The 72,089-nt window shown below is 39.3% G+C and overlaps 3 protein-coding genes and 1 non-coding gene across 16 annotated transcripts; 2 read left to right on the top strand and 2 right to left on the bottom strand.

Annotated features, from left to right (window-relative positions):
- Positions 1-20,431: 20,431 nt before the first annotated feature.
- On the top strand, positions 20,432-22,102 carry LOC110871424. Its single transcript, XM_022120185.2, has 2 exons — positions 20,432-20,612; positions 21,802-22,102. The coding sequence occupies exons 1-2, from the start codon at positions 20,436-20,438 to the stop codon at positions 21,979-21,981; spliced, it is 357 nt and encodes a 118-aa protein (XP_021975877.1). The 5' UTR covers positions 20,432-20,435; the 3' UTR covers positions 21,982-22,102.
- Positions 22,103-36,836: 14,734 nt separating this feature from the next.
- Positions 36,837-50,281, bottom strand: LOC110873606. Of its 11 annotated transcripts, none has more exons than XR_002555298.2 (6): positions 49,861-50,177; positions 39,786-39,884; positions 39,379-39,589; positions 38,886-39,154; positions 38,732-38,786; positions 36,837-37,135 (listed from the first exon to the last, which is right to left on the bottom strand). XR_002555298.2 is itself a non-coding variant. In XM_022122560.2 (6 exons), exons 2-5 carry the CDS (start codon positions 49,996-49,998, stop codon positions 38,976-38,978), a joined length of 627 nt encoding a protein of 208 aa, XP_021978252.1. In that variant the 5' UTR covers positions 49,999-50,103; positions 50,204-50,281; the 3' UTR covers positions 37,173-38,352; positions 38,732-38,975. The 11 variants fall into 11 exon arrangements, 8 of the variants coding, with proteins under 8 accessions (XP_021978252.1, XP_021978254.1, XP_021978253.1 ...); XR_004864070.1 differs by lacking the exon at positions 36,837-37,135 and adding exons at positions 37,162-38,352; positions 43,036-43,269 and having other exon boundaries at positions 38,732-39,154; positions 49,861-50,182; XM_022122560.2 differs by lacking the exon at positions 36,837-37,135 and adding exons at positions 37,173-38,352; positions 50,204-50,281 and having other exon boundaries at positions 38,732-39,154; positions 49,861-50,103.
- Positions 50,282-53,239: 2,958 nt separating this feature from the next.
- LOC110871425 lies at positions 53,240-56,793 on the top strand. 3 transcript variants are annotated; one of them, XM_022120189.1, is made up of 5 exons: positions 53,240-53,458; positions 53,887-54,015; positions 54,510-55,039; positions 55,698-55,982; positions 56,118-56,793. In XM_022120189.1, the coding sequence occupies exons 4-5, from the start codon at positions 55,703-55,705 to the stop codon at positions 56,780-56,782; spliced, it is 945 nt and encodes a 314-aa protein (XP_021975881.1). In that variant the 5' UTR covers positions 53,240-53,458; positions 53,887-54,015; positions 54,510-55,039; positions 55,698-55,702; the 3' UTR covers positions 56,783-56,793. The 3 variants fall into 3 exon arrangements, with proteins under 3 accessions (XP_021975881.1, XP_021975880.1, XP_021975879.1); XM_022120188.1 differs by having other exon boundaries at positions 53,881-54,015; XM_022120187.1 differs by having other exon boundaries at positions 53,861-54,015.
- Positions 56,794-60,649: 3,856 nt separating this feature from the next.
- LOC118481433 lies at positions 60,650-60,755 on the bottom strand. Its single transcript, XR_004865641.1, has one exon. It is a non-coding gene; the product is annotated as a small nucleolar RNA R71 (small nucleolar RNA).
- Between the last annotated feature and the right edge of the window lie 11,334 nt (positions 60,756-72,089).

Here is a 72,089-nt window from a genome sequence, read left to right as displayed (position 1 = left end):
AAAACGTAAGTCCGTGCCGCTCTCGAGCGATTCACTTAAATATACACCTTCGGCCGAGTGTTGAGTGATCTCCCGTGAGGTATGTGAACTTGTATATAAATGGAATTTTAATAAGGCATGTTATGCCAAATAAGTAGTTTATCTTATGAAAAGTTCAAAATAAATCATGACGAATAGGATTGTAAATAAAATAAAAATAAAACCTATAAAAACCTTGGATTCCCGACACTCTAGGACAAGCTAAAAACTTCTCTTCTACCTATTCCATTTGGGAGTGTAAGCCACATTAAAAGAGTTTTGCTTGAGGACAAGCAAAAGTTCAAGTGTGGGGGTATTTGATGTGTGTAAAATGCAACATATAAAACACATCAATTAAGGCATAAAACTAACCCTTTTTAAGTACTAATGTTGGAAAAAGAGTGTTTTTGTCTTCCTTTTGTATTTTCAGGATGAAATGAGCTCAAAATCACAAAAGAAGCAAAAAGACCACTAATTCTACCATAAATACAAGAAAAGGAACAAAAGTGGACTGCCCGGACCCTCAACGGCACCTCCCAAAACAAAGAGAAGAAAACAGAGTCTGAACACGCCCCGTGTCCAGCGAACACGGGGGCGTGCCCAGGAAGCAGCAGAAAAGACAAACCAGTAGAAGCTTCCATTGCTGGACACGGGGTCGTGTCCAGCGAGCACGGGGGCGTGTTGAAAGTACAGCAGGCGCATTAATTGTAATTCGCAATTACAATTAATGAAGAGAGAGAGTGTCAGACGGGCACGGGGCCGTGTCCAGCGGACACGGGGCCGTGTCCAGCGTTCTGTTCAGCCTATAAATAGAGGAGCTTGGTTTCATTCTCCCTCATCCCTTGGCACACCACCTCTCTCACACCTCATCCACCACCCACCACCACCATAACACCATCATCCACCACCATCATCCATTGTCCATCGTAGAGTGTGTGAGTCGTCTCGGGATCCAAGATTGATCGTAAGAGTTCTTGACAATCAAGGCCATGTTTGCCTAAGTCTCTTACATCACTTGGTGAAGACAAGTGTTTAGTATAATACTTTTTATTTTTAATCTTTTGCACTTTTTATTTGGTTTTGTATTAATGACTTTAATAACTAGTTACTTATGTTGAAGGTGATCTTTCCTTATCGTTTGTCCGTGGTGTCTTGGCATTATTTTACTGTCTATATAAAATAAAAGATTTTCACCATTCATATCTCCACGGTCTATATGGAGGTATGTTGGCTACCTGGTCGGGGGTTAAGGGAACGGTTTGGTAAAGGTCTTGCCCTTGTTCAGCGTTTAGAGGTCCTGCTTGGGACCTGGGTCAAATTTAGTAGGATCTCCTTCAATGCCCATAGGTATTGGATGGCGGGGATCCAAACTCTTTGACCCCCTCATAAGTTAACTACTATTAATACTATAACCCGGCTATTTAGGACTGTATCCCTGCTGACTCAGACTACTTAGCCGAGGGTAACGTCACCGCCAAAAGCGGGGCCTACCATAATTTGCATTAATAACTTAATTCATTATCTTTCAATAATCCGACCCTTTAGGATTGTATCCTTGCTGACTCAAACTACTGGGTTGAGGGTAACGTCACCTTCAAAAGAGGGGCCTACTACAATAACTAAGATAATCTCTTAAACAAGTGCAAAAGTGCGAAAATAATCAAAGGTTATACTAATACACGTGTCGGATCCAAGTGATTCATCTTGTCTATCTGTTTTTATTTTTATTTTATTTTTCAGCATTTAGTTAGTTTTTATTTTTCTTAGTTTAAAACATTTTTCTAACTTTTTGATTTGGTTAGACGTTGAGGATAAACCGGTATTAAAAGCTCTTGTGTCCTTGGACGACCTCGGTATCTTACCAACACTATACTACGTCCACGATGGGTGCACTTGCCCATATGTGTGTTTAGTGTTAGTGAATATTGTGTTTTATAAATTTAAAACTTGGCTAAAAGTGTAAAAAGGGCTTAAATATATATATAAAATATATACACACTGACACGCATCAGGCGCCGTCTGCCATCTGTTCTAATCGTTGCCTTGAGCCGCGTAGGGCTTCAGCCCTGACGTTTTCTGGTTTCAATGCTTCTGCCTGAGCATCTCGTATTTGTGCAGGAAGACTAGACTGAATCGTAAGCTGTAGCGCTCGCACGCGCCGTGGTAGAGTGTCTTTCCGACTGAGGGCATCAGCCACAACATTGGCTTTGCCTGGATGGTACTTGATGGCGCATTCGTAATCGTTCAGTAGTTCAACCCATCGACGTTGACGCATGTTCAATTCCTTCTGCTTGAAGATATGCTCGAGACTCCTGTGATCGGTGTAAATTGTGCACTTGGTACCGTACAGGTAGTGTCGCCATATCTTGAGCGCGAAAACAACAACTCCCAGCTCTAAATCGTGCGTCGTGTAATTTCGTTCATGTATCTTAAGTTGGCGCGAAGCGTAAGCAATGACCTTGTCGCGCTGCATTAACACACATCCAAGACCCTGGATGGATGCATCACAATAAACCACAAAATCGTCCGTGCCCTCTGGCAATGGGAGGATAGGTGCACTGCAAAGTCTATCCTTTAGGTGCTGGAAAGCAGTTTCCTGTGTGTTGCCCCAACGGTAGGTGACACCCTTCTGTGTCAGTAGTGTAAGCGGCTGAGCGACTTTCGAGAAATCCTTGATAAACCGTCTGTAGTACCCCGCCAAACCCAAAAATTGGCGTATTTCCGTTGGTGTACTTGGTGCAGGCCAGTTCCTGATCGAATCTACTTTGGATGGATCGACATGAATCCCATCCCTGTTCACTACATGGCCTAAGAAGTGGACTTCACGAAGCCAGAAGTCGCATTTTGAAAATTTAGCGTACAGTTGTTCCTTCCGAAGGAGTTCCAAAATAAGTCGTAAATGCTGCTCGTGTTCCTCCTGACTCTTGGAGTAGATCAGAATGTCGTCGATGAAGACAATGACGAACTTGTCAAGATAGGGTTTGCACACCTGTTCATAAGGTCCATAAATACGGCAGGCGCGTTCGTTAACCCGAACGGCATGACAAGAAACTCGTAGTGACCGTAGCGAGTTCTGAATGCGGTTTTGGAGACGTCCTCATCCCGGACTCTCAGCTGATGATACCCTGACCTTAAGTCTATCTTGGAGTAGTAACACGACCCTTGCAACTGGTCGAATAAGTCATCTATGCGTGGAAGAGGATAACGGTTCTTCACCGTTACCTTGTTCAGTTCACGGTAGTCGATGCACATTCTGAACGTACCGTCTTTCTTTTTCACGAAAAGTACTGGAGCTCCCCAAGGCGATGAGCTCGGACGAATAAAGCCCTTTTCCAAGAGCTCTTGTAGCTGCTTCGACAGTTCTTCCAGTTCTGATGGAGCTAGACGATATGGTGCGCGAGCTATGGGTGCTGCTCCTGGAGCGAGCTCGATTTGAAATTCGACCTGGCGATGAGGCGGTAATCCAGGTAAATCTTCAGGAAACACCTGAGGGTAGTCGCGTACAACTGGAATATCCTCCAGTTTCTTTTCCTTCACTGATGCATCTGAAACGAGTGCCAAGATTGCGGTGTGACCCTTCCGCAGACATTTCTGAGCCTTCAAGAAAGAGATGATGCCAACCACAGCACCACTCTTGTCGCCTTGGACTTCGAGAGGTTCTCGACCAGTACGGGGAATGCGAATGATCTTCTCACTGCATAAGATTTCAGCCTGATGCTGGGATAACCAATCCATCCCAATAACGATATCAAAACTTCCCAAGGCTATGGGAATAAGGTCAATCGAGAATGTTTGACCGGCTAAGACGATACTACAGCCCCTGACTATTTGCGTGGCTTCTAAACTCTTACCATTAGCTAGTTCTACGACGTGTTTGGTGTTTAGAGGTGTTGATGTACGTTTTAACAATTTACCCATTTTCAAAGACATGTAACTTGTATCCGCACCCGAATCAAACAAAGCAGTAACATAAATGTTGTCGAGAAGAAACTTACCCATAACGACGTTGGGATCATTCCTGGCATCACCCTGCCCCAACACAAACGCGCGACCCCTTGCTTCATTGCCGTTGTTGTTGTTTCCCCCGTTGTTGTTGCCATTGCCCAGATTGTTGTGATTGTTGTTGTTCTGGTTCCTGTTTAGCTGAGGGCAGTGCCTTTTGAAGTGACCTTCTGCACCACAATGAAAACATCCCTTGTTGCCCTGCTGCTGATTCTGCTGTGCTTGTGGCTGCTGCTGATTCTGATTCGCAGGCCGAGGGCTTCTACAATCCTTGGCCTCATGACCCATCTTGAGGCATCTTTGGCAGCGACCCTTGTTACACTGGCCACTGTGGTGTCTGTTGCAGTTGTTACACTTTGGGAGGTTCCCTCGATATCCGCCCTGCCTGTGGCTACCTGAAGAGTGCTGGCTGGGACTCTGATAACTGTCAGTCTTTCGCTGCTGGGCCTGAGACTGAACTGAAGCTGATCCCTTGCTGGAATCCCCATCCCATTTTCTCTTGCTGTCACTGGGAGTAGTAGGAGTAGCTGAAGTAGTAACGGTAGCAGTAGCGCTGATACGTTTAGGCAGTCTGTTCTGATCCACTGCCTGGTCTGTGATGCGCTGAGCGAGGCGTTGAATAGCCTGGATGTTATCAAGATTAGCCGAAGTAACATGGCTCTGGATCTCTGGCGCCAACCCTTTGAGATACAACTCAATGCGCTTAACTGGAGGGTCCACCATAGTTGGACACAGCACGGCCAGTTCGTTTGACCTTTTGGTGTAAGCTTCAATTTCCGATCCAGTCATCTTCAGATGGTACAACTCATCTTCCAACTTGTGGATGTCTTCCCGAGTGCAGTACTCTCTCTTGATCAGTTCCTTGAATTCATTCCAGGGTGTGGCGTTAGCAGCTGCCAACCCTAAGATCTGAACTTGGGCGTTCCACCAAGTTAGTGCTATTCCTTCTAGCGTGCCAGTGGCGTATTTCACCATGCGAGCCTCAGGGCATTCACACATCTCGAACACAGACTCGAGCTTTTCAAACCAGTGGAGGAGTCCAACCGCCCCTTCCGTGCCACTAAATGTACTTGGACGACGGTCCATGAAGTTCTTGAAAGTGCAGACTGGTTGCTGTGCTGGTTGACCTATTGTGTACGAATAGGACAAAGTTTAAACACAAGAGCTAGCTTAAGAGTGTAGGATCTAAAGATCCTAGTGTGTGCTATGACTACAGGATATACCTCCTGCTTGGGCGGCTGCAAGTGCCGCAGCAACTTGAGCTTGAACGAGAGCCTCTAGCTGGGCTTGAGTCATGTTAATTCGTCCAGACATGATCTTCATTGTAAAAGTAGCGTAAGTGAGAATGTTTCGCGAGTAGGGCGATGACAGAAAAGCGTAAGCACGTAGGTATTCTCATGTAATAAAGTCATGTGTATCTAAGCGTAATACGAGCAAAGTTCTATATAGTTCTAGCATGCAGGTAATAAACATAAACCTTATTACCTAGGATGTCGAGTCTTGCACGTGGAGCGAAGCGTCGTTGTGGATCGTTGAGAGCACTGTTCTGGTTATAGTCTGGTTTTAATAAAACGTTTCCCATATTAAAACCGAGTTCTCTATAACCAATGGCTCTGATACCAATCTGTCACACCCCCAAAGATCCACACACGGAGTACCACCGCTTGGAGGCGTGACATGACCAGGATCAAGCCACCAATCATATTGAACATGTAAATAAATAGTAAGGTTATCCATCAATACGAAAGGTGTTTATCAAAACCAACAATAGTAAATGTAGCGGAAGCATAATGTATAAACCCAAACATAAGTGTTAATGTATAAAAAGTAATGAGTGTTTATTCACGATCCATTTCCCACAACAACCTGCTCCTCCTTGTGCAAGCTCCTTTAGTACCTAAGGTCCTGCAAGGCATGCAGCAGAAAGTCAACAACTAGTTGAGCGAGTTCACAGAAAGTAAATGCGTAATAGTAAGTTCATGAGTAACAGGTGGCTCTACTGGGCCGATAGTATGTTCTATTGGTGGGGGCTTCCCATGTCGTATATCCACTAGACTATTTGTAACCATAGGTGTTCTACTTATCCCGAGAACAGTAATACGTACAAGTTTACGTAGGTTTTACGTAAGTATCCTTCACAACCGAGGATAAGGGTACGCGGGGGTTTACGTAGGTTTTACGTAAGTATCCTTCACAACCGAGGATAAGGGTACGCGGGGGTTTACGTAGGTTTTACGTAAGTGCCTGACACAACCGAGGCAGTAGTGAGTATCAGTTCACGTAAGTTTTACGTGAGTGTCCTTCGCAACCTGAGGACAGTAAGCAATACAAGTATACGTAGGTTTTAAGTATGTATCCTGCACAACCGAGGACGATGGTATGGTAGTCTAGTAATGGTACCCGTATGAATCTATGCAACCTTATCCTTTTCATCCCATTCCCAACACCCCGGGAATCCCATGCCTTGGTAAGAGTGTGAACTCACCTTGGGTTTGCTCGGCAGATACACAAAGTTCGGTTAAGCTATATAGTGATCAACCACGTCCTAGCATGGTTATCATACAAGTCAGGTTCGTATTCGAATATAGCACATAGGTTCTACACGTATTGTGGCAAATGTAATCATGGCATGCACAAGTATTCATAGCAGTCCAATAGCAGACACGTAAACAAGTTCAAGTATCCGGCCCAATCAATTGGGCTCGTGACAGTGTAAGTCCAAACAGTGTGCACGTGTAGCTGGTCTCGAGTCGAGACTAGGGATCTCGAGTCACAACAAAAGGAGGTCTCGACTTGTGCCTAAATCACTCGAGACTAGGTGGTCACGAGTCAGGTCTCGAGTCGCAACGGGACTCGCAAATGCAGGTCTCGGGTTGTCATGATCAGGTCGAGATCACACGGTCTCGAGTCGCAACCGGACCCGCAACCGTGGTCTCGGTTTGTGTTGTTTGTGTTGATAAGGTGGTCTCGAGTCAAGACTGAGGGTTCTCGACTCGCAACCCTGGTCGAGACAACGTGTAACAGATTTCCATCTTTTGCAGCTCAATCAATTCCTAAATATCAGCAAACATCTTGGCAATTTCGAAAAAACAGATCAATCAACACAATATCCAAACATACGGTTAACCTAATATCGATCAAACAGGCCATCACAACATGAACTCGTATGAACCCTAATCCAATCAACATGAACAATATTCACATGAACAATGATCTATCCATTTATATGAACATGTAACCGAGAAATCAACATAACCCGATGCACATATTTGAGCCGACTATCATGAACATCATCATTAACAATTAGCATTAGATAACATCACAGCAGTTTAACAAGCATCACCAACTTGGTTCTTGGTTATTCTCATGCAAATCCAATCTTACAAGATTATCAAAATTAGTTTACAACATCAATAATCGTATATCATCTAAGACATGTGAAATCTCATAGCATAACCACTAATGACCAAAACACTAACCGGATGTAAGGGATTGGAACCAGTAGGGTCTCGGGTGAACAAGGGGGTTTTCCGCCGGCTTCAAGACTTCGAGAGAGAGGGAGAGAGGTATTAGGGTTGATGTGTGTTTGTGGTTTTACCAATTATGAGAGTCAAAACCCACCTAATGGGTATGTGTATTCGCAAAAGGGTAAGTGGGCCGAACCCTTCACCCGGGTTGCCTTGGTCTCGAGTCATGCATAGTGGGCCGAATGGGTTTGTGAAATCGAGCAAATGTTGTGCGGTTCGAGTTCAAGTAACATACATACAATCATTTAATTCGTAACATACAAAAGAAACACATATCACGTAAACATGCATTTATTCAATTAGGGTAGCTCACGCAAATACGTAACGTTACAAGATAGGTCTAAAGTACGAGTTGTCACATAAACCCTAGTTACGATTTCTAAATTATGTGCTGTCAAATTCGAATTTTTCAATTTCATCAACTCAGCAGGCCTAGTCCCACACGTGGCAACCCTATGACCATTAGGTGTCCCTTACGGACCGTAAGGGATAAAAGTCTTACGGTCCGTAAGCATGTCAAATTTTGTGTATAAATAGTAGACATTGGGACTTGATTTCTGGCACTAAAACGATGAAGAAATTCGTTATACACACTGAGATATCATAGAAACAGTCCACAACACACACAAATTCACGAAGTGCTGCCGCAAAACAGGGTAATAACTCGATCGCTATTACGATTCAACGTCCGATCGATTGAAACTATCCAACGTATGATTAAGTGTTGCTCAAATTGAGTTTATACTTTGTCATTCGTCGTGATTTCGACTTGAATGTTTGAGTGCTGTCCGAACTCGGGCTATACTCTGCCATTCGTTGTGAATCCGCTGAATTGTTAAGTATTGCACTTTGTTAATCGTTGTGAGGGTTTAATCTCGTGAATTGTTGTAACTGTTGTATTAGTTACTAACCCAGTTTGTGTGCATTGTTATTTAAATTAGGTTAATCAAGGCTAATCAGTAGGCTTATACACTACTCGTTAAATCTGCAATGTGAGTCATTCTCTTTTTATCAACTGTTTTACAATACTCCAAATTATTTTCAAAAGTTATAATTACAGGGACTAAGTCATGGATATCTTGAATCACTGGCTAATGGGGTATTGTGCACATTTCTAATTTTCTCCCAGTTAGGTTCATTGACCTACTAGGGATAATCATCACTATTTGGGTTCATTGACCTAATAGTGGTATGACCATCGTCATCATTGTGACATGTCACCATTGTGACACGGCGCCAGATAAAAATAAGATATAAGCCATTGTAATCGCTCTTATACTGTAATTAATAACTATGCATCATTTTATGTAAATAGAATGATTCACTCAGTATTTCCCGCTGACAAAACCTTTTTCAAACATGTTTCAGGTGATCTGTTATGATCCAGGAAAAGTGCCGTGAAGCACTACAAGCTTAAGAAAGTGGCTCAGGATAAAATAAAGAAACATGTTTTGTAAAATACAAGATTTCTTCGTAAAATCAAATGATTGTAAATTACCGGGGTTTTATCCCGAGTTGTGAAATAAAATAATCGGGAAATATTTCAGTTTTAAAAAAGATCCTGATAATAAACTTCCGCTGTTAAACTCAATTAACTAAATACCACGGGATTTCTGTCCCGCAGCTCCTGAAACGGGTCAAACCGGGTCGGGGGCCGTGACAGAAAAAGGTGGTATCAGAGCCACTGATCGAGCCACTAATTTAAGCCAATTAAGTATTTAGAAATACTTAATTTTTATTAATTGCTATTCTGTGATTATGTGTTTTATTATCTGACTAATTGTGTACAGTATGGGCAGATCTTTATATGCTAGCCAATGTAGCGATTAATGCAAATCCTCAAATAATTTGACCCAAGTTTTAGCACCTTTATTATCTACCGTCTAGAAACCTTATTCTGTAAATAAATAAATTTACAAATAAAACCTAGTGTGTTTTAAATTTCAGTTGTTTTGGTAGTTACCCAGTATGAAATAATATTTAAAAGTTTTCCTATAAAATTTTGTTATAAATTTTAACTTAGTAATTGTGTGTATTTTGCTAAACAGCATGAGTGACTTGTCTGATGCCCTTCAGAATTTAAATCTCTATCCAGTAAGAATAGAGGTTTCCAGAGATTTCAATAGGTATATACCAGACATAGAAGAACCTATAAAATTCAACGCTTTACCTCTCGAGAAACCCAAGCCTAAGAAAATGGAAATTGGGGAAAGCTCTAGGCAAATTGAAAGGTTACCATCTCAGGAAGAGCTAGATTTTATATTGGCAAGCTATAATACTATTAAGCCTGTTAATGAAAATGTTTTTATTCACTTTCTTGAAACACAACTACCAATGAACTTAGAACCAGCTATTCCAAACCCTTCAATCCACTCGCAAATAGACGAATGGTTAACTAATGAAATACAGTTCCAAAACAATCCCTGTAAGCTTTTTCCTCAGTTCAATCCAGAACCTTTACCAAATCCACCAATGAGTAACGAGAATATGGCTAAACTCCGCCACTTTGGCAAAGAACTAATGGATACTGGGAATAGGATCCAAGAGATTGGGGGACAGATCTCCTGCAAAATATGATGAGAGGGAACGCCATTACTAGAATATCATCTGACAAAGGATAGGGGATTTATGGAACTGTGGTTGTGTAATAGTAATAGTAAAAATCAGTCTGTAAAATAACCTAAAATAAAACTTTGTAAGATAATGGTGTGTATTGATGCATACTATTAAATATAAATGGAAATCAAGAAATCAATAAGTTTGGCTATATGCGTATTGTGAAATTAATATAATTATTTTATGTATAATTGTTATTATTAATACTAATAAACATATTATCAGATGGAAAACGCTAGTAATGAACCAGTTAATGAGGTTAATCAATCTGAGCAACAACCGGGGGACCAATATATGACTAGGCAGGATATAGAAAATATCGTTGCTCAAGGGATAGCCAACGCTATTCCAGCAATAGTTTCTCAAGGGATAGCCAACGCTATTCCAGCAATCGTTGCTGCTGTTAAAAATCCAATAGAACCACAACAAATCGTTCCTAGCAAACGTATTTCTGAAGATAACTTCAGTAATAGCGTAAACGGAGGCAATAATCATACTAATCATGAGAATGAACCACGGCAAGCTCCTCCCCCTAAGAAAATGAAAGCTGCAACGCCTGGTTGCACTTACAAAGAATTTCTTGCTTGTAAACCCACTGAATTTGCAGGCAATGAAGGAGCGACTGCGGCACTGTGTTGGTTAGAGAAAACCAAGGCAGTAATTGCCACAAGTAAATGTGCTCAGGATGATCAGGTCATGTACGCGTCAAACCTTTTCAAAGAAGGGGCGCTAGAATGGTGGAATACGGTGTTACAAGCAAAAGGAAGAAGGATGGCGTATGCTATGACAAATAAGTTTTTAACCCACCGGATGGTGGATGTAGATTGTCGAAGGTATACTTCGACATTCTTCGAGTATGCTCGAGTAGTACCAACCCTGGCTTCGCCAGAGCCGGTACTTATTTCTCGTTATATTTGGGGATTGATTGCTGAAATCCGTAATATCGTCAAGGCTGCGAAACCTCGCACGATTGATGATGTGGTGGATTTAGCCAATACTCTGACTGACGAACTAGTACGGACAAGAGAAGAAAATAGAAGGAAGGAAGTAGCCCAAAAGATTACCTAAGGATTCCGTCCGGGTAATTATAACAATTTCAAGAAAGGAGGGAATGGGCAATCTTCCACTAGCCCATTTTGCAATTCTTGCAAAAGAAAGCATTTTGGAAGATGCAAAGGATATTGCAATTTTTGCAAAATTCCGGGGCATCAAGAAGAAGACTGCAGGAGGAAGAGATTTTCAGTCTGCTACAACTGTGGAGAAGCGGGACATCTTAGGCCAGATTGTCCAAAACTGAACAAACTATCTAACAATAAAGCCAAACCTGCAGAAGAAGCAAAAAGGAATGTAAGAGCCTTCCAACTGACTGCTCTGGAAGCAGAGCTCATTCCAGATGTGATAGCTGGTACGTTCTTAGTTCACAACGTTTACACAAAAAGTATTATTTGACTCTGGTGCAAACCAAAATTTTATAAATATTTCATTCTGCCAAACTCTTAACTTACCTTTAACCAGCATTAGGCAAATTTCTACAGTAGAAACGGCAGATGGGAATTCAGTTAAAATAAATAAGGTTCTGCAAAACGTAGAAATAGAACTTCTAAGTCATAAATTTCTGCAACCCCATTATCTATGAAATTAGTTGAATTTGATGATGTGTTAGGAATGGATTGGTTAGTAAACAACCATGCTTAAATTATCTGTGATAAGAATTCCATAAAAATTTGTGCAGCCACTGGAGAAGTAATAATGATTACAGGAGATAAGCCATGTAAACCCATAAAGTTTATATCAGTAATGAAAGTTGCTAATTATGAACAAAAGCAAGGAATAGTATAAATGATTTCAGTAATCATTAATACTAAAGATAAAGAACTTAAGGAAATTTCTGTAGTTTCAGAATACCCAGATATATTCCCAGAAGAATTACCAGGGTTACTACCAGATAGGGAGGTAGAATTTAGGATTCATCTAATTCCAGAAACTATACCGATAGCCAAGGCACCTTATCGGTTAGCACCCACAGAAATATTAAAACTGAAAAATCAATTAGATGAATTATTAAGTAAAGGTTTCATACAACCTAGTTTATCCCCATAGGGGGGGGGGCACCAGTGTTGTTTATTAAGAAAAAGGACGGTTCGATGAGAATGTGTATTGATTATAGAGAATTGAATAAGGTTACAATTAAGAATCGATACCCATTACCTAGGATTGATGATCTTTTCGATCAACTTCAAGGAGCTAGATATTTTTCTAAGATATACCTACGTTCCGGATATCATCAATTGAAAGTACAAGAGGAAGACATACCTAAAACTGCTTTCAGAAGTAGGTATGGTCATTACAAGTTTACAGTCATGCCCTTCGGATTAACGAATGCACTTGCAACATTCATGGACAAAATGAATAGGATCTGTAAACCATATTTGGATAAATTTGTAATTATCTTCATCGACGATATACTTATTTATGCCAAACGACAGGAAAAACATTATCAGCACTTGCATGCACTCTTAACTTTGTTAAGAAAAGAGAAGCTTTTCGCCAAATTCTCGAAGTGTGAATTTAGGCTGCCAGAAGTACAATTTCTAGGTCATATGGTGAATCATGAAGGTATTCACGTAGATCCTGATAAGATAGCAACAATTACCAAATGGAAGGTTCCGCAATCCGCAATGGAAATTAGGAGTTTTGTAGGTTTAGCCGGATACTATAGACGGTTTATTAAGGATTTTTCCAAGATAGCTATATCATTAACTAAGCTAACCTGTAAAACAGTTAAGTTTGAATGAGGACCTAAACAAGAAGAAGCCTTTAGGATCTTAAAGCATAAATTAACAAATGCCCCAATCCTAGCCTTACCAGAAGGAACAGAAGATTTTAAAGTATATGGTGATGCTTCAAAGCTAGGATTTGGATGTGTGTTAATGCAACGCAAAAAGGTAATTGCGTATGCATCAAGGCAATTGAAAAAGCACGAAGAAAGCTATACCACTCATGACTTAGAATTAGGAGCCATAATTTTGCCCTTAAGATTTGGAGACATTATCTGTATGGAAGTAAGTTTACTGTCTATACGGGTCATAAGAATTTAAGATATATATTTGAGCAAAAAGAATTAAACATGAGGCAAAGGAGATGGATGAAAATCCTAAGTGACTACGACTGTGATATTCAGTATCACGAAGGAAAGGCTGAAGACGGCTAGAGATCGCCAGAAGAGTTATACAGATAATAGACGAAAGCCGTTAGAGTTTCAAGTTGGAGACAAAATGCTATTGAAAGTATCTCCTTGGAAAGGAGTTGTTAGATTCGGTAAGAAAGGAAAGCTAAGTCCAAGGTACGTAGGACCATTTCCAGTGATCCAACGTATAAGACCAGTTGCTTATCGTTTACAACTACCACGAGAGTTAGCTAGAGTACATGATGTATTTGTATCCAATCTCAAGAAATGTCTATCAGACGAATCTTTACTAGTACCTCTCCAAGATATAAAGGTAAACGAAAAATTAAAATTTGTAGATAAACCTCTTCAGATAGAAGATAGAAAGATCAAATTTCCTAAAACACAAACGATTAGTGTTAGTTCAAGTAAAGTGGGATTCAAAGATAGGACCCTAATACACTTGGGAACGGGAATCAGAAAAGAAGCGAAAGTATCCTCAATTATTCCAGTAAATCTCGAGGACGAGATTTTTATTAAGGTGGGGAGAATGTAACAAATCCTATCAAAAAGTCTTAATTATTATTTTAATTATCCAATAGGAAACCCTAATTAAGACACCCAAGTGATTCTGCACAAACCCTAAAATTTTCAGAACAATCAGAATCAGGATCAGGGCCCCTAAAACTCAGGGGGGGGGGGGTAAACCCTAGTTACGATTATCTAAATTATGTACTGTCAAATTCGAATTTTTCAAATTCATCAACTCAGTAGGCCTGGTCCCACACGTGGCAACCCTATGACCATTAGGTGTCCCTTATGGACCGTAAGGGATAAAAGTCTTACGGTCTGTAAGCATGTCAAATTTTGTGTATAAATAGTAGACATTGGGACTTGATTTCTGGCACTAAAACAACGAAGAAATCCGTTATACACACTGAGATATCATAGAAACAGTCCACAACACACACAAATTCACGAAGTGCTGCCGCAAAACAGGGTAATAACTCGATCGCTATTACGACTCAACGTCCGATCGATTGAAACTATCCAACGTATGATTAAGTGCTGCTCAAATTGAGTTTATACTTTGTCATTCATCGTGATTTCGACTTGAATGTTTGAGTGTTGTCCGAACTCGGGCTATACTCTGTCATTCGTTGTGAATCCGCTGAATTGTTAAGTATTGCACTTTGTTAATCGTTGTGAGGGTTTAATCTCATGAATTGTCGTAACTGCTGTATTAGTTACTAACCCAGTTTGTGTGCATTGTTATTTAAATTAGGTTAATCAAGGCTAATCAGTAGGCTTATACACTACTCGTTAAATCTGCAATGTGAGTCATTCTCTTTTTATCAATTGTTTTACAATACTCCAAATTATTTTCAAAAGTTATAATTACAGGGACTAAGTCATGGATATCTTGAATCACTGGCTAATGGGGTATTGTGCACATTACTAATTTTCTCACAGTTAGGTTCATTGACCTACTAGGGATAATCATCACTATTTGGGTTCATTGACCTAATAGTGGTATTACCATCGTCACCATTGTGACATGTCACCATTGTGACACGGCGCCAGATAAAAATAAGATATAAGCCATTGTAATCGCTCTTATGCTGTAATTAATAACTATGCATCATTTTATGTAAATAGAATGATTCACTCAGTATTTCCCGCTGACAAAACCTTTTTCAAACATGTTTCAGGTGATCTGTTATGATCCAGGAAAAGTGCCGTGAAGCACTACAAGCTTAAGAAAGTGGCTCAGGATAAAATAAAGAAACATGTTTTGTAAAATAAAAGATTTCTTCGTAAAATCAAATGATTGTAAATTGCCGGGGTTTTATCCCGAGTTGTGAAATAAAATAATCGGGAAATATTTCAGTTTTAAAAAAGATCCTGATAATAAACTTCCGCTGTTAAACTCAATTAACTAAATACCAAGGGATTTCTGTCCCGCGGCTCCTGAAACGGGCCAAACCGGGTCGGGGTCCGTGACAGATTCCTATCCGATCAGATCGGCTGTACATTGACGTGATCATCGTTGTCTCAATACGTACCAAGTCGTTGCTGCTTGACCAGAAACTTAGAAATTTTGCAAGTTTAGGAACGAGACGTGGATACCCAATCGAGTGGCAATCCGATCGGATAGCCATCCGATCGAACAACCACCCGACCAAGTAACACTTGCCTCTTAACCCTAAACAACCTGATACTTTTAACCTTTGATCGTCGAGTGGCAATCCGATCGGATAGCCATCCGATCGAACAACCATCCGATCAAGGCAACAATGGATCTTGGTACTTTTCAATACTTAGAACCTTTTGAAACTTTGAATCCTTGAAGACTTAGAACTTTAATCGAGCGGCAATCCGATCGGATAGCCATCCGTTCCCTCACTCATTATGTCATCCCAATCGGATGGCAATCCGATCGGATGGCCATCCGATCGAACTGCCATCCGATCGAACAGCCATCCGATCAAGATGACTGATCCGACAATTTGTGCAATCTCGTTGTTTTGTCCGACACTTATCTGTTGTAATCTAATCAGGCTAAACCTAAAGAGCTCCCTTTGATCCAATAACAGTTAATCTGTTATGCAATCACTGTGAGTATACTCGATCCCTTTTTGCTTTAAACTTTGGGATGTAACATGTATTCTACTAAACTACGATACTTGAGGCTTTGCAAACTAAACTCTATCCTACGTGTATGTGAAACTTGTGATTCTTGTATTCTATTTGTGCTATGTGGACGTTTAATCCAGGGTGTGTAGTTCCCGCCTTAACAATAATAGCGCTATAGGAGATGCACCTCCACATTATTCTCGGGGGTATTGTTAGGAGGATTCTAGTTTTCCTTGAGACTTGGGAAAACAACAAAGCATCGGGATACTTGGGCTATCACTTGTTGGACTGCGAACACTAGCATGGCTGAAACTATTTATGTGACACTACATATGGATATGAGTTGTTTTAATCTATTATGCTATTATTCAAACTTGTATACTCGCTGGTACATTTTTGTCTTGACTCTCTATTTTAATACATGTTGCAGGCTGATAGATGCTGGAACTATGGAAAACAAGCTAGGATTGATGCTTAGAAACTTGCCTAGTTTAATTCTAGAATTTGAAACAATGATTTTGTGATTGTATTCGATATTTATGGTTGTGTTGATGTTCTAGACAAATTTTGCATGAAACTTATTTAATCTATATTGAAATTATTAGTGTTATGGAATCTCGTGAGCAATCTGAACGCTTAGTGCTCACACCCCGATGTTTCCGCCATCGGTTGGGGTGTGACAATTACCAATATTTTCACTTTATTACATGTGTATGAACACCATTTATACCATCCAATCAACATATTACATCATAAATTGACAACTATAACCAAACCATCAACCACTAGATATAACTAACCAAAAAACATGTATATGGGCCTACTTCTCCATTCAAAATCACAAACTTTTTGTACCAAAACATGTTATATCATGGTTATACATAATGATGCACATGTGCATTTTGAAAATATGTAAAAAGTAGTGTATTACAGATGGTATTGTAAATTAAAGTGTAGTTGTCTATTACTGATAATGTATTACGGAATTTGTCGAATTAATGATACATATTCACGGATAACTGTTACTCAAAAAAAATGTTTTTTGTTTTGGTAATGAAATAGAGTGAATTTTTTTTAAATATTAAAAAAAAAATTCAGTGCTTTTTTGATTTTTTTTGTTCACATTGGTTCTCGCGGTTCTCACAATAAAGATGATTCTCAAATGAACTTTACCCTATATATATATATATATATATATATATATATATATATATATATATATATATATATATATATATATATATATATATATATATATAGGGAGAAAATCATGCGAGAACCACCTCTTATTGCAAGAACCGCGAGAACCAATGTGAATACAACCAAAAATGCCTAAAAATAGCTAAAAATCACACAATTTTTTTTTAATATTTTTTATATAAAAATCGCTACTTTTCGAAGCCAAAAAATTAAAAAAAAATTTTTTTTTTTTAAAAAAATTGGCCACTAAAAGTAGCGATTTGAGCATAAAAAATATTAAAAAAAATAGATTTTTTTTTGATTTTTTTAGATTTTTTTAGATTTTTTTAGGTTTTTTGGGGGTTTAGTTTTTAGCATTTTAGCTTGGGGGGAGGGGGTAGGTTTTTTTTAAGGTTTTTTGGGGGTTTTAGTTTTTAGCATTTAGCTTGGGGGGGTTAGGTTTTTTTTTTTTTTTGGGGGGGGGGGTGGGGGTTAGGTTTTTTTAGCTATTTTAGGTTGTGTTCACATTGGTTCTCGCGGTTCTCGCAATAAATGGAGTTCTCGCATGAGCCCCTCCCTATATATATATATATATATATATATAGGATTAGATTCAAGAGTGAACACTAGTGTAGCTTGCGAACTGAGTGAACTAATCCTGACCATACACGTGTGTAGATCAATGGCCAGGATTTGATGTTGAAATACACTAGTGTATTTTACGATTTGATGATGAGATCCTAGCCATACATGTGTGTAGATCAATGGTCAGGATTTGTTCACTCAGTTCGCAAATACACTAGTGTTCACTTTAGAACCCCACCATATATATATGTGTGTGTGTTTGTGTTATTTATCATAGGTTAATATGTTGTATAAATTTTAAAAACATACAATTGTAATAAAAAATAAAATCTTCCTATACTAATAAACAAAAATCTTTTTTGGACACTTGTCACTCTTTGGTGCTTTCTCACCTTATTTTCCTATTTATCTCTCATATTAAATAATAATAATAATAATTTAAAAAAAATACTAGATAAGAATAAATATTTACATAGGGATAAACGTTTGTTTTTATTATGAGCATATTAAATAATAATAATAATAATATTAAACAAAAAAATTAATTAAGAAGAAATGTTTGTTTTTCTATAAATAATTATAAACAAAAATTTAGATAAGCATAAACGTTTATTTTTATTATGAGAAGATATATATACTTTAGAGTGAGGTGATTGAAATTATGGTAAATTAGAATCAAATGTCCCCGTTTAATATATAGTTAATAATTGTATTATTGTTTTTTTCCCACTAAAATTAAATTATTATTCTAGATCGGGCATATGCTTCTATCAAATTGTAAGTGTTTTTAGACGCATCGCTGTAATGGTAGGCATATGCTTCTAAATTGTAAACTTTTAACCCATCATTTTTAGATATAAAGAACATCACTATAATTGTAAACTTTAAACCCATCATTCGTCACACATTGCATCAACATGTATAAAGAACATCAATTTTAAATATAACAATTCTATACTTCATTCAAAGAGAATTTATTTCTCGATTTTACGATATAATTCATAAAAATGATAAAATATATAAAAATGTGGGGATTGATCTCCACCTTTTTGTACCGTAAACTCTCTTGAATATAAATTTAAGACGGGTGTTTTATGAATTAAATAAACAAATAAGCATTAAGGTGCATAAATCTAACTAAAATATTTGTATCTCATAATTTGAGTGTATCATAAAAACGAGATTCAACTCAATGTAAATATGTAATACATGTGCTTTTAACCTAATAATAAATAAAAAGCGAAGTAAAATGTTATAATAAGTAAATTGTACATCAAAGTTCATTTTTAAGATATAAATCTTGACGACTGTATATGTTAACATATTACATTTTATTTTATACAACACATGAAATATACGAGTTTTTTTTAAAGATATATCTTTTTTATTATTTATTATATAAAATTAAACTTATGCAAGATAAACAACAAAGTAAAATGTTATAATAATTAAATAGTACATCAATGTTCATTTTATAATGATAAATTTTGATGACTATTTATGTTAACATATGACATTATATTTTTTTCAGCACGTGAAATATACGAGTTTTTTTAAATATATATATTTTTATTATTTAATTATATAAAATTACATTTATACAACACGTGTAATACACGAGGTTATAACCTAGTATATACATACATAAAAATCTTAAGGAGTATTTTTTAAAACGCTAATGGATATATCATCTAACTACCATAATAAAAGAAACCAACTTTTGGACACGTGTCATTCATTGAAGGTATCCTCAAATTTATATTTATCTAAATAAATAAATTATAAATTAATATTAAATCTTATCATACTTTAATAAAATATTATCCTCAAATCTAAATTGCTAATTTAATATATTTTTAAAACAAATACCTCTCTTATCTACTTATCTTATATTAAATATATAAATAATAAATTAATATTAAATGTTATCCTAATTATTTAAAAACATAACTTTTTTTATTATTTGGTATACAAAATTATGTTTATTCAACTTGAGTAAAACGTAAGGTTTTTAAGGATATATTTTTTTTTATTATTATTTGGTAGATTTTTCAACCCGACTATACACGGGTTTTTTAAAGATACGACGTTTTAGTATTTAATATACAAAAATACATTTATTTAATCTGTGTAATACACATGGTTTTTAAAGATATAACTCTTTTTTATATCTATTCAACACGTGTAATATACGGGGTTTTTAAGGATGTAATTTTTTATTATTTGGTAGATTTATTCAACCCGATTATACACGGGTGTTTTTAAAGATACGATGTTTTTAGTATTTAGTATACAAAATTACATTTATTTAATCTGTGTAATACACATGGTTTTTAAAGATATAACTTTTTTATTATTTGATATATAAAATTACATTTGTTTAACCCGTACAATATATAAGGTTCATAAAGATATAAGTTTTCATTATTTACTATATAAAATTACATTTATTCAACTCGTGTAATACACGAGGTTCTAACCTAGTATACGATAACTATAACCTCTGGTATACTTGATATCAAACAAGAAACTAGTAAACTGAACATGAGACAAGATTTTAAAAGCGAGTTGGATATTGAAATTTGCCATACATGACGCATTACCAACCAAACCTTGAAGCCAAAGAGGCTTCTCCACGTGGATACATGTTATATGAGGTGTCAATCGGTCACTACACCTATTTCACTCAACGTCACCCTCATCGCATGCATCCTCCCAATAATTCCCATAATTCCACAACAACCAACCGTTGTTATCCGGATGCAATGGGACGTCGCCATCTTCTCTACCTTCTCTACACCTCCTTTGCACGCCCGCCCTCCTCTCCTCCCTACTTCATCGTGCCGCCGCCGCCTCCTCCTCCGCCGCTACTTTTCCGCAAGGTAATCCCGTCACCACCGCCTTTAGTTATAATCACGGTCACTTATACACGTAGTAGTGTAAAAATCAAAAACAGATAGGTCATACAAAATAGTGAAATACCCTGAAATTTTTTTTTTACAAAACTATACTGTTTAATTGCAAAATATATAAAAAAAATTATGATTTTATAGCAGTAGAAAATTTTTGTAGAGTAATTATTATTACTCTATAATCAATACAGTAATTATAAGAATTAATTACATGATTAGTACATGTGATTTGCTTATTTTTGTCATTTTCATACATGCTTTTTAAAAATTACACCATTGGTACCAAATTTTTACAAAATGATTTCATCATTGGTACATCACACGTACTAAGGGGAGGGGGTGGTCACTAGTGATAAAATTTCATCACTCACAATATCCAATCATGTTCCGCCATGTTAGCAACCATTTTTTCATCACTCACAACTTTTTTTTAGCGGGGGTGATCATCACTCACCACCACACCCAACGATTTCCCCCCAACCAACAACTACCCTCACAAAACAAAAAAATAACGCCGTGAAGAAAATAACGAAATCATCAAACCGTGGAAGATTAACGTGTTATACTTGGAGGTGGGGGTGGGATTTTGTGATGTTCCACGCGTTGAAGTATGTATCACTCGCTATATCACGGAGTGCCCCATGTGGCCTAACCATTTAATTAATTCTACAATCACATGTACTAATAGTGAAACAATTTGTAAATGTTGGTACCAATGGTGTAATTTTAAAATAGGTAAACCACATGTACTAACCATATAATGTATTCTTATTATAATTACCCTACAAAAATTACATAATTAATCTACTAGTGTATAATCACGATTTTTTTTTTTGGATTATGGGACTAAAATATCTTCTTAATAAGAAGAAAAAAATTTCAAAAAATAAAAAATTTCTCTACTTCACTTCTTGTGTTTGTAGTTGAGACCCGTTTGTACAATAGCTTAACCTATTCTATCACTCACTCTCATATCAAGAAAAAAATTCAAAAAAAAAAAAAAAACCTCAACTTCACAAAACAGAACTGGATCCGTCACTCACTCTCATGTCAGGAAAATAACTCAAAATTCCGGTGTTGATGAGAAATTATTTTATGCTAACATCCTATAAAACAAGCTGATGATATAATAATAATGTATTTAATTTGATGTTGGAAGGGATACTGCCGCGAAACGATCAGCCACGAGAGAGCACCGTCGACGTTAGAAGAGTTCAAAAGGTTGGAGGAAGAAAAGGCGGGTCAACGAATTGGAAACCGGACGGTGGAGAAGGGAAAAGACGGCGACACGGAGGTTGCGGACACTTCAAAGACAGGAGGGTCTCAAAGCACAAAATGAACAACTTGTTTTTCCTTTCGTGTAGTTTTGGGTGAATGACGAATGTATATATTTTATTTTGGTTTGGTTTGTTGGATGAAGTATAATAATAGATCTTAATGATAATGTATTTTGTGGATTATAAATACTAGCAGGTATGCTCCCTCACGCTACACGATGGAATAATGCATTTTTTACAAAGTTTTTGTTGAATAAATAAATGTGAAGAAGAACACCCGTTTAACAATGATATATTTGGAAAGTATGAAAAGCTACGTTATTCTAAAAATAACGTAGATTAAGAAAAACGAATAAAAGAATTTTAAATTATGTTATAAATAAAGTTTATGTCATCAAATAACGGATTAATAAATAAAAAAAAATAAATAATACGGGTTAATAAATACAGAAATATTAAATGTTTTTTTTAAATGTAAATCGTGGTAAACTAGTGGGATATAATTGTAAGTTGTTTATGTATCAAGGTTTGTACCAAATCGATTATTTTTCTTAAGTGTTTTAAAAATGAATGGAAATTGGTCTGTAATAATCTCACTTAGACCTTATTGGTCATTAATAATCCCACCTCAGAATATTCCCTCCATCAGTCTCACCTTTCACCTATTTTTCCTACAATGGTCCCCCGTTAAAAAAACTTAACAGAGTTAAGCTTTTTTCCAAATTACAAACAGATTTTTTAGGGCGCTTGATTAGAACGACGATACGAGTCCATTGATGTAAAACTTGCCTCGAAACGGTGCTCCAAACGATGAAAACGGCGCTTCAATTCGGGTGTTTAAATTTTCAATTAACCAAAGTCAAGTCACTTGGAGCACCATTTCGAAGTAAGTTTTACATCAATGGACTTGTATCATCGTTCTGATCAAAAGACCTAAAAAATCTATTTGTAATTTGGAAAAAAAAAAACTTAACCCCGTGAAGTTTTTTTAAAAGGGGGACATTGTAGGAAAAATAGGTGAAAGGTGGACTGATAGGAGGAATATTCTGAGATAGGGTTATTAATGGCTAGGTTTAGGTGGAATTTATTACAGGCCAATTTCCCAAAAATAAATTGAAATTACATTAATATTGTTCCAAAAGGATGTATCATATAGTAGTATAGATTATTTAATTTCTATTCTTTTAAGTTTTCATTTTATTTTGAGTAAAATGTTAAAATCATATATGAGGTCTGAGCATTCTTGCATGTCACATTCATTTTATTTTATTTTTTTATTTTTTGTAACTCGACCCCTAATGTTTCACTTTTGTTATCATTTTCAACCAAATCACTAAATTAAAGTGTATCGTGACGATTTTGGAAATTTCGTTAATTTATGGACGATTTTGGCAATTTACACATTTATTATTATTATTTTTAATTACATTTTATCTTTACATAAAAAAAATAATTATACATATAATAGATATACATACATACACACAGATATATATATATATATATATACACACTTCTTATTTTTTAATTTTTTTTGCCTTTAAGTAATAACATAATAATAAATTAATGATGTTTGGTACGGCGGGAGAGACGAGTGGTACTGATGTTTGGTACGACGGGTGATGGGTCGACGAGGGAAGATTACGACGGGAGAGATGGGTGGTATTGATGTTTGGTACGACAGGTCGACGAGGGAAGATGAGGTACGAGTGCCGACATAAACGGTGTGGTTGTGACGGCGGTAGTGGTGCTGGAGGTGGAGGAGAGAGAGAGTGTGCTTATGGTATGTGTACATAAAATGATTAATGTGTGTGTATATATATAATTATAATTAATTTATTATTATTTTTATTTAAAGGTAAAATAAAAGTGATGAAACAATGGTTAACCGGGCAGGGTTAACACACTGGTCTCGTCAAGAAGGGTTAATCCCTTCCTCTCGGAGATCGCTGGCTGGGTCACCGGTGGATGATCTCCTGCACAAGGAAACAAGCCGTGACTCGTAACAAGGAGGATGGGGTGGGGGGTGCTCCTTGTTACCACTCTCCGGCGTGAGAATCAGTAGTTTGCTTGGGAAGCAAAGTAAGATAGTAGTAGTAGTGAGAGAGTTGTCAAGAGATACCTCAAACTTGGTTTGGGGTCGGTATTTATAGCCGAGGAGTGAAGGAGGTGATTGATGGATGGGCTGACGACGAGCTGCACCGTTGCAGGTGTGTCAGTCTCGCCGGCCGTGGGGGTCACGCCACGTCAGCCCATTGCTTTAATAGCTCTGACAAGGGACTGTCGCCGGCGCCACTTGCCTCGTGGTGTCAGCCACTTGCATGGCGTGTCAGTCCACTTGCTGGATATGCAGGGTGCGGTGCGAGCCGCATCGCTGCATGCGGTAACGCCTGAAGTCACCGCGTCTCCTACTTGTGATCGAGAAATACGATGCGGTGTTGGCCGCATTATCGCCTGTGGAGACTATTTGCTCGCTTCCCTTGTCGTGACGAAAATGCCCATATGATGCGGTGCCAGCCGCATCGATATGTTCATCTTCTTCTGTACTTAGGTCAAGCTATCCATCTTCGGACCGAATGGGTTCGAAGGATGTGACCGCATGGGTGCGGTCTGACTACTGGTAGGGGTTTGTTTGATGCGGGTAATGGTCATTTTGGGACCATACCCCTTCAAGTCCCCCCAGTCTAGTGTTGCTGTCTTGTGCAAGTTGCACGTGGGAGGAGCACTGGACTTATAGTGTAGGAAGGTAATTTGGCAGTCTGGAGAAAATTCTAGGCCAGATCAGACTGGTGATCTGGGAAGAAATCCGGCTATGCCTCTTCCGTACCGGTGAAGGAGTTCGCTTGATGCGAAATTCTCAGCCGTTGTATGTCATCAGGTGGGTTGCCACCTGTTGTTGTGTTGAAGGTCTGTTAGAGACCTTCATAGTAATGCTGCACAAACTTCGAACCAACCTCTAGGATGGTGGTTCGAAGGTCTGCACATGTTTCGAACCTCTTGGAGGTGGTTTCTTCTTCGAACCATTTGCCAGAATGGTGCACGAAGAAGAAAAGAAAAGCTTTTAAACCAACCTTTGCGGTCGGGTTTGAAGGTTTTGGATGTTGTGTTAGAACTTTGCTCAAGTTCTATGTTCAGCATCCTATGATGAGATGACCATCCCTTTTTTGTGGGGTGTTCGTGTTCATCTTGATAGCTCTCAAGTAACCGTACGTTCTTTGCGGTTACCTCGTTGCGTCATTGTTGGCCCTGTTTGGTCGAACAATGTGGATCTAAACTATGGGTAAATAAACATGGTCATAGGCAAGGGGATGCCCATCGTTGTTTATTCCATGCGGTCCATTGGTAGGTAAACAAAGTCATAAGCAGACTTGTTACCGCGGTCCGTTGGCAGGTAAACAAAGTCATAGGCAGACTTGTTACCGCTGTTCGGACACTTGCTGCTTGATAAGTGCTTGTTTAGAGCACGTATCTGCGTTCTTTCTGGAGCCAGTTTCCTTCACGCTCCAATACCGAGTTTACAACGAGGTAGCCTCGTTCGGTGATGTGGAGTGAGCTTTGCTCTTCCGTAGCAACCACTCTGCGGAAGCTATGGTTATGTCTGTAGCTCTTCATGGGTGTCTGCGATGTTTGCAGTCCCATTTTCGCTCAAAGTGTGCTTGTTGCACGGATGTAGCTCTTGAAGGTTCAGTAGTCAGGGCTGCTGATGTGCGGTCGCGTAGATTCTCTTCCTGCGTTTTGCTGAAGAAGTTGTTCATGCACCCTCTGTGGTTGTGAACCGGACAGGAGGGATTTGAAGCTTGAAGAGAATGAAGGCAATGCGCTCTGCCTGTTCCTGAGATGCGGTTCAGTCCAAAGAACAACACTGGTTCTGAGCATCTGACACATCTGAATGGGTTCATGTGTGTCACTTCCGCATATTTCACGTGTGCTCGTGAGTGATGCGGAAAAGGTAATGATGAAACAATGGTTAACCGGGCAGGGTTAACACACTGGTCTCGTCAAGAAGGGTTAATCCCTTCCTCTCGGAGATCGCTGGCTGGGTCACCGGTGGATGATCTCCTGCACAAGGAAACAAGCCGTGACTCGTAACAAGGAGGATGGGGTGGGGGGTGCTCCTTGTTACCACTCTCCGGCATGAGAATCAGTAGTTTGCTTGGGAAGCAAAGTAAGATAGTAGTAGTAGTGAGAGAGTTGTCAAGAGATACCTCAAACTTGGTTTGGGGTCGGTATTTATAGCCGAGGAGTGAAGGAGGTGATTGATGGATGGGCTGACGACGAGCTGCACCGTTGCAGGTGTGTCAGTCTCGCCGGCCGTGGGGGTCACGCCACGTCAGCCCATTGCTTTAATAGCTCTGACAAGGGACTGTCGCCGGCGCCACTTGCCTCGTGGTGTCAGCCACTTGCATGGCGTGTCAGTCCACTTGCTGGATATGCAGGGTGCGGTGCGAGCCGCATCGCTGCATGCGGTAACGCCTGAAGTCACCGCGTCTCCTACTTGTGATCGAGAAATACGCGAGATGCGGTGTTGGCCGCATTATCGCCTGTGGAGACTATTTGCTCGCTTCCCTTGTCGTGACGAAAATGCCCATATGATGCGGTGCCAGCCGCATCGATATGTTCATCTTCTTCTGTACTTAGGTCAAGCTATCCATCTTCGGACCGAATGGGTTCGAAGGATGTGACCGCATGGGTGCGGTCTGACTACTGGTAGGGGTTTGTTTGATGCGGGTAATGGTCATTTTGGGACCATACCCCTTCAAGTCCCCCCAGTCTAGTGTTGCTGTCTTGTGCAAGTTGCACGTGGGAGGAGCACTGGACTTATAGTGTAGGAAGGTAATTTGGCAGTCTGGAGAAAATTCTAGGCCAGATCAGACTGGTGATCTGGGAAGAAATCCGGCTATGCCTCTTCCGTACCGGTGAAGGAGTTCGCTTGATGCGAAATTCTCAGCCGTTGTATGTCATCAGGTGGGTTGCCACCTGTTGTTGTGTTGAAGGTCTGTTAGAGACCTTCATAGTAATGCTGCACAAACTTCGAACCAACCTCTAGGATGGTGGTTCGAAGGTCTGCACATGTTTCGAACCTCTTGGAGGTGGTTTCTTCTTCGAACCATTTGCCAGAATGGTGCACGAAGAAGAAAAGAAAAGCTTTTAAACCAACCTTTGCGGTCGGGTTTGAAGGTTTTGGATGTTGTGTTAGAACTTTGCTCAAGTTCTATGTTCAGCATCCTATGATGAGATGACCATCCCTTTTTTGTGGGGTGTTCGTGTTCATCTTGATAGCTCTCAAGTAACCGTACGTTCTTTGCGGTTACCTCGTTGCGTCATTGTTGGCCCTGTTTGGTCGAACAATGTGGATCTAAACTATGGGTAAATAAACATGGTCATAGGCAAGGGGATGCCCATCGTTGTTTATTCCATGCGGTCCATTGGTAGGTAAACAAAGTCATAAGCAGACTTGTTACCGCGGTCCGTTGGCAGGTAAACAAAGTCATAGGCAGACTTGTTACCGCTGTTCGGACACTTGCTGCTTGATAAGTGCTTGTTTAGAGCACGTATCTGCGTTCTTTCTGGAGCCAGTTTCCTTCACGCTCCAATACCGAGTTTACAACGAGGTAGCCTCGTTCGGTGATGTGGAGTGAGCTTTGCTCTTCCGTAGCAACCACTCTGCGGAAGCTATGGTTATGTCTGTAGCTCTTCATGGGTGTCTGCGATGTTTGCAGTCCCATTTTCGCTCAAAGTGTGCTTGTTGCACGGATGTAGCTCTTGAAGGTTCAGTAGTCAGGGCTGCTGATGTGCGGTCGCGTAGATTCTCTTCCTGCGTTTTGCTGAAGAAGTTGTTCATGCACCCTCTGTGGTTGTGAACCGGACAGGAGGGATTTGAAGCTTGAAGAGAATGAAGGCAATGCGCTCTGCCTGTTCCTGAGATGCGGTTCAGTCCAAAGAACAACACTGGTTCTGAGCATCTGACACATCTGAATGGGTTCATGTGTGTCACTTCCGCATATTTCACGTGTGCTCGTGAGTGATGCGGAAAAGGTAATATATCCCTTTATAGTATAGATAGATATATTTCTACCTATTTTTTAGGGTATATAAAAAATGGGTTAACAATGGTTAACCGGGCAGGGTTAACACACTGGTCTCGTCAAGAAGGGTTAATCCCTTCCTCTCGGAGATCGCTGGCTGGGTCACCGGTGGATGATCTCCTGCACAAGGAAACAAGCCGTGACTCGTAACAAGGAGGATGGGGTGGGGGGTGCTCCTTGTTACCACTCTCCGGCGTGAGAATCAGTAGTTTGCTTGGGAAGCAAAGTAAGATAGTAGTAGTAGTGAGAGAGTTGTCAAGAGATACCTCAAACTTGGTTTGGGGTCGGTATTTATAGCCGAGGAGTGAAGGAGGTGATTGATGGATGGGCTGACGACGAGCTGCACCGTTGCAGGTGTGTCAGTCTCGCCGGCCGTGGGGGTCACGCCACGTCAGCCCATTGCTTTAATAGCTCTGACAAGGGACTGTCGCCGGCGCCACTTGCCTCGTGGTGTCAGCCACTTGCATGGCGTGTCAGTCCACTTGCTGGATATGCAGGGTGCGGTGCGAGCCGCATCGCTGCATGCGGTAACGCCTGAAGTCACCGCGTCTCCTACTTGTGATCGAGAAATACGCGAGATGCGGTGTTGGCCGCATTATCGCCTGTGGAGACTATTTGCTCGCTTCCCTTGTCGTGACGAAAATGCCCATATGATGCGGTGCCAGCCGCATCGATATGTTCATCTTCTTCTGTACTTAGGTCAAGCTATCCATCTTCGGACCGAATGGGTTCGAAGGATGTGACCGCATGGGTGCGGTCTGACTACTGGTAGGGGTTTGTTTGATGCGGGTAATGGTCATTTTGGGACCATACCCCTTCAAGTCCCCCCAGTCTAGTGTTGCTGTCTTGTGCAAGTTGCACGTGGGAGGAGCACTGGACTTATAGTGTAGGAAGGTAATTTGGCAGTCTGGAGAAAATTCTAGGCCAGATCAGACTGGTGATCTGGGAAGAAATCCGGCTATGCCTCTTCCGTACCGGTGAAGGAGTTCGCTTGATGCGAAATTCTCAGCCGTTGTATGTCATCAGGTGGGTTGCCACCTGTTGTTGTGTTGAAGGTCTGTTAGAGACCTTCATAGTAATGCTGCACAAACTTCGAACCAACCTCTAGGATGGTGGTTCGAAGGTCTGCACATGTTTCGAACCTCTTGGAGGTGGTTTCTTCTTCGAACCATTTGCCAGAATGGTGCACGAAGAAGAAAAGAAAAGCTTTTAAACCAACCTTTGCGGTCGGGTTTGAAGGTTTTGGATGTTGTGTTAGAACTTTGCTCAAGTTCTATGTTCAGCATCCTATGATGAGATGACCATCCCTTTTTTGTGGGGTGTTCGTGTTCATCTTGATAGCTCTCAAGTAACCGTACGTTCTTTGCGGTTACCTCGTTGCGTCATTGTTGGCCCTGTTTGGTCGAACAATGTGGATCTAAACTATGGGTAAATAAACATGGTCATAGGCAAGGGGATGCCCATCGTTGTTTATTCCATGCGGTCCGTTGGTAGGTAAACAAAGTCATAAGCAGACTTGTTACCGCGGTCCGTTGGCAGGTAAACAAAGTCATAGGCAGACTTGTTACCGCTGTTCGGACACTTGCTGCTTGATAAGTGCTTGTTTAGAGCACGTATCTGCGTTCTTTCTGGAGCCAGTTTCCTTCACGCTCCAATACCGAGTTTACAACGAGGTAGCCTCGTTCGGTGATGTGGAGTGAGCTTTGCTCTTCCGTAGCAACCACTCTGCGGAAGCTATGGTTATGTCTGTAGCTCTTCATGGGTGTCTGCGATGTTTGCAGTCCCATTTTCGCTCAAAGTGTGCTTGTTGCACGGATGTAGCTCTTGAAGGTTCAGTAGTCAGGGCTGCTGATGTGCGGTCGCGTAGATTCTCTTCCTGCGTTTTGCTGAAGAAGTTGTTCATGCACCCTCTGTGGTTGTGAACCGGACAGGAGGGATTTGAAGCTTGAAGAGAATGAAGGCAATGCGCTCTGCCTGTTCCTGAGATGCGGTTCAGTCCAAAGAACAACACTGGTTCTGAGCATCTGACACATCTGAATGGGTTCATGTGTGTCACTTCCGCATATTTCACGTGTGCTCGTGAGTGATGCGGAAAAGGTAATATATCCCTTTATAGTATAGATAGATATATTTCTACCTATTTTTTAGGGTATATAAAATATTGTTTCAACATAGTATAGATAGATATATTTCACGTGTGCTCGGACCAGCTTTTCCGCCTCTGCCCGCAGGCGGACAGCCTCTTCTTCACGGCGGCTCAGAACTTTATAGTCTTCCAACATGGCATTCGCCACAATGGAAGTCCCTACCAACATGGTCGAGAGCTGGTTTATACGCAGCTCCCGCGGTGCGGCACGAGCCCGATCAACTTCAAAGGGGGTCCCCAGACCGCCCAATATCTCCCTGCAGGCCGCAGGGTCGTTAGCAATATCATCCCCCTGCAATACAGTCCAGGGGGGGCGATGGTACAGCGTACTGCGATCCTGGGAGTAGGTGCGGTAGTAATACTCCAATTCAGACTCCCCAGGCTGAATTGGAGGCTCGTCATACCCCGCACCACCGGCAGACGAGCTGGTACCCTTATCAACCGAAGACTTCTGCGGCCCAGCATCATGCTGCCGCGATTCAGCGCCAGTTTTTTGCGGTTCAGCATCAGAATGTTGCTTCCCAGTAGCAGTGAACCGCACACTCAAATCGTCTCCCTCATTGGGAGAGATCAGATTGTTGGACGAGTCGACAGTATCAAATATCTGGGCCGCAGCATTCTCTGCGCTACCCTCCTTCTGCACGGTTAACCGGGCAGGGTTAACACACTGGTCTCGTCAAGAAGGGTTAATCCCTTCCTCTCGGAGATCGCTGGCTGGGTCACCGGTGGATGATCTCCTGCACAAGGAAACAAGCCGTGACTCGTAACAAGGAGGATGGGGTGGGGGGTGCTCCTTGTTACCACTCTCCGGCGTGAGAATCAGTAGTTTGCTTGGGAAGCAAAGTAAGATAGTAGTAGTAGTGAGAGAGTTGTCAAGAGATACCTCAAACTTGGTTTGGGGTCGGTATTTATAGCCGAGGAGTGAAGGAGGTGATTGATGGATGGGCTGACGACGAGCTGCACCGTTGCAGGTGTGTCAGTCTCGCCGGCCGTGGGGGTCACGCCACGTCAGCCCATTGCTTTAATAGCTCTGACAAGGGACTGTCGCCGGCGCCACTTGCCTCGTGGTGTCAGCCACTTGCATGGCGTGTCAGTCCACTTGCTGGATATGCAGGGTGCGGTGCGAGCCGCATCGCTGCATGCGGTAACGCCTGAAGTCACCGCGTCTCCTACTTGTGATCGAGAAATACGATGCGGTGTTGGCCGCATTATCGCCTGTGGAGACTATTTGCTCGCTTCCCTTGTCGTGACGAAAATGCCCATATGATGCGGTGCCAGCCGCATCGATATGTTCATCTTCTTCTGTACTTAGGTCAAGCTATCCATCTTCGGACCGAATGGGTTCGAAGGATGTGACCGCATGGGTGCGGTCTGACTACTGGTAGGGGTTTGTTTGATGCGGGTAATGGTCATTTTGGGACCATACCCCTTCAAGTCCCCCCAGTCTAGTGTTGCTGTCTTGTGCAAGTTGCACGTGGGAGGAGCACTGGACTTATAGTGTAGGAAGGTAATTTGGCAGTCTGGAGAAAATTCTAGGCCAGATCAGACTGGTGATCTGGGAAGAAATCCGGCTATGCCTCTTCCGTACCGGTGAAGGAGTTCGCTTGATGCGAAATTCTCAGCCGTTGTATGTCATCAGGTGGGTTGCCACCTGTTGTTGTGTTGAAGGTCTGTTAGAGACCTTCATAGTAATGCTGCACAAACTTCGAACCAACCTCTAGGATGGTGGTTCGAAGGTCTGCACATGTTTCGAACCTCTTGGAGGTGGTTTCTTCTTCGAACCATTTGCCAGAATGGTGCACGAAGAAGAAAAGAAAAGCTTTTAAACCAACCTTTGCGGTCGGGTTTGAAGGTTTTGGATGTTGTGTTAGAACTTTGCTCAAGTTCTATGTTCAGCATCCTATGATGAGATGACCATCCCTTTTTTGTGGGGTGTTCGTGTTCATCTTGATAGCTCTCAAGTAACCGTACGTTCTTTGCGGTTACCTCGTTGCGTCATTGTTGGCCCTGTTTGGTCGAACAATGTGGATCTAAACTATGGGTAAATAAACATGGTCATAGGCAAGGGGATGCCCATCGTTGTTTATTCCATGCGGTCCATTGGTAGGTAAACAAAGTCATAAGCAGACTTGTTACCGCGGTCCGTTGGCAGGTAAACAAAGTCATAGGCAGACTTGTTACCGCTGTTCGGACACTTGCTGCTTGATAAGTGCTTGTTTAGAGCACGTATCTGCGTTCTTTCTGGAGCCAGTTTCCTTCACGCTCCAATACCGAGTTTACAACGAGGTAGCCTCGTTCGGTGATGTGGAGTGAGCTTTGCTCTTCCGTAGCAACCACTCTGCGGAAGCTATGGTTATGTCTGTAGCTCTTCATGGGTGTCTGCGATGTTTGCAGTCCCATTTTCGCTCAAAGTGTGCTTGTTGCACGGATGTAGCTCTTGAAGGTTCAGTAGTCAGGGCTGCTGATGTGCGGTCGCGTAGATTCTCTTCCTGCGTTTTGCTGAAGAAGTTGTTCATGCACCCTCTGTGGTTGTGAACCGGACAGGAGGGATTTGAAGCTTGAAGAGAATGAAGGCAATGCGCTCTGCCTGTTCCTGAGATGCGGTTCAGTCCAAAGAACAACACTGGTTCTGAGCATCTGACACATCTGAATGGGTTCATGTGTGTCACTTCCGCATATTTCACGTGTGCTCGTGAGTGATGCGGAAAAGGTAATATATCCCTTTATAGTATAGATAGATATATTTCTACCTATTTTTTAGGGTATATAAACTCGTCGGTATTTATAGCCGAGGAGTGAAGGAGGTGATTGATGGATGGGCTGACGACGAGCTAACACAACATCCAAAACCTTCAAACCCGGCCGCAAAGGTTGGTTTAAAAGCTTTTCTTTTCTTCTTCGTGCACCATTCTGGCAAATGGTTCGAAGAAGAAACCACCTCCAAGAGGTTCGAAACATGTGCAGACCTTCGAACCACCATCCTAGAGGTTGGTTCGAAGTTTGTGCAGGTTAACCGGGCAGGGTTAACACACTGGTCTCGTCAAGAAGGGTTAATCCCTTCCTCTCGGAGATCGCTGGCTGGGTCACCGGTGGATGATCTCCTGCACAAGGAAACAAGCCGTGACTCGTAACAAGGAGGATGGGGTGGGGGGTGCTCCTTGTTACCACTCTCCGGCGTGAGAATCAGTAGTTTGCTTGGGAAGCAAAGTAAGATAGTAGTAGTAGTGAGAGAGTTGTCAAGAGATACCTCAAACTTGGTTTGGGGTCGGTATTTATAGCCGAGGAGTGAAGGAGGTGATTGATGGATGGGCTGACGACGAGCTGCACCGTTGCAGGTGTGTCAGTCTCGCCGGCCGTGGGGGTCACGCCACGTCAGCCCATTGCTTTAATAGCTCTGACAAGGGACTGTCGCCGGCGCCACTTGCCTCGTGGTGTCAGCCACTTGCATGGCGTGTCAGTCCACTTGCTGGATATGCAGGGTGCGGTGCGAGCCGCATCGCTGCATGCGGTAACGCCTGAAGTCACCGCGTCTCCTACTTGTGATCGAGAAATACGATGCGGTGTTGGCCGCATTATCGCCTGTGGAGACTATTTGCTCGCTTCCCTTGTCGTGACGAAAATGCCCATATGATGCGGTGCCAGCCGCATCGATATGTTCATCTTCTTCTGTACTTAGGTCAAGCTATCCATCTTCGGACCGAATGGGTTCGAAGGATGTGACCGCATGGGTGCGGTCTGACTACTGGTAGGGGTTTGTTTGATGCGGGTAATGGTCATTTTGGGACCATACCCCTTCAAGTCCCCCCAGTCTAGTGTTGCTGTCTTGTGCAAGTTGCACGTGGGAGGAGCACTGGACTTATAGTGTAGGAAGGTAATTTGGCAGTCTGGAGAAAATTCTAGGCCAGATCAGACTGGTGATCTGGGAAGAAATCCGGCTATGCCTCTTCCGTACCGGTGAAGGAGTTCGCTTGATGCGAAATTCTCAGCCGTTGTATGTCATCAGGTGGGTTGCCACCTGTTGTTGTGTTGAAGGTCTGTTAGAGACCTTCATAGTAATGCTGCACAAACTTCGAACCAACCTCTAGGATGGTGGTTCGAAGGTCTGCACATGTTTCAAACCTCTTGGAGGTGGTTTCTTCTTCGAACCATTTGCCAGAATGGTGCACGAAGAAGAAAAGAAAAGCTTTTAAACCAACCTTTGCGGTCGGGTTTGAAGGTTTTGGATGTTGTGTTAGAACTTTGCTCAAGTTCTATGTTCAGCATCCTATGATGAGATGACCATCCCTTTTTTGTGGGGTGTTCGTGTTCATCTTGATAGCTCTCAAGTAACCGTACGTTCTTTGCGGTTACCTCGTTGCGTCATTGTTGGCCCTGTTTGGTCGAACAATGTGGATCTAAACTATGGGTAAATAAACATGGTCATAGGCAAGGGGATGCCCATCGTTGTTTATTCCATGCGGTCCATTGGTAGGTAAACAAAGTCATAAGCAGACTTGTTACCGCGGTCCGTTGGCAGGTAAACAAAGTCATAGGCAGACTTGTTACCGCTGTTCGGACACTTGCTGCTTGATAAGTGCTTGTTTAGAGCACGTATCTGCGTTCTTTCTGGAGCCAGTTTCCTTCACGCTCCAATACCGAGTTTACAACGAGGTAGCCTCGTTCGGTGATGTGGAGTGAGCTTTGCTCTTCCGTAGCAACCACTCTGCGGAAGCTATGGTTATGTCTGTAGCTCTTCATGGGTGTCTGCGATGTTTGCAGTCCCATTTTCGCTCAAAGTGTGCTTGTTGCACGGATGTAGCTCTTGAAGGTTCAGTAGTCAGGGCTGCTGATGTGCGGTCGCGTAGATTCTCTTCCTGCGTTTTGCTGAAGAAGTTGTTCATGCACCCTCTGTGGTTGTGAACCGGACAGGAGGGATTTGAAGCTTGAAGAGAATGAAGGCAATGCGCTCTGCCTGTTCCTGAGATGCGGTTCAGTCCAAAGAACAACACTGGTTCTGAGCATCTGACACATCTGAATGGGTTCATGTGTGTCACTTCCGCATATTTCACGTGTGCTCGTGAGTGATGCGGAAAAGGTAATATATCCCTTTATAGTATAGATAGATATATTTCTACCTATTAATGAAGGAGGTGATTGATGGATGGGCTGACGACGAGCTGCACCGTTGCAGGTGTGTCAGTCTCGCCGGCCGTGGGGGTCACGCCACGTCAGCCCATTGCTTTAATAGCTCTGACAAGGGACTGTCGCCGGCGCCACTTGCCTCGTGGTGTCAGCCACTTGCATGGCGTGTCAGTCCACTTGCTGGATATGCAGGGTGCGGTGCGAGCCGCATCGCTGCATGCGGTAACGCCTGAAGTCACCGCGTCTCCTACTTGTGATCGAGAAATACGCGAGATGCGGTGTTGGCCGCATTATCGCCTGTGGAGACTATTTGCTCGCTTCCCTTGTCGTGACGAAAATGCCCATATGATGCGGTGCCAGCCGCATCGATATGTTCATCTTCTTCTGTACTTAGGTCAAGCTATCCATCTTCGGACCGAATGGGTTCGAAGGATGTGACCGCATGGGTGCGGTCTGACTACTGGTAGGGGTTTGTTTGATGCGGGTAGTGGTCATTTTGGGACCATACCCCTTCAAGTCCCCCCAGTCTAGTGTTGCTGTCTTGTGCAAGTTAACCCTTCTTGACGAGACCAGTGTGTTAACCCTGCCCGGTTAACCATTGTTTCATCATTAATGAAGGAGGTGATTGATGGATGGTCATTTTGGGACCATACCCCTTCAAAAAGTAAGTGTGTTTATATAAATGTGATATGCGTGTGTACGTCACATCTCGATTTTCGGTGGGCCCGGGCGATGAGTTTATATGTGACGATTGATAACAGTTTCACAACTGGCAACGAAAGATAGGATGATAAAGTATTAAATATAAAAGCTTGAAATGTATTAAAAACGAAGACGACCAAAATAGAAGAAAATCAAGAAACGAAGACGATTCAAGCCCTGTCTATGTTTTTTTTATCTATGTTCTTTTATCTATGACTTCTAGTTTCCTGGGATTTAACAAAATTATGTATGCACTTTAATGTAATCTTGTTTAATTATTAGGGTTTCTAATGATATTTGAAGTATTTTACTTATCTCCTCATGTTTACACACTCAAATATGGTTATATTTAACAAAAAAGGAGTAAAAGTTGGAAAAAAAAAAAAACCACAAAAATCGTTGCTATCTTTCTGTTTGTTTTTCGTGAACTGGGTATTATACCCGATCGGGTTTTTTCCTGCCCGATGCATACCCGAACCCTACCCGAACCCTACCCGAACCCGAAATAGGGAATTATAATACCCATGTATTAGAAAACCTGACCCAGACCCTACCCAAACCCTGGTATCAGTGGCGGAACTAGAACATCAACTCAGGGGTATCCCCCAATTTTTTTTTATCATGCAATCATACAATATTAAAAAAACATGCCGCCCAATTGCCCAAATCAATAATCATTCAATTTTGGGCTATTATTTACTTATTTGGGCTTAGCAAATGTGTATTATTTACTTATTTGGGCTTACCTAATGTGTTATTATTTACTTATTTGGGCTTACCAACATCTTATTATTTTGTAAAAAAAAATTTGAGGGGTGTCCTCGTACTTGTTCAGGGGTGTCCTATGTATAAAAATCGAAAAAAATAAAAAAATTAACACTACTAGTAAAAACTTGAGCCGTAGCCCGGGCTACGCCCCACATAACTAAAGATCCGCCCCTGCCTGGTATATAGGGTATACATTCTTGGTATAAAACCCGGACCCGACCTGGGTATTCTCAAAAGCCGATTTTGTAGATCCCAATCGTACCCGAACCCGGCCGGAACTGGGTTTTCAAAAAACCCGATTTGTGCACCACTGGTTCCAACTTCCAAGCCACAACTTTTCAGATTCATTAATCTTTAGTTGCATTATCATCCATGTTCAGCCGGTTCCCTGATCTGTGAGATAACATGTTCATTTTCATTCCTTCTAAATTGTAATCGTATGAATGATGAAAGAAAAACCAACCAAAATGTTTTATTCAAGAAATTCCCAATTAAATTAAAATCCTTCTAGTTTCCTCCTCTTCTTTTGGCCAACCGTTGAAACCACATAATTTTTTTTTATTGTTTTCGGGTTGTAAAAATCCCGACTAGGCGTCGATTAATCCTCCAATACTCGCCGATTAATCTCGATTCATTTCCAATTAATTATAATTAATTGCGATTATATCCGATTAATCCCTGGTTAATCCCGATTAATCGCTAGTCCCCACCCCACCGGCCGACTAGCGATTTCTACAACCACGGTTTTTGATTAAAAATGGTAAACTAAACCGTACGGTACGGTTTGAATATATCCAATCCAAACCGACCGGCCCAAAAAATTACCACTAATGCTGCTACTAACCCATTGGCCTATACTAATTGAGTTGTTGTCACCAATATATGTTATAAGGGTGGAGGGTATGATTCAATATCTAATGCCATTTCAACTTCACCCCCCCTTCCTTCACTCCCTATTTTCTACTCAAACACTAGGAATGATTTAAACACTCCTCAATTAAAAAATAAATAAAAATTGATTGGTTGGTTGTCTCTCTCCTCTCTCCTCTCATCAGTGACTATACACCGAATGATCAACTCCCTACTCACCGATTTTTTACCGGCGAACAATCACCGATCGGTGATATCGACCCCCCTAACTGAATTGTTGTGTGTGTTTTCAGCTTTTTATGCAACCTGATTTGTTTGTAGTTTATTCCAATCAGCCAAAAAATTCAGTTTACATTGTTTTTTTCTTATATAAAATTCTAATAAACAATGTAAGGTGAAAACAAGATTTTGTAACATGTTTTCATACAAGAGCCACGAACCAAAATTCAGATTTGGGTATGATTCTTCTTAATCCTATATATAAACCAAAGTCGATCATGTTATCTAACTCATATCCATAATCGTTCTGATCAGAAACTAAGTCACATCAATACTTGGTTGTTATATATACGCCTCATGCAAATGCAGAAAAACCAAAAAAACCCGCTCCTACCTTTGGCGTGAAAACCAGCTTTAAGATTGTAAATTTATTGGCAAAACAACGGCTAAACCTGTGAGAGCGCGTTGCACAACGACTTGTACGCGCTTGCACAAAGTTTGAATTTCTCTTCGGCCATTGCCTGCACAAACAAGGTTCATTATGCATGTACAGGCTTGAACCATATCTTAGTCAAATTTGCAGTTCCAAGAGTCGACTTTTAACCTCATGCGTTATGATTTGACTTTTATGGTAGAGACTAGCCTTTACTTTTCAACAAATGTATCCTTTTTAACTGTTATTGATTTGTTGAAAACGCAGCAGCATTGTTTTGGTGCGAAAGGACCAATAAAGAACAGGTTAGAGATGGGTCCCGCCCCTTACCTGTCATGTACCCGTGGGTTATGTGGTAAAACGTAAAACATTACCCATTGGGATGCCCATTACCCGATCTTAAACTCACCTCAAAAACCGACTTGAAGTAAAAAAATATTAAATACAAATTATAAGTAGAAACTAACCTGTGATGGACCTTGATGTTTATCAGGGTGCCACTTCAGAGCGGAAAGGCGAAAACTGAAACAGGAAAGATAGACATCACAGGTTATACGAGCGAATTACCAAACTAAGTATTTATAATAGAGTTAGATCATTATTATTAATGAATTAATGGACCGTTTGTCGGCAAACCAAGTGCCACTCTATCGGAATGTGAACCAACAACATAGGAATCATCATCTTCTGAGGACTCATCATCATCATCACTCACAGTCCTCCATTTATTTCTGGTATTTGAATACTTGCATCCAGATTTTTTACTTTGTGAAAAAGACTCTTCCCACGACTTAAAAGACCAAAAATACCGTCGATTTCCAAATGTTGCCTGGAAATGCTTCTCAGGATCATCAAATTCTTCAAAAGTGTGTTTGCTCTTTTCCACTTATCTTTACATGCGTATAATTCAAAACAGCATGTTAATATTTATTTTGTCAAATGTGATTACAAAACTAAATTATATTAATAATGACTACAGAACTCTTCTGCGTTTGATTAGGGTGACGTTCGACTTATTGGACCCTATGAGACTCAGTAGCATACATAGGTTGGATTTGATAGCATTGACTCTAAAATAATATAAGGAGAAAAGGCGTCAAGTCATGTATATTACTTTTCTTTCTTTTTTGATGAGCTTTACTTTCCCTTCTGTTTCTGTTTTCTGTTGGATCGTCATCCCATCTTCGAGCATACGGGTCTCTTCTGTTTTTGTGTTCTGTTCGATCACCATCCCACCATCTTCGAGCTGACGGGTCCCTTCTGTTTTTGTGTTCTGTTGGATCGTCATCCCAACTTTTTTTCCATCGCTTTTTCAAATATTCACCCTAGGTTATTAAAAAAACGAAGAAAACACTCAAATCAAAACTTCAGACCAGGTGCTTGAATCATGATTAAAAAAAATAATCAAACTAACATATGTTAGATAAGGGTGACGCGTTTTTGTATGCATAAAATGTTTTGTTAACTGTGATGAAGTATAAAACGAAGGCCTGGATTGAAACAAGAGAAGTGAAAGACTACCGCAAGTGTAAATTTGGAGCTCCCACTTCCGAAGTAGATATCGTTCAAAGCTTTCTTTGCATCAGCACGTTTTTGCCGAGTTTTGTATCTAATAAATGTCTGCCAGAAAAAAAATTATTAGCATTTATACCGCCCATTAAACAGGAATTATTATATTGAAAAAATGAATTATTTATCTTCTTCTCACTCTTCTCGTATTAATGTGGCTTCTGAATAGAACCTCCCCTATATATATAGGGGATGGTTTAAATGAAAACCACTTTTATTGTGAAAACTCGAAAACTAATTAAAAAAAGCCTAAAAAACACACAAATTATTATTTTTTTTTCAATTTTTTTTATAAAAATCGCTGGTTTTTATATATAAAAAAAACTTTTTTTCAAAAAAAAAAAATTGTGTAGTGCACATGTGTTGTGTAGTACACATACACACGTGTAGTATTACACATGTTTACTACACAAATTTTTTTTTTTGAATTTTTTTTATATAAAAAAACCTGCGAATTTTGGTTTGCAAAAAAAAAAATAAAAAAAAAAATTTTGTATGTTTTTTTGGCTTTTTTTAATTAGTTTTCGAGTTTTCACAATAAAAAGTGGTTTTCATTTGAACCTTTCCCTATATGTATATATATATATATATATATATAGGTAGGTAGGTAGGTAGGTAGATAGAGGTTACTGTAAAAAAGACCTAAAGTGTAAGAAAGGTAAAAAGAATCTCAGCCATTAGATCATTCCATATCAATTTCTTTAGATCAAGGTCATAATTGTAATTCTACCAATAATTCTAATTAAGGATTAAATTTATGTAACCGATTTTAGTTAGTTATTTTAGGGAATCCGAATTTTGAATCTTTTATCAGTATACATAAATATTACATAACTAACAACAATTCATCTTTCATCCAAACATCTACGATTCAAGAACACTAGTTCGTAATTCTGCATGGAGAACGACGATCCAGGTAATATCATTATGTTGCTTTTTCGTTTATCATGTAACGGTAATTAATATTCGTCAAAGCAAAGCTTCAATTTTCAATCATCTGTTATGTCGGTTATGTTCATATTTTTGGTTGTTTACAATCTGATTTAGTTTTCTGATCACATGTGTTTGACAGTTTGATGTCACAGTGTATGGTGTTTTTTTTGCATGGATGATGTTCATTTAGTATACGAGTTTATTTAATGACACAACGTGTAATCCTTTCAGGGTGTTTTATATGTACATAGTGTTTTTTGATGTATACTATTGAAGTTGGAGGGTTTTTTTTATAACAGTTGTTTATTTTGCTATAGTTGATTAGTTGCTTGTGGTGTTTTTTGGTCTGTTTCAATCTGATTTAGTTTTTCTGATGAACATGTGTTTTGACAATTTGATGTTTCAGTGTATGGTGTTTTTTGCATGGGTGATGTTCCTTTAGCATACGAATTTTTTTAATGACACCACGTGCAATCCTTTCAGGGTGTTTTTATATGTACATGGTGTTTTTGATGTATACTATTGAAGTTGGAGGGTGTTTTTTTATAACAGTTGATGATGAACTATAGTTGATTAGTTGTTTGTGGTGTTATGTTGTACATATTATGTTGTGGTGTTTTTTGGTTGTTTACAATCTGATTTAGTTTTCTGATGAACATGTGTTTGGCAGTGACAGTGTATGGTGTTTTTTTTTGCATGGATGATGTTCCTTACAGGGTGTTTTATATGTACATGGTGTTTTTGATATATACTATTGAAGTTGGAGGGTGTTTTTATAGCAGTTGTTGATTTGCTATAGTTGATTAGTTGCTTGTGGTGTTATTTTGTACATATTATGTTGTGGTGTTTTTTTTTTTTGCACATCTTTACTGTTGAATCCTTCAATTTAATTTTTTCGTAGGCTTTCAAACTTATCAGCCGCTTGGGCAACTACATCTGTCTCCAAACTCCGGTAAGAGGACTTATTTACCTGAGGTAGATGACTCGCTTAAGCCGAAGGATAAGATGACGTTTGATACGGTGAATAATGCATTATGCATTCCTCTTTTATCAGAGATATGCAATGGCTTCAGGCTTCACTGCCAGGAAGTCTTCTCAATACACGCCTCATGGTGTTATAAAATCTAAATGGTTCGTTTGCTCAAAGGAGGGAACTAAACCTTTTAAGGCGATCGATACATCTAAGAAATTGACACCTCAAATAATGGGTCAAAGAGGAAATCTATTCGACGTGTTCCTTCTATAAGGATGGGTTGCGAAGCACGTATGTGTGTAAAGTTAAACGCTTCGAATCTATACGAGGTATATTCTTTCAAGGAGACCCATAATCACTATTTTGTTGCTGAGGACGATAGGCATTTACTTCCCGCTAACCGAGGTATGAACTATATGCAAGAGCAAGCCGTTAACGCGTTGAGTGCCTTGAATATTGGACTGGTCAAAGCGTTTAATACCATGAGGACACTATACGGTGGGTTTGACAAGGTTGGGGCAACCAAAAACGATTTTAAAAATTATAAGCGAGACCTGAACAGGTATATATCTGAGTTTAACGCTGATATGATGATTAAACGGCTATTGAGGAAGAAAGAGTACATGCCAAACTTTTCAATGGAGTATATAACCACAGAAGATGGTGTTTTAAGGGCGTTGTTTTGGGCCGACGAAGATGCCAAAAGGAATTTTTCGGTGTTTGGTGACGTTTCATTTGATGCGACATATCGTCGTAACAAGTAAGTTTGTTAATTATCATCCTTATTTCGATTTGTACAGCTCCTTTGTTTAGTATAAATCATTTAGTTGTATGGTGTTTTTAATCCGTATTTGTTGTTTAGGTACAGGATGATGTTTGTTCCATTTACTGGTATTGACAACCACAATCGTAATGTTACTCTTGGTGCCGCTATAATAGGCAACGAAACGGAATAAACTTATAGTTGGTTGCTTAAGGTGTTTCGTGAAGCATTTGGGCGTGCCCCTCCGGTGATTTTCACTGACCAAGACCCAGCCATGAAGAAGGCTATTGAAGATACACAGACTGAGAGTAGACATAGGCTATGCATGTGGCACATCATGGACAAGCTTACTGCTAAGGTGTTTACTTATTCGTCCTTTTAAGCTTTTTTTTTTTTTTATATTTTTACATTCTTTTCTGGTGATTATTGTGTTATATGTTGTTCAATGGTGTTTTAGGTTGGTGCTACAATCTGCAATAGTACAGATTTCAAAAAGGGGTTGTGTGCCATTGTGTGGACCGATTCAATTCTACCTGAGAAGTTTGAAAGTGATTGGGCTACCATAATGAATGATCTTAACTTGGTTGATCATGAGTCGCTGCAGTCAGTTTATCAAACCAGGGATACTTGGATACCGGCTTATTATCGCGAGGAGTTCATGTCCGGGCTTATGCGTACCTCATCTCGTTCAGAGAGTGAGAACCATTTCTTTGGACTGTTTTGTAACCCGGAGTGTACTCTTGTCGAATTTCTCGGGCATTTTGATTCTGCAATTGAAGCTTAGAGACATGAGCACAGGAAGAACGACCATGACACAAGAAACACGAACGCTGACATATGGGCCGTAGACTTTGTTATGGAGGATCAAGCGGCCAGTATATACACACGCACTATATTTTTTAACCAGCAGCTAGAAATACAAAATGGATTACACAGATGTGCTATCGGAAAGTGGGAAACGATGGGTGACTTCGTTAACTTTTTTGTGAAGGACTGGGAATAACCATGCACTACTTTCTTCGAGGTATATACAGAGAATTAAATATCTAAGTTTAAATATAATCTCCTTGAGTTTACACATGTTTTGTAGTGTTATGTAGCACTTGTCGATTTACGATTACATATGGTGTTATGGTATAGTTTTTGGTGTGTGTATGTTGTCATGTATGTAACAAAATTCTAATTTTTAATGGTGTTTTATAGGTTATGATGCGGGAGGACGACATGACTGTGTACTGTACATGCAAAAGATTCGAACAGTTTGGGTTGTTGTGCTCACACATCTTACGACGTTGGACTCGGGAGGCTGTTCCCAATACACTACATAAACACAATATAAAGGTCCAGTTCAGATTCATACCATACGTTTCCTACGACACAAAATATACATCGAGCCAGTGTATCTTCAGACTTATCACGTCCGTTTCTCAACGAGACAGTGCGCTCGACGTACGGTGACCGCAGTGCATCTGGAAAAATGATTGTTCGTTTTGGCCTTGGTAATCCACCTCGCTGATCAGGCTGCGTTACGTCGTTACATTCTTCATCTGTTACAACGTCGGCCAGCCTTGTTGACAAGTTCACCGCTTCAATTACTGAAACGTTGAATCTTGTCTCTGGTGTCTTTTCACTTTGTACCCCTTCAACAACTCTATCCACCTCTGCGACCGACAACGTCAGTGGTGAAAATGGAGAAGTGTACTGTGTTATACCATCTTTATTTTGCACGTTCGCAGGAGTGTTATCTCCGACTAACGATACACTAGCTTTTTGCAGATCAATGGGTTCAGCTGCTTCAGCCACATCTTCTTCAGCTTCAACGTTTTTATTTCCCTTTTCCACATCATCACCCTCCTTTTCTTTCTCATCTTCAACTATAAGGTGCTTTTTGATTATTTCCTTCCACTCTATTGCTTTCCGTTTCAACAGATCACTCTCGGAGAACATCACACATGATTCTGTTAAAGTGTTATAGATTTTGTTCACGCATATCTCAAATTCTGTAAACAGGTTATCCAACAAATTTGACCGAACCTGTACGAAACCCCGGTTTATAACATATCAACAGAAATAACATATAGTATCAAATCTTGTACGAATCATAATATGTTTACCAGCTCAAAATCGCCGTCAGATGTTCCTGATGGTGATGGGGTGTTCACGTACTGTGAGACCATCGGAATACGGCATTCGCCATCCGCACCTACAAAGATTGTTCAAAACATCATCATCGACAAGTTCAACAATATGTGAACTGTGTGATGAAGGTATCTTCTTTATCGCAATTCCGTATGCAATCTGCGACAATAAGTTTCAAAAGATTTGTAAATAGAGCTTGTTGAGAAGAAGAAAGTGAACAAAAGGAAAGATGTTGTTGTCCAAGAGTTCAGAAATCAGTTTGAGCATACGGATACCAAGCGATTGTCGCCGTTGCAGCTGATGAATTACATATTAGATATGCATGATCACGGAAGGCTGTTTGTCGTGAACTTCTTGATTCTCTACTTTTCACTCCTAGGTGAAACCACGATGAACAATACGGTGAACATGCGATACATTTCATGTATACAGCCGCACGTGGATATCAAAAGCTTCAACTGGTGTTCGTACATGGTCTCGTGTCTTAACAGAACGAAAACGGCATGGCATGGTGGTGAGGATGCTTTCAGAGGACCAATGTTGTTACTGGCGGTAAATTGATTGTATTTAACATCTAGTATTACAAAATTATTGAGTAACATCTTTAGTTAAATAACTGATAAGCTACCATAGATTACTGAATAAGACCATGGATAACTTAAATAAAACCATAGCTTACTGAATAAGACAATGGATAACTTAAATAAAACCAAAGCTTAGCTTACTGAATAACACCATAGATAATTAAATAACACTAGTATTACAGTTATATATGGTGTTATTCAGTTACCTATGGTGTTATTCAGTAAGCTATGGTGTTATTTAAGTTATCCATGGTCTTATTCAGTAATCTATGGTAGCTTATCAGTTATTTAACTAAAGATGTTACTCAATAATTTTGTAATACTAGATGTTAAATACGACCAATTTACCGCCAGTAACAACATTGGTCCTCTGAAAGCATCCTCACCACCATGCCATGTCGTTTTCGTTCTGTTAAGACACGAGACCATGTACGAACACCAGTTGAAGCTTTTGATATCCACGTTCGGCTGTATACATGAAATGTATCCTATGCAGTTAATGCGGAAAAATATCGGATATCGGTCAAGGACCGATATTTGAGATATCGGTTATCGCGGTGGGATATCGGTGGGATATCGGTAATTTATAATATAATGTATAAATATATATATATATATATATAGAACCTATATAGTATATGTATATTAATATCTAGAACCTATACAATATATGTATACAACATCTTTATGCACTAACTTATAAAAGTCTAGGGTTAATTTTAATAAATCTGTAACTAGAGGATGAAATTGTAATTCAGTTAAAAGAAAAGGTGTGTAAACAAGAAAAACAATGAATTAATTTTTATAACCCTACTAAAATTGTAATCAGCCGTCACCTAAAAAAACCCTAAACTAAAGCAGCCGTCCTCCTCATGTCTACTCCCTTGTTCGCTCCTCCATCTTCTAAACCTAAAAAACAAACAGGCGACACAGATCTTCTTTCATTCTACCGTCTATGATTCAGCAAGGAAGGTAAGGTTCGATCAGCACGTAAGCTTCGATTCAACAACTTCGATTAGTCACCATTTCTTCTCTATCACGATTGAATTCTCTATCACCAGCGATTTATGTGACTATAATTGGGCCTGTCGATATTATCGGTGAGATGACCGATATCAGAAATACAAAATATCGGCGATATATCGGTATATATCACCGATATTATCGCCACCGATATTATTACCGATTTTTCATACCGATATGCCAGCCAAGGTCCGATAACCGATATATCGGTGAGATATCACCGAGATATCGCCGAGATTGACTGCATAGAATGTATCGCACGTTCACCGTATTGTTCGTCGTGGTTTCACCTAGGATTGAGAAGTAGAGAATCAAGAAGTTCACGACAAACAACCTTCCGTGATCATGCATATCTAATATGTAATTCATCAGCTGCAACGGCGACAATCGCTTGGTATCCGTATGCTCAAACTGATTTCTGAACTCTTGGACAACAACATCTTTCCTTTTGTTCGCTTTCTTCTTCTCAACAAGATCTGTTTACAAATCTTTTGAAACTTATTGCAAAAAAAATTGTCGCAGATTGCATACGGAATTGCGATAAAGAAGATACCGTCATCACATAGTTCACTTATTGTTGAACTTGTCGATGATGATGTTTTGAACAATCTTGAATGGGATATGGAGAGGATGCACGCGGAACAACAGGAGAAAAAGAAGAAGACGAGGGAAGAGGAAAAAAACAAACGAGCCGACGATGTTGAATGTGGTGAAAAACCAATCAAAAAGCAAAAAACAACACGGAAAAAGGAAATGGAAACGGCGAAGCTGATTGATGAAGGAACAGTACGTGAACACTCCATCACCATCAGGAACATCTAACGGCGATTTTGAGCTGGTAAACATATTATGATTCGTATTAGATTTGATACTATATGTTATTTCTGTTGATATGTTATTAAACCGGGGTTTTGTACAGGTTCGGTCAAATTTGTTGGATAACTTGTTTACATAATTTGAGATATGCGTGAACAAAATCAATAACACTTTAACAGAATCATGTGTGATGTTCCCCGAGAGTGATCTGTTGAAACGGAAAGCAATAGAGTGGAAGGAAATAATCAGAAAGCACCTTATAGTTGAAGATGAGAAAGAAAAAAAGGGTGATGATGTGGAAAAGGGAAATAAAAATGTTGAAGCTGAAGAAGATGATGTGGCTGAAGCAGCTGAACCCATTGATCTGCAAAAAGGTAGTGTATCGTTAGTCGGAGATAACACTCCTGCGAACGTGCAAAATAAAGATGATATAACACAGTACACACTTCTCCCTTTTCACCAATGACGTCGTCGTTTATCGCAGAGGTGGATAGAGTTGTTGAAGGGGTACGAAGTGAAACGACACCAGAGACAAGATTCAACGTTTCGGGAATTGAAGCAGTGAACTTGTCAACAAGGTTGGCCGACGTTGCAACGGATGAAGAACATAACGACATAACGCAGCCTGATCAGCGAGGTGGATCACCAAGGCCGAAACGAACAATCATTCTTCCGGATGCACTGCGGTCATCGTACGTCGAGCGCGCTGTCTCGTTGAGAAACGGACGTTATAAGTCTGAAGACACACTGGCTCGATGTATATTTTGTGTCGTAGGAAACGTATGGTATGAATCTAAACTGGACCTTTATATTGTGTTTATGTAGTGTATTGGGAACAGCCTCCCGAGTCCAACATCGTAAGATGTGTGAGCACAACAAACATTTGTATTTACATAAGTGAAACCTTTTACTTTTACAGAAACAACACAAGGAAATAGTAAGCATACATAAATACACAGGCTGCTTATATAATAAAAAAATCAACAAATAATAGAGAAGGCGACATAAAATATTAAGGTTGAAGACTAAACGTTATGTAATTGATGCAATGCAACAGGTTAATCCGATGGATTAAGTTCCATCCATTAGTGATCAACTTGAATCAATGATTGAATGCAAAATTCAGCCATGAATGTTTCAATGTAAAAAAAAAACGAGATAGAAAGAAAGAAGGGACTGGTGAAGTTAGTTTATTTCCATCTGGTATTTCCAGTTTTCCACAATTCTAATAACGCTGATAAAGGGAAAATGAGATTGACAATTAAAAAAATGACAACCAAGTCATCTTACTAGGGTCCTCACTAAAGTAGGAATACTTCCAAGATGTCGACGCTTAAGTTGTATGAGATTCTCTTATAAAGTTACAACAATGGAACTCATATCCAACTCCCTGCTTATACAAGCCTATAATTTTAAAAGTAGATTGTTGACTGAACACGGGTGAGAAAGAAGTTCATAGCAATATGTATGTGAATGCCCAATTGCTTCCCATTCTTATAGTTTCTAGTGACTAAAAGGTTTATTTGATCTTCAATCAAAGCAAAATCAAATATGGTGTTTTTGTCCTTTAGTAAAAAGCGACACGTTCAACTAACATGTTTCATAAAAAACGACATGTTCAACTAACATGTTTCATTATTCTAACTTACGTTGTTAAACAATTGTCAAACCTGTATCTTTTAGAGCTCCGCCTCTTCACATTTCAATGATTGGGTCAGTAGAGGAAATAGCAAAAATATAGATTGTTGTTGGGATTTAAATTTCCAGTTTATTAATAACTACATCTCGCATGTGTGATGTGTGTGCCTTCGCCTATCGCCTCAGAGCGCCTCGCACTTTTAAACACAGGTCCTTAACTAACAAAAAGCATCGCAATTTGAAACTAGTATATCATCTCCTATTCCTTTGACTACATATTTTTTTCTTGAACATTAGTACCTAAACCAAGCACAAACATGAAATGGCAAGTCTTAAAAGACACATGCATAAACAATCATACAATCTTGGTTTATAAAGGCATGAGACACTCCGAGGCCTTTAGGTCCCAAAAGATGCATATTGAGCTTATATGACACTCCGAGGCCTTTAGGTCCCAAAAGATGCATATTGAGCTTATATAACATACTAAAGCTTAAACAACACAAAGGTAATCTCTAGTATCTACCCCATACAAAACGGCACCATCTGAGTTCAAAAAACAGAACTTTCAACCTACAATCACCTATATGCTCATTGTTTTCATTAAAAAAAAGAGTAAATTACGATTTTGGCCCCTGTGGTTATATCACTTTTACCCTTTTAGCTCAAAAAGGAATCTTTTAACATCTAAGCCCCCAACGTCTTTTTTTCTAACCCTTTTGGCCTCTAAAAGTAAATGGATGGGGTTAGTGTTAAGGGCCAAAATGGTTATAGAAAAAGACGTCGGGGGCTCAGATGTAAAAAGATTCCTTTTGGACTAAAAGGGTAAAAGTAATATAACCACAAGGGCTAAAAAAAATCGTAGTTTACTCTTAGAAAAAATTGAATCTATTGATTTCATTCCATAAAATCCCACTACTATAGCAATACCCAATGCTATAATAAACATTTGAAAGAAGCATTTTAGTTGGAAAATCAAATGCATAACAGCCTGAATATCAAATGGAAGTATGGAACCCATTAGACCTGAAAGTTGCAAACTTTTTTTGACAGTTAAATATAAGGGCATAACAAATTAAGAATGTTGTAAACCAATTAATGAAGCTTTCACAAGAGGGAAAAAGAATTAGAGAAGTTATGATGGGAAAACTGACTGACCGGCGTGTTGAAGCATTTGTTCTTGGAGGATGTAGGGGTGGATCGAAAATAAGCCAGAAAAGATGATGAAATAAAAGGAGTTGTTGATTGAATGTGGTGAAAGTTGTGTAGATTGCACTTGGGTACTACAATTTGCATTCTGTTTGGGGAAATCTTGTCGGTCGGAGCAAATCAACGGCAGAGTATGCCTCCCACCCTCAAAAATTAATCAGTTTTCTGATCATCCAAAACTTGAAATCATCACTACTTAACACAAATGCATCAAAAAAAACAAAACGAAGAACGATTCAATCAGTGTTGATAGATTAGAGAGAGAGAGAGAGAGAGAGAAAGAAGGGTTTACCTTAACGTAATGATTGTGATTGATGAAGATAGAAGTTAGGGTTTTTGATTGCAAGAGAGTATTCATGCGAAAAAAAACTTTATAGAGTAACCTACAATTTTACTCGGCACTCTGACCCTTCTAACGAAATAATTACAACTTTACCCCTAACATTGGCGTTATGTCGCACATTTACCCTCGGCGTCAATTATGTTAACAGATCTGTTAACTTTAATATGAAATGACTATCTTACCCTTTAATATTACCCCTCAACGTTCTTGTTATGTAGCATAATTACCCCTCACTGGTAAATTACTAAATTGTCCTCGCATAATTACCCCTATACTTTAAGTTAGGAAACAATATTACCCCCTGCAACTTCCAAAACCCTTCCCGCCAAAAAAATTTGACCACCCAAAGTTAACTACATATGGAAGTTCACAAGAAATCTGATATAAACTTAATAAACACTTGTATACTCAAAATCAGAAACCTATGAGCATTACAATGTATTATAAACATTATAAACACTTGTATTCAAACCTATTCATGTATAACCACCTATAACTACCAACTTCTAGGTATTCAAACCTGTTCATGTATAACCACCTATAGCTGAATCAGAAACCTATAAGCATTATCAACACTTGTATTCAAACCTGTTCATGTATAACCACCTATAACTACCAACTATCATTTGTTATACCTGGTGCAGCATTCAGAACATGTTTGGCTGCAGCATTCAGAAATCAAAATCAGAACATACCTGGCTGGAGCATTCAGAACATACCTGGCTTCACAAAATCAAAATCAGAAACATTACAAGAAATCTGCAGCATTCAGACATTTGGCTGCATACTCAAAATCAAAATTAAAATCAAACCTGTTCTATGTTTCCATGTATTCAGTTTAAACACATACCTGTTGATCAAGCATATATAACTTGGGGCTGTTATGAGTATTACACATACCTGCTGATCAAGCATACCTGCTAACTCACAATCAAACATACCTGTTCTATGTTTCCATGTATTCAGTTTCCATGTTAACAATCAGTACAAACAAGCATACATGTTGATCAGTTTCATACCTGCTGATCAGTTTCATCACCCCGATTACAATTATATCCCTCAACTAATTCCTTATGCTAACAATCAGTTTCATACCTGCTGATCATTTATAACCACCTATCAGTCCCTTCTCTTATGAGTTATGACTATTACAATCTGTCCAAACAATAACCTGCTGATCAAGCATATATAACTAACTCACAATAGACATTCAAAAATAAGCATACCCAAGCTATCAGTCCCTTCCCTTATAACTAACTCACAATAGACATTCAAAAACAATCTGTCCAAACAATAACCTGTTGATCAAGCATATATAACCGCCTATCAGTCCCTTCCCTTATAACTCACAATAGACATTCATTCCAATAGACATTCAACAGTAAAAAACAATAGACATTAAAAAAACAAGAATACCATGCAATAGGCATTCAACAGTAGTTAAATAAGGATCATTGTTAAAGATCATTAGTCCTACATTGTCATAACCAAGGATCATGATATATACATAAAATGCATGTTTAACTTAACTTAACCTACATATTACACAAAACATCCCAATATATTACAGTTCAACTACGCAACCATTTCCTGCTGAGGGGGAAACTGGAAGTGCAGGAAAGGGCGGCCTCGCATTTTGACAACCAAGGAAACCACAATCGGTCCTAGTCAAACACGAATCCTCATGTCCACTACAAACACAGAAAGATCCATGTTCAATAACCCCTGTTTTTTAACCTGGCATTACTTGTTCAGTAACCACAATCACAATACTTGTTCGATTTTACCTGACAAGTGCGAGAACAGGGAGGATCGCCGGTGGACAGGTGGATTGACGGTGGACAGGGGCATCGCCGGTGGTGTAGTCGCCGTTAATGGCTCTGCTGGTGCATTGTGTCCTCTGATTCGCTCATTCTCCGGTGGACAAGCTTAGGAAGGATCGCCGGTGGGTGTGGTCGCCATTGATGAGGAAGAAGGAGTGGGGGGAGTGTGATCGATAAGCTTAGGGGGTAAGATTGAAGTTAGAAGTAATAGTACAGGGGTAATAGTATTATATAAGGTAATATTAAGGTAAAATTACATTTCTACCCTCTGACCCCCTTTGACCGTTTAAAGATAACCAGGGAATATGACGTCGGGGGGTAAATGTGCGACATAACACCAACGTTGGGGGGTAAAATTGCAATTATTTCATTAGAGGGGGTCAGAGTGCCAATTGGCCTAAACCACAGGGGGTAAAATTGCAGTTTACTCAACTTTATAACATGCGTCTTAGATGGGAACAAACCAAACCTGATGCTGGTTTGTTTGTAGCAAATGTGCGCACATCGAGTTAGGGGTGCTCAGTGTCACGATCCGCCTAAGACCGGACGGTATGGGGCTCGTCCCCAGGCCCATCCCCTTGCCGCCGCCCCAGCCTTGCCACCCCCTTGCTCTGTCGCCGTCCAGGTGCGTCCTCTTCGTCCGCTCACAGCCGCCCAAGCTGGGCCTCACCCCCTCACACACACCTATACATACATACATACACATATATAAAGGGGTTCATCCCCCACCCCCTAGGTTCATCCCCTTTAGGCCCATCCTCACCCCCGCTTACGTGGCGGTCTAGGTGGCGGCCCATCCTTGGAGGACTACCCTCCTCCATACCTTCTAGTCTGAATACACAAATTTCTTCGCGAGTTCTGGAAGGTTCCGGAACACTAAAGATGCGTCTAGGGCTGCCCGGAAGTTTCCGGAACCGCCTACAAGTTGCTGGAACATCTTGGCATCATGGAAGACTCTAGATCAGCCAAGAACACTCTAGAATGGCCATCAAAACACTTAGAAGTCATGGATATTTTGAAGGAACTCTCTGGAATTCAGCTTATAAATATCCTAGATATTTGTATGGAATTCTCTAGTTATGAATTCTCTAGAACTAGTATGAACTGGTATAAATAGGTGATGAAGGTCTCATTTTGAGATCACCCACATAACCCCTCATAACTCATTCATAACCCAACTTATTGTAAACATTTTGTACTTGTAACTTTGTTCAAGTAATACATAACCATTATTGTTGTAGTATTGCACTACAAAATCATAATTGTGATCCTCACAAACAAAGACTTCTGCTGCTATACATAATCAAACTCATCCAAAAGGCTGAACTTAGAAGTATTCCAAGTGCCGCATGAGGGTTCAAGAATAACTCCGTGACATTGGGTTAGCTTTTTGAAACAATTTATTGATTTATTGGTTTTTGAAAAAAACCAATAAATCAAAATAATGTTTGGATAAGTAAAAAAACTTTTTGAAACAACTTTTTATATAAAGTGGAAAAGTTATTTTGAAAAGCTAGGAAACATTGACTTTTTGAAACTCCTTTTAACTTTTCATTAAATATTATCTTATCCCACCTAATAAGCTCATCAAAACACTTTTTTAAAACAACTTATTAACTTATTAACTTTTCCCACCTCATAAGCTCATCCAAACACTTTTTTTAAAAACTCCTTTTGGATAAGTCATAAGTCTTTTTTGTCAAAAAGTCCCCTTAAGTTAAATAAGAAATCCCAAACACCCCCTTAGATGGGAATAAACCTGATGTCATTGTTGTTTTTGAAGATGTTGTCGTTTTGCTGAAGCACCAGGGTCGTTGTTTGGATCTTGGACAAATTGAAGGGTACCTGTTTGGATCTTGGACAAATCGAAAGGTCAAAACCCAGATTGTAGGGGCTCTGGCATCATACGAAGTTGGATCCAGCCACAATCATACCAAGGTAAATTCTCGAATCATTTTTTATGCTTATTTTGTTGTGTTTATTTATGCTTATTTTGTTGTGTTTTTTTTTTTTTTTTGTGTGTGTTGTTAGGTTGAAAGTAGAACATTATGTTGAAGTGTGCAAAAAGTTTCATGCTTTTGTATCTTTAGTGCTAAATTGTCAAAACAATGAACCAGTGCTTATCGAAACAATCGGTTTATATGAAAGTTTTTGAAGTTTAAATCAAGTTCTTGTAATCGTGTCGAGTTTTAGTCGGATATTTTGTTAATTTTTCGTATTTGGATTTTTAAGATTATGTTTAACCATTTTTTTACATAGGATGGATAAGAAAACATCATGGCTTGTTTAATTATGTAATTGTGTCAAGTTTTGTCGAGGTTATTTGATATTTGAGTCGGATATTGGTTTTTTACATTGGGGGTTTAGAGGTTTTACATAAGGTTTTGGTTGGTTTACATTGGGTTTTTTTAGGTTTACATTGGGTTTTTCAGGTTGCACGTTAGCGTTGGACATTTTTTCCAGACGAAAATCATGAAGATCAAGATCAAGGAGTGAAGACATTTTATTTTATATATGTCATGTTTCTCTGCATAAAAAACATGATGTCAAATTTACGATAGTGTAAATATTTGAAGAGTAATACATATATATATATATATATATATATATATATGGAGAAGATCATGCGAGAACTGGCTATTATTGTGAGAACTGCGAGAACCAAGTGTGAACGCAACAATACTCAAACTACAAGGGCTGGAATATAAAATAAGATATTTTCAGATAATCATTCATCATATCCATTCAAAATTGGTACTATTCACTCATGTCCGACGCCGCCTGTCGCCTCCGTCTCCGCCACCACGATTCCGACCACCGATCGAAGATTCCGACAATGTATCTTTAATTCCGGTCACATTCGCAACACCTCAACTAATTAATTCATGTATTACGACAATTCATCAAATTTCTGCAAACCCTAACATTCTTACAGCATATTCGTCATTTCTCAGCTTACAAGGTAATGTATATGTCTTCAAAATGCGCATCTAATTGTGTAATTTAACACCTTCTTTTCAACAATCTCAACTTTATAATCAAATTCATAATCGATATGTTCTATATGCCTGATTAACACATCCGTCTGTTTCATCATTAACTTGTATACATTTTATTTACAACTGTTTGTTTACTAATAATTAACTGTAATAACTCAATTAATCACCATCGAATTGTACAATTCTATCAAATGCCCCATCAATCCCGAATTTAAATATATGTATGTTTGACCTGTGTTATATAATTTACATTTTACAACATATCTTTCTGCAAATGTTTGTTCACTAAGATCTGTATACATATTCACAAATTAAATGTTTTATTTTCTGTTAATACATACATTTACATTTACACTTGTTTCATAAACATTAAACTGATTTGTTAACATTTAACTATTACTTTATTTTATTTACTACATATGCACATATGCATATACATTACTTTTTGCATCTATGTTACTTCTAATACGATCACATCTGTTTACACACATTTACAAATGTTACACTGTTTGTCATTCTACCTATTGTTACATCATAATATTTTTTTTTATATACTTTCATACATAATATACAACATGTGATCAATATAATAACAACAAATGTTACTCACATTAATTGCAGAAATCATGGCATCATCTGATTCGTCTTCAGTAAACGCCCCAATCAATATTATTAGAAATGATCAACATTGTCCAACACCAATGCAATCTGAAAAAGGGTTAATTCCTATAATTGATTCATCTTGTGCTGTTGCATCTATCGACCCCATATATGACATTGTGACAGATGCTAATTTTGAAATCCCGTATAACACACAGTCATATTCTGATTCTGGATCGTCTTCTTATGTGTCAACTTCATCAAATACACCACAACAACTACAATTCCTACATAAAGAACAGAAAGGTATTACATTACTCCATCATCATTTGTTTAAAAACAATTTACATATTGACTATTCATACATTAGGTTACAACATAATTCTGTCATTCTTTTATAATATGCATTATGAACCTTATATTCATTTACTCATTCAACAGGTACATTTATAAGTTCAGTTTATTCGTCCCCCGATGGTACCAAATTTTGGACTCCCGACGTTGACATCCAATACATGCCATCAATTGGAAGTGTCTTCCAACACTGGGATGATGCTATCATGATGTATAAACAATACGCTTCAAAGGCTGGATTTTCTGTCCGTATTAGCACTTTGAAATCAAAGCCAGACCCATCCAATCCTAGCATAAGAATTCCTACACATCGGTATCTTTTATGTTCAAAAAATGGCAAGCCAAAACATAACACTTTCGATTCTTCACTACCACCTACAAACAACAAACGACGTAGCCGATACACCGTCTCTAATTGTGGTGCATGTGCCCGTTTTCGATATTTGGAAACAACAAGACAATTTCAATTATATAGTATTGTTGAGCAACATAATCATTGCGTGATCAGTAATGAAAATGCCGATCTTCTCAGACAAAATAGACAAGTAACTTTTGAAGATCAACAATTTATACATCGGGTCGGGTTAAACAAAATTGGGCCAAGCATTGCCCACAATATTCAAGTTTCCTTAAAAGGTGGACCACAAAATGTGCAGGGTACTACAGTGGGTTTTAAAAATGTAAGTAGAGACTTTCGATTATTTGTAGGTCCCCCGGAGGTTGAGGTTAAACCTTATCCTTGTTATGTTTAACACACTAGCAAGTGCGGAATCCAAGCTAGAATGCAAACCGGTAGTTTATATGAGAACACAAGCTACAAAGAGAAAGGTAGACACACGAGATATCAAAGTTTTCTCTTGTATTTCAGTGGACACGGTTACAGCCCTTGACCAAACTGAAAATACGCTCTCTACAAGACTAATTTCACTCACACTCTCTCTCACTCTGAAGTGAACACATTACATGAGTATATATACCCATCACAGCTCGTCTGGCCGAAGGATCAGATAGACTGATCGAAGGATCATCTATCGATCTGAAACCTATCGAAGGATCCACATATACCTCGAAGGATGATATCCTTCGAGGTCCATCAACATCCATCGAAGGTTTATCTTTCGAGCTCATCGAAGGATCTAAACAATCCTTCGATGACTCATCCTTCGACACAAACATGTTACAACCATGTTCTAACTGTTTGGCCAAGTCAAACCAGGAGGATGGTTGACTTGGTCAAACTTACATCAAACACACATATTAACAAACCTAAGACGTAACCTAGACTAACAAAAGACATCGTTTTGTATCATGACAAAATACAGACAAAGTACAGACACAAGTACACCAACAAACTCCCCCTTGGCTGTAGCTTTGTCTCGATCTTCGTGTCTTCAAGTCTCTTACGTCCTTTCAAGTCTTCAATGTCGGAGGATCTACAAAGTCTTCACGTCTTGAAAGCAGAAAGTGTATCAACAAACTCCCCGTTTCATGTAGGAAGTGTGTTGACAAACTCCCCCTTAACATAAGCTCCTGACTGGTGGTCCGTTGGACAACCTTTAAATTGTTTAAAAAGGTTAAAATTACATGCTTTACTTGGTTATTTGCTTGAACTTAGTAACTACGAGTGTTCGTGTGTTTTACAGGTAAATCGCTTAATTCGGTTAAATTGGAACTCGTAGGCTAAGGACGAAAGAAAGGCATGTAAGGGCACCATATTTGAATCATCACATCATTCTCTACAAAGATAGGCACCCAAGAAAGTCAACAATTTATTCAGTTATAAAAAAAAAACATAATCATAATCATTCTTGGAGATAGTCACTTGAAAAAGAAAAGTTGACAATTATTTTTGGAGGCAGCCATCATCACATCGAAATCATCAACAATATTTGGCATGCACATGGTTGTGGATGAACATCACATGTGGGCAGTCAACAACTCAACATCCTCATTGGGCAAGTTGGGCGGCTGGTGTTATTGGGCCGCACATGTGGACGACTCATAGTGGGCCGCCACATATGTCAACGTCAAACATCATCACAAGTGGGCTGCCATGAGGACTTTTGTGGAATGTTAATTGGGCCAACACTTTAAGATGGGCACATGATTGGATTTGGGGGGCGGCAACATCAAGAAGTGGGCGGCATATGTAGGGTGTCACGTGAGGGTTTTGATGAGCAGGCAAAGAGAAGCAAAAGTCAACAACATAGTCATCATCACCATGAGTATCGATTGGAGGGGCTGCTGACTTGTGGGGCGGCACATCTAGGAAAAACAAAGAACAATTCACGTGGGATGTTAATTGGAGGGACTTGAGGTGTGGATAAGAATTGGTGGCACATGATTGGCAGCCAACATATGGCAAGCTTCCCACCGTAAATCAGTTTATCTACACCGTAACACATTTAAGTCCACCGTAAATTACGGTGGAGCCGTAATTTACGGTGGTGTCTGTGTGAAAAAAAAAATGTAACTGCCCTCTTAAATCAGTTTTGAGTGTCTTTTCATATTATCTCATCATTGGACGGTTCTTGGACACCTTGGGGACGAATTTTGGCTTGTGGCTTGTTTTGTGAACAATTTCAATCATTCGGTTTGTGCTTTTGATTCGTATGAACAATAGTTTGATGTTGATGATGATTCACCGAGCCATGTCCGGCTAAACTCTTCGGTGATCATCCTAGGTGAATGTTTCTGAAACTTTTGTGTGTTTAATTTCTGCATTTCTAGAATGATATCTTGCGTTGCTTGAATGTCATGGTGTATGTTTGATTGTTTGTAGTGTGTTAATCCATATTGCAATTCCTAGTCTTAATCGTACGTTCTTGGTGCCGTTGGCAACCGAGATATCACGGGAAGGGTTAGGGTTGGTTATTGGTTAATAGGTCATCGGGAAACAACCTCGCGTTATCTAATCCGAGTACTTTGTTCCCTTTTATCACTTCAATCACATATACACGAGTTATGTCTATGTAACTCTTTCTAGTGAAATTACACACAACTGTTTAAAGAAACTGAAACCTAGGGTGATCATTGTTCTCTCCTAATTGTTTACAACCAACTTTGATTTGAATTAGTTCTTAATTTAGTTTTCTAAAACAACAATCCACAATCTTGAATTTTAATTTTCTGCAATTTAGTTTAATATTAGTTTAAATACAAAGCTATATAATCGACACATCTTCCACATACTCCCTGAGTTCGATACCCTACTACCACTAACTACAGTTGTTTAGGGATTAAATTTGCGTGACCCACGACATCACGTCAAATTTTGGCACCGTTGCCGGGGAGTAGTGCGCAACGTGTGTTAATTTCATAGTTTTGTTTGTTATTTTCGGGTTTACGCTGGTTGTGTTTAGTGTGCAGGTACTTCAGGTGTATGCATACTAGAGGCTCTCACAGGTCATCACCGCTATCGTTTGATCCGGAAATTGAAAGAACGCTACGACAAAACCGAGTTTTAGTGCGAGAAAACAAAATCATTGGTTCACCCACTTCACCCATTACACCGAGAAACATCATGGCTGATTCTCAGATTCCACCTACAACCAGTCAAACAACCTCATCCTTTATACCTACTTCCACCCAACCATCACCAAACACTACATTACCTAATACCACTGCTGAATTTACACCAACCAACTCCACCCAACCAATCACCACTCAAACTGAGCCTACCATCACCTACGATCCATCCACCACAATCCCACCATTATCTCACTTCTTTCCCCCAACTACGGGTCAATCATCATCCACCTTCACAATTACACCCAATTCAACTATCGTGCATACTACTTCATCTTTTAGACCACAACAACAACAGTCGGGCTTTCAGTATTCGACCATCCCATTTGGGCAGACCTCAGGAATTCAAGGAGATGGTTATGATGAGGGATTTGAAGATTATGAGGGTTATGAAGATGATGGGTACGGTTATGGAGGTTATGGTGACCAAGGGGAGTTTGGGTATTTGCAAAGTCAATCTCAAGGGATGGCAAGTGTTGGTGGAATGCCACAACAACAAATTATACCACAACACATTCGGCCAAGACCACAAGGGCCACCAATCCAACAACCCATTCCATTGCAACAAGTTAGGCCACAACATGTACACCCACAATTTCAAAGGCCGAATCAATACCCACCGATGCCCCAACAACCAATTGCACCACAAGGGCCTATACCAAGACCAATGGGTCCTATTCATCCGAGGGGTCGATTGGTTGTTCCAATAAGGCATCCTAGGGAACAAGCAAGGGGAATAGAGGCACATTTCAGGCCAATCATTACGCAAAACCCTTCACCGGTGGTTATCCCTCATAACAACCAAGGGAGAACTTTTGAAGTAAGAACAAACTCGTTGCAAAGTTTACCGAAGTACAAAGGGTTAGCAACGGAGGAGCCGTATTTCCATTTAGAGGCCTATGACTCAATTTGCAACACTTTTGGGAGTCAAGGTTTTTCGGCCGATGAAGTCAAGTTGGTCTTATTTCAGTTTTCTTTGGAGGATAAGGCAAAGAAGTGGTTCTACACTTTGCCTTCGGCATCAATATATACATGGGGGGAGATGCAACAAACCTTTTTGGATGAATTCTACACCGCCCAAAAGACCAATGATGCTAGAAAGGGGTTGAGGAGCTTCCAACAACAACATGGTGAGATGTTCCATGAAGCGTTTGAACGATTCAATATGATGATAAAGAATTGCCCTCACCATGGAATCGAATTGTGGGAGTTAATGAATGCTTTTCACGAGGGGTTGAGTGCCGAAGATGCTCGCGATTTGATGTCCATTACCGGTGGGACTTTTGGCACAAACTATGAAAACGACGATTGGGAGTTTTTAGAGAATATGGCAATCACTTCAAAAAGAAAGGCTCAAGCGTCGAGGAGAGCGCGACTGGCCATTGCCCGACCTCAAGTGCACGCCATAGATGATGGTAATGTTCAAACTACTAACCAAATTTATGATGTTTGTGCTTTGTGTAATGAAATAGGTCATGCGGCTGAAAATTGCCAAGGGATGTTGGAAGGGCAATACGAGGAAGTCCATGCGGTTCAAGGTCAAGGTCAAGGAGGAGGTGGTAGGAACTACAACAACATGAATTCTAATACCTACCACCCCGGATTGAGGAACCATCCGAACTTTAGATATGGGAACCCTTCAAATCAAGCTAACCCGAATTTCCAAGGAAACCAAGGATTTCAAAGGCAATATCAAACGGGTCAAAGCTTTTCGGGTGGAAATGAGATGATGGAGATGTTGAAGGCGATGCAGAGTGAGATGCAACGAATGAACCAACGTGATGAGGTTCGGATGCAAAAGGACGAGGTTCGTGACAAAAGCATCTAATCGTTGACCACTCAAATGGGTCAACTTGCGAGTGACGTGGCGATTTTAAAGAAAGCAAAAGGCCAGCTACCGAGTGATACGGTGCCAAATCCCAAGAACATAAAAAGCATTAACATCAATGTGGTAAGCACCGTTCCAAATACTAAATTTAATGAAACATTGCTAACTTCTTCGTGTCAAATGAATGTAGGTTTGAAAAAAGATGACGAAGTCGAGAATGATAAAGAGTATGAAGCGCCAATCGTGCCTATCCGTGTGGAAAAATTAAAAATCCCTCACGCATTGTTGGACTATGGGGCAAGCATGAGTGTGCTACCAAGCGATCTATACGATATGTACGACTTTGGTCCACTTGAAGGTATAGACACCATGGTGAGCTTGGCGGATGGAAGTTGGAGGCGTCCACGGGGAATGGTTAGGAATGTTAAGATTCAGTTGGGAGAATTTGAATACCCGGTGGATTTTCTAGTTTTGGACTATGCTTCTACCAACATGGCATCACAACAAAGGGTGATTTTAGGTCGACCGTTTCTCCATACGGCAAATGCTCAAATTGATTGTAGAGAAGGAATTATTACCATGACCGAAAGGAACCGTAAGTTGTCATTTGATGTTCAGACTAAGATGATTCGTTACGATTTTGTTGTGGCGCAGGATAGCGGGTTTAGTGAAAAGGTGTTACCACAAATGAGAAAAAAGCACCCACCGGACCGTGAAGAAACACATATGGGTTCAAGCAGGAGTGTATTTGATTACCCACCGAGTCAAAATGAGACGGAGGCATTTTGTCCAAAGACAAGCTACAGTGAGGGAGGTGATAGGAACCGATTCTTTGAGCCACCATAAATGGGGGTGGCACGGTCTGGCTGAAGACGCGAAACTTAGCGCTGCTCGGGAGGCAACCCGAGGTTTTTCACTGATCTTGTTATTTCTTTAGTTTTCTTTGTTTCAGGGCCATGGCAACACTCAAGTGTGGGGAAGATGTGCGGATATTTGTGTGAAGGTGGTGATAGGAAATTGGATCATTTACAACATCTGTTGTGGCAAACTTCACCAGGTCAATGTACTCTTCCCTTAGTCTTGTTATGTTCTTTAGCTTTGAAGTATTGGTAGTTAGTTTGTTTGCTTTATGGTGTCATTTGTAAAAAAAAAAAATTATATAAAAAAAATCCAAAAAGAAATTTGGGATTTGAGAGTATTAGCGAAATCTAATGTTTTTGGGTTAAAAGCGATCCTTCCCTCAAAACCATACATTGGGACAATGTATCCCAAGTGTGGGGATGGGGGACATTTTTGGGAGTTTTAAAAATTTTTTGTAAATCCAAGCGAAAATTGTTAAAATTTGAAAGCTTGATATTGTGCCATTTAACACACCGACACCCATTCCTAGTCTTTTCTTGGTGAGGATTTGAGCCACACATGATTGTTATTGATATTTCATTGTTTGAGTGGCGGTTTGTGTTGTTGTGTTAATAGAACTTGTATGTGAATACTTGTTAAATCCTAGAATTAGCATGCTTTTGAAAATGATAGGGGACTTTTAGGAAGCCTCGTCTAGATGTGAGAGAGTGTGGGATTGGTGGGTTGGACCTCATACGTTACATATATGAGCTTGGTATTGTGAGGGGTGGGGGTTTGGTCCTTAGGAAGCCATGTTGAGCCTTAGACCATTCGATTGTGACCCGAGCCTACTTCCTACAAAAATTTTACCTTTTGAGATGACCCGGTTTAGGAGATTTAGTATGTAGTATTAATGTTTTTGTATATATTGTTGAGTTTGATGTGTTATGATGAAAAAAAAAGGTTGAAAAAAAAAGAAGAGGAAAATATGAGAAAATATAAAAAGAAGTGATTGGTTGCAATAGTAGTTGAAAATGTCAAGAAGCTTTGTATATATTTTTGGTGTTTGTTTCGTAGTAGTAGACATAAAAAAAAAAAAAAAAAAACTGGGTCAAATCAATTAGCTCTTTCATATGTATTCCACCATTTTCCTACCTTTACACCTAGCCCCGTTACAACCCGCAAGTCCCTTTGATTCTAAAGCATGCTAAATACTTAATAGGAGGAGACTTGATTTTTATACAAGTTTATTGTCGCACACACACACACACGCATTGAGTGGTTTAGCATTATGCTAATAATTCTTGTTATCGAGAGATTTTTGTGAGAGGTGTGTCTTGTGGTATGATTGAAAGTTAGTAAAAGGACGGCACATTTAGCTTGATTTGCATGTTTGATCGCTATGGTTGTGAATAGTTTTGAATGGGTTGCTTGGGACAAGCAACGGGTAAGTGTGGGGATGTGACGGGTGGTCCGTTGGACAACCTTTAAATTGTTTAAAAAGGTTAAAATTCCATGCTTTACTTGGTTATTTGCTTGAACTTAGTAACTACGAGTGTTCGTGTGTTTTACAGGTAAATCGCTTAATTCGGTTAAATTGGAACTCGTAGGCTACGGACGAAAGAAAGGCATGTAAGGGCACCATATTTGAATCATCACATCATTCTCTACAAAGATAGGCACCCAAGAAAGTCAACAATTTATTCAGTTATAAAAAAAAAAAAACATAATCATAATCATTCTTGGAGATAGTCACTTGAAAAAGAAAAGTTGACAATTATTTTTGGAGGCAGCCATCATCACATCGAAATCATCAACAATATTTGGCATGCACATGTTGTGGATGAACATCACATGTGGGCAGTCAACAACTCAACATCCTCATTGGGCAAGTTGGGCGGCTGGTGTTATTGGGCCGCACATGTGGACGACTCATAGTGGGCCGCCACATATGTCAACGTTAAACATCATCACAAGTGGGCTGCCATGAGGACTTTTGTGGAATGTTAATTGGGCCAACACTTTAAGATGGGCACATGATTGGATTTGGGGGGCGGCAACATCAAGAAGTGGGCGGCATATGTAGGGTGTCACGTGAGGGTTTTGATGAGCAGGCAAAGAGAAGCAAAAGTCAACAACATAGTCATCATCACCATGAGTATCGATTGGAGAGGCTGCTGACTTGTGGGGCGGCACATCTAGGAAAAACAAAGAACAATTCACGTGGGATGTTAATTGGAGGGACTTGAGGTGTGGATAAGAATTGGTGGCACATGATTGGCAGCCAACATATGGCAAGCTTCCCACCGTAAATCAGTTTATCTACACCGTAACACATTTAAGTCCACCGTAAATTACGGTGGAGCCGTAATTTACGGTGGTGTCTGTGTGAAAAAAAAATGTAACTGCCCTCTTAAATCAGTTTTGAGTGTCTTTTCATATTATCTCATCATTGGACGGTTCTTGGACACCTTGGGGACGAATTTTGGCTTGTGGCTTGTTTTGTGAACAATTTCAATCATTCGGTTTGTGCTTTTGATTCGTATGAACAATAGTTTGATGTTGATGATGATTCACCGACCATGTCCGGCTAAACTCTTCGGTGATCATCCTAGGTGAATGTTTCTGAAACTTTTGTGTGTTTAATTTCTGCATTTCTAGAATGATATCTTGCGTTGCTTGAATGTCATGGTGTATGTTTGATTGTTTGTAGTGTGTTAATCCATATTGCAATTCCTAGTCTTAATCGTACGTTCTTGGTGCCGTTGGCAACCGAGATATCACGGGAAGGGTTAGGGTTGGTTATTGGTTAATAGGTCATCGGGAAACAACCTCGCGTTATCTAATCCGAGTACTTTGTTCCCTTTTATCACTTCAATCACATATACACGAGTTATGTCTATGTAACTCTTTCTAGTGAAATTACACACAACTGTTTAAAGAAACTGAAACCTAGGGTGATCATTGTTCTCTCCTAATTGTTTACAACCAACTTTGATTTGAATTAGTTCTTAATTTAGTTTTCTAAAACAACAATCCACAATCTTGAATTTTAATTTTCTGCAATTTAGTTTAATATTAGTTTAAATACAAAGCTATATAATCGACACATCTTCCACATACTCCCTGAGTTCGATACCCTACTACCACTAACTACAGTTGTTTAGGGATTAAATTTGCGTGACCCACGACATCACGTCAGCTCCCCCTTGAATTATGCTCGTGAAAGACTTGATCCTTATAGCTTGAGATCCTTGTGGTGTTGATGATGGTCAGCGGCAACTCGATCATTTTCATCTTTTGAGGGCCTTCACGTCGTGTCTTCATTCCGAAGCTTGTCATCGACCATGTTCTCCTTGCCTTTAGAATCTGCACATGCAAGAAATCTAAACGCGTAATGAGAACAACTGCTTGGAATATAGTTTATATAAACAAATGACACACGAATGACCATGTCACAATCAAACACCGTCCGACAGTTTGAAAGTTTAGTAAATTTGTCAGTTTTAGTTTCTAACTTTCAAAACTTGCAAATTTCGACCGTTTATGAAGATTTAGTCAATTCGGTTTTTGTTCAGGTTTCAGGCAACGAAGACTCGAGTTCCAACATCGTACGATCGAAAATAAAATAGAAATAAAATCTTTTTGGCTTTTATAAAGTTTATATTAAAACACACCTAAAATCTTTTTGGTATTTTTGAATTTTTCAAATGTAAAGACTGAAAGCAGTAAATAAATATATACAGACATTCTTTTTGCGAGTTTCGAGGGTAAGAGAATCATATCAGTGCACGGTCAAGCCAAAACACTCTCTTTGTTCAGTTAGTTAACATTAAGATAAGCATCCTATAACAATTATCGGTATTGTTGTCCACATAAGCTCAACTTATCAGATGTAATCATGGCGAGGGGATACGTTGAGGTATGATTTATACTTACCGACCGGTGTTCATCCACATCACGACACATTCTGGATTCATCTTACCGGTGAGTATACCGATTATCATCTGTTTGACCGTATATGATGTGAGATTCTCACTTATTTTGATTTGAAAACAAGCCCTATGTGATAGAATCACTTATTGATGAGGAACTTGATTTTCATATCCATGAGGGCACAGGAGCAAGTCCGTGAACAGGTCAGTACTTCCGTACAGCAGAGAGACGAACTTGACTCCCGGATAAATGTGATATTTTATCACTTATTTGTTTGGACATGTGATTGTTTATCACTTATTGAGGTCGAATGCAGTATCATGGAAGATCTAGACTTGCGTCCCCGTTATTTTTCGGTAAAAGATACAACCATGATACCCAGATGATAAGCTGCATAAAGACCGAATATCTCAGAACCTCGGCAATCTCTCAAACAAAATTTCGGTACTAAGACCATATGCCAATGAATGGTTCCCACCTGGTCTTCAGTCGATTTAAGATTTATATCACCCTGCACACTTTAAAATGATTGTGAGCCTACCGATACATCTTATATAGAGCTGCTTATCGTTTTTCATTTAAGGTTTAAAGAGGTTTGGATAGACCACTGATGTACTATCATTTTCTCTTTTGCTCGCCAGGAAACTCATTTTTGTTTTTCTATTGTTTTTGTGTTTTTGAAATTTTTCGATGTTTTTGGATTTTCAGATTTTTGGATTTACTCCCCCTAAAATCAATAAACTAAGACAAATTTAAAACACAAAGGTATTTACAAAAATGATTTTCCGATGTTGGTTTACTCTTGCTTGACCTTAATGCCGTTTACCAATAATAAAAAGTCAAATCTTGATTTGTCAAACGCTTTGGTAAATAGGTCGGCACGTTGGTCATCGGTGTGGACCTTAACAACATCGATTAGTCTTTTATCAAAGCAATCACGTATGAAGTGATATTTGATATCGATGTGTTTGGTCTTTGAGTGCTGCACAGGATTTCTAGTGATCTGTAATGCAGCAGAATTATCAACGTAAATAGGAGTAGTTAGGAATTCAAAACCATAGTCGCGTAATTGTTGTTGGATCCAAAGGACTTGGGAGCAACAACTTGAGGCAGCAATGTATTCAGCTTCGCATGTTGAAGTAGCGACACACGTTTGCTTCTTGCACTGCCATGTGACTAGGCGATTTCCTAAAAACTGACATCCAGCCGTTGTGGATTTGCCGTCGATTTTGCATCCGCCAAAATCAGAATCACTGAAGCTCTGATACCACTTGTAGGTCCCCCGGAGGTTGAGGTTAAACCTTATCCTTGTTATGTTTAACACACTAGCAAGTGCGGAATCCAAGCTAGAATGCAAACCGGTAGTTTATATGAGAACACAAGCTACAAAGAGAAAGGTAGACACACGAAATATCAAAGTTTTCTCTTGTATTTCAGTGGACACGGTTACAGCCCTTGACCAAACTGAAAATACGCTCTCTACAAGACTAAGTTCACTCACACTCTCTCTCACTCTGAAGTGAACACATTACATGAGTATATATACCCATCACAGCTCGTCTGGCCGAAGGATCAGATAGACTGATCGAAGGATCATCTATCGATCTGAAACCTATCGAAGGATCCACATATACCTCGAAGGATGATATCCTTCGAGGTCCATCAACATCCATCGAAGGTTTATCTTTCGAGCTCATCGAAGGATCTAAACAATCCTTCGATGACTCATCCTTCGACACAAACATGTTACAACCATGTTCTAACTGTTTGGCCAAGTCAAACCAGGAGGATGGTTGACTTGGTCAAACTTACATCAAACACACATATTAACAAACCTAAGACGTAACCCAGACTAACAAAAGACATCGTTTCGTATCATGACAAAATACAGACAAAGTACAGACACAAGTGCACCAACATTATTCATTGGTGCCCGCGATGCAAACCTCTTTGTTGACACCTTACAAGCAAGAAACCAAAACCGTCAAGATTTCATCTTTGAATATGTTATTTACAAACAACGAGCTTCGTTCCGCTTTTTGGGCTGACTTTGTATCCTTACGTAATTACGAAGCTTTCGGAGACGTGTGTGGATTTGATGCTACATATGATACAATCAAGTATGTCAACTTTCAGTATTACTAAATAACAACATATTTATAATCACATGTTTAGGTGTAATTCATGCACATATGCATATGCTGTATATTCATTTTTGTATATTAATATGTATACATATATACATAACATACTTACTTCAAATTTATTATAATTTGCATGTTATGCATTTATGCATACACCATATATTTATTTATTATTTGCCTCATATCAACTTATGCATAACTGCATATAATCATATTATGCTATTTAAAATATACATATATAACATTAACCACATGCATATATGCATACAATATCATCTGCATACATGTGTGTATTCATATCCTTACTCATACATTACATCATATGCATGTGTGCATATATTAATATAACACTATATTCTATTTTATCATCATACACATAAATTCTGATTATTCACGCCTACATACCACAACATACATTTTTTTACATACATGTCGTAACTTTATTTTATGATTTGTATAATTAATACATATAACAATACATATGTTGCAGATACAAGATGATTTTTGTTCCATTTACTGGTGTTGATCACCACAAACGTTGTGTAATTTTCGGTGCTGGATTACTATATGATGAAACAATTGAATCATACACTTGGCTGCTACAAATGTTCCTTAAAGCCCACAAAAAACAACCTTCACTTATACTTACTGACCAGGATGCTTCTATGAAACAAGCTGTGTTAAATGTATTCACCGAATCCACCCATCGTTTATGTATGTGGCACATAACGGATAAACTGCCCGCTAAGGTAACGATATTATTAACTTTATCTTATTCAATATTTCAATGTACATATATATCATCATTCTTTTACTAATATTATAATTTAACATTTTTTATTTATAAATTGTCAACCACTTACAGATATCTGGTGATATACTTGCAAATGGGAATCTGAGAAAATCAATACACAAACTTGTTTGGAACTTGTTCATAACAGTTGAAACATTTGAATCACAATGGCAACTTTTAATGAAGGAGTATAAACTTGAAAATCACAAATGGTTGACCGATATGTATAACATTCGCACACGTTGGGCACCATGTTATTTCAGAGATATTCCGTTATGTTGTTTGATGAAAACGACATCCAGGTGCGAAAGTTCTAATGCACGTTTCAAAACTAACTCTAGAGAAACAAACTCCCTTGTCCAATTCTTAATGTGCTATGATACTGCTGTTGATTCCAATCGTAATAAACAATGTAAGAATGAGTTTGATAGTGACACACGCACACCAAAATTTTTAACAACCCTTCCCATTGAAATTCAAGCATCTGAGATATACACCTGGAATATATTTTTGGAAGTTCAAAAAGAGATTCATCGAGGAATGTTGCATTGTATCATTTCTGAGCGTCCTACTACGTCTGTCGACTCTATTTATAATGTTAGACATCTTAACATGTCACACCCTGGCTTTGCGGAAGTGTGGTTAATTTTGGTGTGACTTCTTAATACCATAGCTTAATCATAACAAAGCTATATGAAATAAAAACCATGCAAGATCATCCGTAGATTAAGTTTTAAAACAAACGTAACATAACATTGTCTTGGAAACTACAACAACATAACATAAAATATTGTTTGAAAGACATAAACATCAACATGACTAAAACGCAGTTTAAGATTTGTGACTCGTCCAGAAAAAAGTCACATTTCCTAAACCGGGATGACCTCGGAACCCATATGCAGCGGGAAAACACAACATACCGCGCCAGAACCTTTAATTCCCTGAAATACATGTAAGTTGAAAAATCAACAATAATGTTGAGCGAGTTCATGTGTAAGTGAGTAAATAAACCTTTGTATGTATAAAAATCCTGGTATGTAGCAAATAAGGAAAAAGAGATCACCAATGGTTTGCAAGGCCATTGATATGTGTGAAGTGCAAGTAGGGAGACTCAAACCTAGCGGATTTATGCGTTGGGCACAAAGTCACCCCGAGGTCCGTACTGTTGGGCCTGGGGCTGGGCTCGCTACACCCAGATAGATCTACCGCTCCTGTCCCTCGGTCCTACCCTGAGGATTAATGGCCTCAAGTTTCCGCCTACCCACTCACATGACCTAAGTAGTAAACCTCCTTATGCTAACCATACCATGTATAAAGTATTCGTAAACATTGTAACATGTATTTCACCCCCGCAGTTTAGAAAAACTGAAAACAGTTAAGAGAAAAGGGGGACATGAACTCACAGTGGTGCGTCTCTACCAAGTATATCTCGTGATCAAGCAGCTGTGCGACGACCTACACGTACTAACTCTATTAGACGGACGGCCGTGCCTTAGCTTTATGGTTTAAGTTTTTGGGAAACAGTTAGACAACTATTTCGTGTTTACATTTTGTATATACTTGGTAATTATTTTCCTTCCCAAGGATGGGGGATTTAATACATGTGCGTTCGTATAACTTCGGAATATATTATTAAGTCTCACTTAATATATATTTTACTTCTTATTCCAAAATATAAATACTCTTCCCAAAAATATTATATTTTAATACATGTGATTTTCCCAAAATAATACCTTGACAAAAATACGCGTTCAAAAATATTTTCTTAAATGCGTAAGTTACATTTTAAAGATCGAGTGGTAATAATAATTACCGGTGTAACTTAAATAATTATTGCGAAGGCATTTGTATTATTTTGGATTCGTTAACACGATAATATTATTTTTACCCTAAAAATAATATTTGTATATTTCACAAAATAATCATAAACACATAACAAGTGACGTTATGAAAAATATATACTAAATATATATTTACCAAGTTTTATCTTTGTGAAATCCCACCTCCGATATTTCGTAAATAAAGTCGTGGCGAAATCTATAATTTGAAAACAAGTCAAAATGTATTTCTAACACTTGTAGTGAAAATATTTCTAAGTGTTAGGTTTTTGGAAAAATTTCGCCAGAGTTTCCCCTGTAACTGGAGGTGGCCACGCTATCAAGCGTATCATTTTCTTTTAAAAATTCAATTCAACAATTTTCTCGTTCAACCAAACAATGTTCAATGCATCAAACCAGTCAAAATATATATAAATCGCATAAATTACATGAACTTGTGGTTTATCCAAAAATATGAAGTAAATCCCATTACTTTTAGTGGATCTTTGTATGTATCAATCCGGTTTCGTAACAACCTTGCTTTTAAAGAAATTCCATCTTTACAACTTCTTGTAAAATTTGACAAAACTGGTTCTTTGTCGAAACTTAGTGTTACACAAGTGTTTACACGCTTGTGTGTTTAAAAATCATTCTTGTTCATGTAAGATCCGGCTTTAGAAAAATATGATTTTTTGACACTCGGTTCTTTGAAATACCGCTTGTAGATCCGTAGATCTACTAGTTTTAAACACTATTTCGTAAGTAAAATTGTTTTTACACAAGTTCAAGTTTCTCGTGTGGTAGTGTTTCATCACTTAACCCTTGTTACACTTAAACAAGCTCTATGTCATGATCCATGATCATGACCAATCCGGGTTAAACGATGATCCGAGCTACCACAACATAGATCGGGCCCAAATAATTACACAACACAAATCCTACATGATTTACACAACAATCTAGCTTTTAACCATCGTTTTTTAGCATTTTTAGTAGACTTTTACGCATCATTTTGCAAGTTCATGAATTTTAACCGTCACATATCGTTTTAACCACTTTAAAATAGATCGAGAGTGTGATTATAGTAACTTACTACTAGCTCGAGGCTAGGGAAGATTCTAGACGCAAAATGAGTGGATAAAAGCAATGAGATGAGGTCCTTCGTGTTCCGAA

This window comes from Helianthus annuus, chromosome 8 (genome assembly GCF_002127325.2).
Source record: "Helianthus annuus cultivar XRQ/B chromosome 8, HanXRQr2.0-SUNRISE, whole genome shotgun sequence".
Lineage (NCBI taxonomy): Eukaryota > Viridiplantae > Streptophyta > Magnoliopsida > Asterales > Asteraceae > Helianthus > Helianthus annuus.
The sequence above is the reverse complement of the archived record's forward strand: the minus strand, read 5'-3'. Positions and strand labels throughout refer to the sequence as shown.

Coding starts and splice junctions, on each gene's coding strand:
- LOC110871424 (XM_022120185.2), top strand. CDS start 20,436: ATGCATCCTCCCAATAATTCCCATAATTCCACAACAACCAACCGTTGT. Junction 20,613..21,801: donor CGCCGCTACTTTTCCGCAAG/GTAATCCCGTCA, acceptor TGATGTTGGAAG/GGATACTGCCGCGAAACGAT.
- LOC110873606 (XM_035975855.1), bottom strand. CDS start 44,679: ATGGTCTCACAGTACGTGAACACCCCATCACCATCAGGAACATCTGAC. Junction 44,537..44,616: donor CTGACGGCGATTTTGAGCTG/GTAAACATATTA, acceptor GGTTTCGTACAG/GTTCGGTCAAATTTGTTGGA.
- LOC110871425 (XM_022120189.1), top strand. CDS start 55,703: ATGGCATCATCTGATTCGTCTTCAGTAAACGCCCCAATCAATATTATT. Junction 55,983..56,117: donor CCTACATAAAGAACAGAAAG/GTATTACATTAC, acceptor CTCATTCAACAG/GTACATTTATAAGTTCAGTT.